At 40.5% G+C, this 72,089-nt stretch overlaps 2 protein-coding genes and 1 pseudogene across 3 annotated transcripts; 1 reads left to right on the forward strand and 2 right to left on the reverse strand.

Moving 5' to 3' along the window:
• Positions 1–4,188: 4,188 nt before the first annotated feature.
• LOC306851734 (endonuclease domain-containing 1 protein) lies at positions 4,189–5,721 on the forward strand (the record flags this gene model as incomplete). The annotated part of the gene is made up of 3 exons (XM_079388172.1): positions 4,189–4,485; positions 4,924–5,080; positions 5,330–5,721. The coding sequence occupies 3 exons, from the start codon at positions 4,189–4,191 to the stop codon at positions 5,719–5,721; spliced, it is 846 nt and encodes a 281-aa protein (XP_079244298.1).
• A 39-nt stretch (positions 5,722–5,760) lies between these two features.
• On the reverse strand, positions 5,761–27,250 carry LOC306851824 (TRPM8 channel-associated factor homolog). Its single transcript, XM_079388276.1, has 8 exons — positions 27,153–27,250; positions 13,441–14,190; positions 12,365–13,356; positions 12,180–12,274; positions 11,828–12,041; positions 11,491–11,730; positions 11,016–11,353; positions 5,761–6,482 (listed from the first exon to the last, which is right to left on the reverse strand). The coding sequence occupies exons 2-8, from the start codon at positions 14,055–14,057 to the stop codon at positions 6,240–6,242; spliced, it is 2,739 nt and encodes a 912-aa protein (XP_079244402.1). The 5' UTR covers positions 14,058–14,190; positions 27,153–27,250; the 3' UTR covers positions 5,761–6,239.
• Positions 27,251–53,937: 26,687 nt separating this feature from the next.
• On the reverse strand, positions 53,938–56,159 carry LOC306851735 (TRPM8 channel-associated factor homolog; annotated as a pseudogene). Its single transcript has 7 exons — positions 56,156–56,159; positions 55,866–56,046; positions 55,670–55,776; positions 55,351–55,545; positions 55,012–55,253; positions 54,273–54,608; positions 53,938–54,141 (listed from the first exon to the last, which is right to left on the reverse strand). The product of its transcript is annotated as a TRPM8 channel-associated factor homolog (transcript).
• Positions 56,160–72,089: the final 15,930 nt, after the last annotated feature.

A 72,089-nucleotide genomic window follows, 5' to 3' on the forward strand; every position in this document is an offset into this window, starting at 1 on the left:
AAATGAATGCTCACTTTCCTTTTCCAAACATAAATGGAATTCCAATATGCCTGTCCTCTCCATACTAGCTTGACTTTTACCAAACCACACAAATTTAAACCCGTTTGCACTAAAATCGGAATTCTGTCCACATTCGGTTCTAAATCAAAAATGTGTGTGTGTTCTGCTGCATTATTTGTGCATATGTGTTTGAGTTTGTGTGTGTATGTGCATGTGTGTGTGTTTTGGAATGTGGGGGGGAGTGATTGCAGACTCCATGCCAATTACCACATCCACCAGACAGCCTTAGACTGCCTGAGCTTTCCTTCCAATAAGAGCACGGCTGCAAAGAGCTGGGGCCTGAGGTGGTTGCCATGGCAACTCAGGGGCTGCTTGCATGGCGGATGATGCTAGGGTGATGGATTACCGTAATGGGATGGGGTGTGCAGGCAGGGAGGGGTGAGTGGAGAGAACTCATGCATAAATATATTGGAAATGTATGAATAAATCTGAAATGCATAGACTTAAAGGACACAGAGGAGGAGAGTGGATTGAGGATATTTGAATTTGGCCTGTTCCACACCTTTGAACTGCCGCAAGTCTGAAAAATCACAGATATGTAGCTTTTTAAAAGTGCATTGTTTCAAAGAGATTCTTTTGAAACCATTTCATAAAGGTATCTGTGATACTGGACTTAAACCAACTTGTGTGATGGTAATATGTAAGATTTAAGTGTTTAAAACATAATAATATACTTTATATGCAACTCACACATTTCTTCAGATGACTTTCCTGAATGTTGAACTGTTAATGTTTCAGCATGACTGTCAGATGTATGATCAATTTTATTTTATTTTTATCTCAGCCTAATTATTATTATTTACTTTAGTAGCTTTATATCACAAAATCAATAGGTTAAGAAAATGTAAGTACAAATATATATATATAGGATGAGGAAAATATAAATAAAAATCTTAATTAAAAAATATACAATTTTACAGCTGTTCTTATTTTTTAAGCTTGTTATATATTCTGTAGGAATCTGAGGCCCAGAGACCTGCTGAGTTCTAATGGCACATGAATTCTGTCACTATTGTGCCATCTAGTGTTAGTTAACTCTGGAAAGATGACTCAGACACAACGTGTATATCAAGAATGTGCAGATATGTTTTGGACAACAGTATGCTAGTATGGCAGCTGATCTTAACAGACTTCTTAATAAACCAACAATAACCTGCTGCTTTACTGAACAAAAAGCCAAAGAAAATCAACATTTTGACAAGCACTATGTTGCATTAGCCCAAAATGAATGCTGGATTTAGCTTAAGGGTGTCACGGTTCATGGATCCATGTGCTCATTTCTGTGTGTGTGTGTTTGTGTGTGTGTCCGCTCGTTGGCTTGTCAGTGTTGTCTAATTACTGCGCACCTGACGAGGTAATCAGAGCGGTCACAGGTGTAGCTCGTCTGCACTGCCTTTATCTGGCTAGCGTTCTGGGTGTTTGTTGTCAGATCGTTGTTGTTCATGTCCTGTTGTGCTCTCTGTCTGATCTTCCAGCTCCCCGAGTCAGTTTTGCCTGCTTGCTGTTTCTCGATTCCCTGGAGGGTGAGAACTGGTTCGAGTTTTACCCTGCCTGTGCTGGAGATTCTTCACTGCCGGTTTATTCTACACTTCCACTGTGGCTGTGTTTTGGAGTTGTCTAATAAAGACTATCTTTTCACTCACAATTGGATCTTGAGTTTCTGTACCGTGACAAAGCGTTTATATATGTATTTGTTTGTCACTTAACTGCAGTATATTCAGGTTCTGTCTTTATACTAGCATACTAATATATATATATACACAGTCGTGGTGAGAATTATTGGCACCCTTGGTAGATATGATCAATCCATATTAATCCTTTTGATTCTTTTATTTAAAAAAAAATCACAAAAATCTAACCTTTCATTGAACTAAAACAATTGAAAATGGGAGGGGGGGGGGATCTCATTACGAAATGTGTTTCTCAAATACAAGTTGGACACGATTATTGCTACCCCTAGAAATTATTATGAGTTAAATATCTCTGAAGTATATTCTTACTCATATGTACAATTTTGAGCACTCCAAGGGGATTATAAACATGAAATGATCCAGCCATGGCTTCCTGTTTCCCAGAAATATAAATAGATGCAAACAAAGTCCAAATTCCCTTAATCATCCATCACAATGAGAAAAAACAAAGAATATATTTTTGTAAATGTGCAGCAAAAGATAATTGAGCTTCACAAATTAGTGAAGTGGCTTTAAAAAAAGAGCTAGAGCAGTCAAAATTCCCATTTCCACCACCAGGGCAATAATTAAGAATTTCCAATCAACAGAAAATGTAATGAATCTACCTGGAAGAGGACATGTGTCTATATCGTCCTAATGCACGTTGAGGAGGAGAATTTGAGTGGCCAAAGACTCTTCAAGGACCACAGCTGGAGAATTGTAGAGAAAGGTTGAGTTTCGGGGTCAGGAAACCTTAAAAAAAAATTGTCAAACAGCCCCTACATCACCACATGTTGTTTGGGAGGGTTTCAAGAAAAATTCTCCTCCCTCATCCAAAAACAATCTCCAGCATATTCAGTTATCAGACACGACTGGAACTTCAAATGGGACTGGCTTCTATGGTCAGATGAAACTAAAAAATTTGCTTTTTTTGCAGCAAACACTCAAGATGGGTTTGGTGCACACAGGGATATAAAAGTACCCCATGTGTACAATGAAATATACTGCTTTATTAATGTTGTGGGCCTATATTTCTGCTGGAGGTCCTGGACATCTTGTTTAGACAAATGGTATCATGGATTCTATCAAATACCAACAGATAAAAAAATCAATAAGTGACTGACTCTGTTAGAAATCTTATAATGGTCAAAAACAATACAATAATACATCACTGGGCACAAAACCGAGCTTCTACTATGGCCGTTCCAGTCCTCTGACCTGAACCCTGTAGAAAATGAGTGAGGTGAACTGAAGAGAAGAAGCACTGTCATGGAGCTGGGAATCTGAAGGATCTGGAGAGATTCTGGATGAAGGAATGGTCTCTGATCTCTTGTCAGGTGTTCTCTAACCTCATCAGGCATTATAGGAGAAAATTTAGAGCTGTTAAACTGGCAAATGGAGGTTTCAAAAAGTATTGAATAAAAGGGTGCCTTAATTGTGACCAATGTGTATTAGAGAAAAACATTTATTTCATAATAATATTTCCCCCCATTTTAAAATCTTATTCTCCAATGAAAGGTTAGATTTTTGTGAATTATTTTAATAAAAGATCAAAAGGATTAACAATGCAGATTTATTTTCACAGCCTTTCTTGATCATATTTACCAAGGGTGCCAATAATTCTGACCACGACTGTATATGTATATATAATAAACTGAAATCAATATAAATGAAGGTAAATAGAGATAAAAACAACAAAAAGCTAACAAAAATGGCACAAAATCTTTACTTAAATGAAAAAATTAAATAAAAGCTAACTCAGAATATTAATGCACGCTATAATAGTATATAAATAATACTAAAGTCATACTGTTGTAATACAATGAATCATTAATGCTTCACTAGGTTGACAAATCATCTGGCGTCCCTCCACCTTTATTTCCTAACAGTTACATCATAGATTATTACTACATTATTACTTATTCTATTTAAACATTTTTCTTTAGTCCAGGGGGATATTAGTGTAGAGAGCTGGATCATGTGTTCAATAATGGACAATGTGCCAAATTTGTTTACCTTATCTATTCTGATATATTTAGCTAGAACATGTTCACTATTAAAAATAAAGCAGCTGTCCTTGATTTACCTTTGATGTGTGATCAGCAATGCAAACAGTAAGCACAAATTGGAGGGCATCAGTTTTTTTCTGTTAATCAGAGCCTTTCTCGAGTTACGTGAAGGTCAGACGCCAGTGCTGTTCCCATGGGGCCACTTTTGAGTCATGGGAAACAAACACCTTGACACACAGCGTTTGGAAAAAATGAAACATTACTCAACTACTTAGTTAACGTGCAACTTAAATTAATTTATGTTATCAACTACTCCAAATGCTGCTAAATTTGGATATAGCATGTGATCTCTATTGCTCTCAGTCATGAGGAGTGAAAACAGAGAGGAGTGATAAAGGAGAGCTGTGTTATAAGACATCTGTACTCAGCTGTATTTAGTCTGTTGTGTTATGGAGGCTTCTTTCATTGTATGTGTCCTCATTGGTGCGTTCCTGGGCCCTGCAGATGGACATGTGGTGGCTAATTTCTGGGATTCACCTGATTGCATCAAGTTCTTCTACAAGGAGAAAGTTCCAGATTTGGAAGCTTCCCTGCCAGATGTGGTCCGTTTATGTCAGCGCTTCCTAAACACGTATCACTTCGCCACACTGTACAACACATACTACCACACAGCTGTCTATTCTGCTTACATATTTCAGCCAATCAACGGTGGAGGCAGAGAGACACGCTGGTTTGTAGAGCCACAGGTGAGTTATATCTATTAACGTATAGTGCCTTCAAAATGTGTTGATTGTTGCTTTTGGTTACTGTTGACCATCCAGTTGGATTCTCACCTTAATAAAACAATAATTACATGCTTATGGAAAAATAATAATTAAAAAAATATATATATATATATATATACATATGTGTGTATATATATATATATGTGTGTGTGTATATGTTTTAGTTCTGTTTTACACTTACAAAACTGATGTTTAAAAAAGGGTGTTTAATGGCAGATTTCATTGTGACACTTTGTCATGAAAGTTGTTCAGTGAACTGTTTTGCAATAACTGTAAAATTTCATTTTTTTTTTTGGCCAAAACAATATACAGAAACTGATTTTAAAATATAATAAAACACAAGAATACTTCAAGAAATGAAGGGTTAACTTTTAGATTTGTATGTTGTTGTTTTGCTAGTTGGTGAATCCCTCATGGCCCAGTGAAATGGAAGACGGGTATAAGCTGTCGCAGCAGAACCCAGACATCTATTTGGGAGAAATACAGGCTCTGAATGAAGACTACACAAACTCAGGATTTGACCGTGGACACTTGAACCCCAATGGACATCATGTAGGTAAACAGCTAATGAAGTATTTCACTATGCCTTCACTCCTGCTGACATTTTTAGGGACTGAGGTCATAGTTTCAGATAGATCAGATAACATTCAGTATTATTATGTTTATCACCAAAGTTAGAAGTTAGTACTGTGGACACTTAGAGATAATATAGATTTAAAATGAGTTTTCCTGAAGGAAAATATCCTTAATCTCAGAAGTGAATGATTTTCTTCTAATGTTTTCCCCCCTTTTCACTCTCTTTTAGTTCTAAGTCGCAATTCCACCTTTACCCTGACCAATGTGGTGCCTCAAAACCCAACGCTGAATCAGAATGCTTGGAACAAACACAAGTCTAAACTGACCAGCTTGTTCAATGCCAACTGTCATCAGGCTTATGTGCTGGTTGGAGCCATTCCTTTCTCTAACAACTGGATCATTAAGAACAATGTCAAAAGGGTCAATATCCCAGAGTACATCTGGAATGCTTACTGCTGCGTCAATCAAAACGGCCGCCCCATCCTAAGCGGTGTTGCAACTGCCCTAAACACTGAGCTGAATGTTGTTGTAGAATGCAACTTAGATGAGATAGTCGACTTCCTTCAGCAATTCTCTGATGCACCGGTGAATGAGCTGTTCAGTGGCCAATGCAAATCTTAGGCTAACACATTCACATGAATTTATTAAATCTCGAGCATTACCAACAGGGCTTAATTCTTTATTTTCAAATCACATCAACATTATGCACCATTCAGTCTTTTAAAATAATATATATGATTTATTCTCTTGGATAAGAAAGGGAAATACACCAATAGAAAATACCATGCCATACTGTTAATTGCAGTACATCATTTATGCAGTTTTTAGTATTTATGAAAAGTATATTTCTTGCATGTAAAATGCATGCTTTTTACATGCATGCTCTTATTTTATTTAACCTTAGCCCACTAGGCTACAGCCACCTTAAGTTAATAGCAAGTGCTCTGAATATTTAAAATGAAAGCCACTTTCTATGTTTACACTGACATGAGTCAATTGCCCATGTACTTGTTAAATAAAATGAGAAACGTTAATTTCCATGACATTCCAGGTAAGCATATATAATTTTTATACTTAATCTTACCCATTAGCTACATGAAAACTGGCACTGTATATTTTAAAAGCAATCTGAGATGCACTTATGCATACTGGACCATAGGATGGTCATTCCATTCAGGGAGATGAGAGATTTTCTCTTGTGTGCTGGGCTGGATGGGCCAACCCCACGCTTTGAAGAAAGGGCAAAGATTCAGATTGACCACCTTGGAGAAGGTCTCAGCATATAGATTCATCTTGCCTGCGTTGTCATTTGGCACTTCATTCATATCATGGTAGGCAGTGAAAACTTTCTTGAAAGCGTCCCAGCCAAATTTTTCCTGAAGCTGGAAAAAAAATTAGATGTGATGATGGAAGATGAGAGTAAATAGGTGTAATAAATATATACTTTTATATTTACGTAATTATATTTGTTATAGTAATTATATAAACAAGCAGAGGTGGAAAGAGTACGAAAATATTTTACTCAAGTAAAAGTACCATTACATTAATGAAATTTACTTAAGTAAAAGTACCAGTCTAAAAATCTACTCAAGTAAAAGTAAAAAGTAGCTCATTTAAAATTTACTCAAAGTCGAAATTACTTAGTTACTTTTTAACAGTGGGAGGGACGCAAAAATGAGACAGGCCAAGGGTGTCAAACTTTTTTGACTCAAAACAGTGCTGTGGCTGTATTTGGGATTATTTTTGTTGTTGAAATAGAGCAAAAACAGGCAATTTGGTGTCTAAAACGCAAGTTTCTTAATTAACTTCTTGTTTATTGAACTGTTCTATAAAAAAACAAAAAAAACAATCTATATGTAATCATGCAGATTTTTTGAGAAAAAACGGCACTCTTCCTGTGATACTGATTTACTATATAGTGATCAAACTCCATCGCACACCTGCAAGTAATAGGTGCGTAGGACAAAGGACCAACCAGGTGGATCGCCTCAACAGACAAGCAATTCCCGCACACTATCGTAACTTGCAAAAAAGTAATATTTATTAACACAACGTTTCGGTCACACGACCTTCATGAAGGTCGTGTGACCGAAACGTTGTGTTAATAAATATTACGACTGATTTACTATATGAAATTATATAAATATAAATTTTCTGCCCCTATATTTTCAATTTTTTGATCATTCTAAATGTATTTTAACAGACTCAATCACACAAAGAATGCACTCTAAATTCGTGCGCGCACTAGTCTAATCTACTAGACTTCACAGCACTCTGTAGTGTTTTGTTTGGTTTTTGGAAAAATACTGATAATGTCAAATCACGCATCGTTAAAACAACAATTACGATATTATCACAGACGATATACACTCACCTAAAGGATTATTAGGAACACAATACTAATACTGTGTTTGACCCCCTTTCGCCTTCAGAACTGCCTTAATTCTACGTGGCATTGATTCAACAAGGTGCTGAAAGCATTCTTTAGAAATGTTGGCCCATATGGATAGGATAGCATCTTGCAGTTGATGGAGATTTGTAGGATGCACATCCAGGGCACGATGCTCTATTGGGTTGAGATCTGGTGACTGTGGGGGCCATTTTAGTACAGTGAACTCATTGTCATGTTCAAGAAACCAATTTGAAATGATACGAGCTTTGTGACATGGTGCATTATCCTGCTGGAAGTAGCCATCAGAGGATGGGTACATGGTGGTCATAAAGGGATGGACATGGTCAGAAACAATGCTCAGGTAGGCCGTGGCATTTAAACGATGCCCAATTGGCACTAAGGGGCCTAAAGTGTGCCAAGAAAACATCCCCCACACCATTACACCACTACCACCAGCCTGCACAGTGGTAACAAGGCATGATGGATCCATGTTCTCATTCTGTTTACGCCAAATTCTGACTCTACCATCTGAATGTCTCAACAGAAATCGAGACTCATCAGACCAGGCAACATTTTTCCAGTCTTCAACCGTCCAATTTTGGTGAGCTCGTGCAAATTGTAGCCTATTTTTCCTATTTGTAGTGTAGATGAGTGGTAACCGGTGGGGTCTTCTGCTGTTGTAGCCCATCCACCTCAAGGTTGTGCGTGTTGTGGCTTCACAAATGCTTTGCTGCATACCTCGGTTGTAACGAGTGGTTATTTCAGTCAAAGTTGCTCTTCTATCAGCTTGAATCAGTCGGCCCATTCTCCTCTGACCTCTAGCATCAACAAGGCATTTTCGCCCACAGGACTGCCGCATACTGGATGTTTTTCCCTTTTCACACCATTCTTTGTAAACCCTAGAAATGGTTGTGCGTGAAAATCCCAGTAACTGAGCAGATTGTGAAATACTCAGACCGGCCCGTCTGGCACCAACAACCATGCCACACTCACAATTGCTTAAATCACCTTTCTTTCCCATTCTGACATTCAGTTTGGAGTTCAGGAGATTGTCTTGACCAGGACCACACCCCTAAATGCATTGAAGCAACTGCCATGTGATTGGTTGATTAGATAATTGCATTAATGAGAAATTGAACAGGTGTTCCTAATAATCCTTTAGGTGAGTGTATATCGCACACCCTGTACTACTGTCTTTTTGTTTAATTTGTGCAAAACCTTTTGCTAAACTGCCAAAGCTTCATTTTAACCACCAATTCACCAGTATTTGGTGGAGCGGTCTGTGGCCATGCAACTATGTCCAACAGCCGCTACCACCCTGCGGGGTGACCCGTGTCTCCCCCTCACGGGCCTGTAAGTATTCATCAGGTCTAACTGGCAGTGCTTATAGAGCCTGTGGGGAGGCGGCTTCTGTCCTCCACGCCATGGCGTTATTGCAGGTCCACCAGGCCAAAGCCCTGAAAGACCTGCACGAGGGTGGTCACCACCTGGCGGTTCTACATGAGCTGCGTGCTGCGACGGACCTCGCGCTTCGAGCGACGAAGGTGACCGCACAGTCTCTGGGTCGTGCGATGTCCATGCTAGTGGTCCAGGAGCGCCATCTCTGGCTGTGTCTCGCTGACATGAAGGAGCAGGAGAAGGTACAGTTCAGACGTGACTCGGAGTGACCGACCGAAAGGGAACGTCTCGGTTACGTATGTAACCCTCGTTCCCTGAAGGAGGGAACGGAGACGTCACATCCCATCGCCACAGTCGCTGTACCACCGCTGAACTGCCGGGTCACCGGCTCGGCTCCTCAGCGAAAGCATGAATTAATGCGGTGCACCTGCTGCCTCTTATGCTCACGCTATGATCAGCGGCAGCTGGATGCAATGATCGCATGCCAATGTCCATTGGCTCGTTTAGTTACACTCGAAGTGGATTGGTCTCTCTGGCGAGATCCCAATTCGTCGGTCATCCGACGTGACTTGGAGTGACTGACCGAAAGGGAACAAGGGTTACATACGTAACCGAGACGTTATTCTATCCCTCTTTCTCCTACTAGTCAATAATCTGGCAGCAGCATTTTGAACAAGCTATAATTGATTTAACAATGACTGAGAAATTCCTAAATACACAGCATTACAATAATCCAATCTAGATTATATAAAAGCATGGATGATTGTCTCCAAATTTCTAAATGAGAGCATAGGTTTAATCTTAGATATTAACCTTAAGTAGTAGAAACTAATTTTCACCACAGTATTAACTTGTTTGACAAAATTCAGCTCTGAATAAAAAAAATACACCTAGATTTTTTGCGAATGGATAAACATTTCTAGAAAGAGTCCCCAAATAACTAGAAATAAGTGGTGAAGAGCTAAGAGGACCAAAAACAACCACATCTGTTTTGCTCTCATTTAAATGGAGAAAATTCTTAGTCATCCAGGATTTTACATCCTCAAGACACTTAACAATTGTAGCACAAGACTTATCAACTGGATGTAATGGGGCAAACAACTGAATATCGTCAGCATAACAGTGGTATGCAATCTCATGTTTCTTAAAAATACTCCCCAACGGTATCATATATAGAGAAAACGGAATTGGACTTAATATGGACCCTTGTGGGAGCCCACAAGATAGAGGAACTGCAGGAGAAGATTGAATACCCACTGTAACAGATACAGACCTATTAGACAGATAAGAAGAAAACCATTGTAAAACAATACCACTAATCCCAACCTTCTGCTGTAAACGATCTAACAAAATTCTATGGTGGATTGTATCAAAGGCAGCAGTTAAGTTGGGCAAAATTAAAATTACCAGAATCCAAAGTGAGCAAGAGGTTGCGAAGGGTTGATGTCGAGATTTTATAAGCTGCTAGTTTGGTCTCCATAAGCAAACACAGTTTACACTGCATAATAGAGCATAAACATGGCCAGGGGTTCGCTTCATTTCCTTCGAGTTCAACTTCAGCCGAATACGACGGGGTTTGGTTTTCAGATGGGTCTGCACCATAAAGCCTGTCTTGTCTGTCTGCATCTTTCTTGTCATTTTAGCGCCAGTTTGTTCTCCTGCCCATTTACTGCAATAGTTTCCAGGTTTTACTCAGTAATTAATGTGTTTTAAAATGTAGCAAAGTAAAATACTTCAAACTAAATATACTTATGTAAAAGTAAAATTACAGATTTTAAAAATTACTTTAAAAAGTAGAAGTACACAAAAAGCTACTCAATTAAAGTAATGCGAGTAAATGTAATTTGTTACTTTCCACCTCTGTAAACAAGTATAATGTTTTTATTTGTTCATACCACATAAGCTTTTTTTATTACAAATTTATATTTTTTATTTACTTTGGAAAACAAAAGGAAATTATTACTTCCAAGGTTTACGTATAATACATTATAGCCTCAAACAATCACAATACTATCAATAAGGATATAACCAAATATGTACATTATCAAACAATACTTTAAATACTTGAAAAACATGTTTTTAAATAATGAAATAATATATTAAATTATATGCAGTCTGTTCGCACCTGCATGTATGTCTCGAGTGCTGTCCACATACGCCAGCTGTTTAAATCCTTACCGCCACTGCAATACTTCTTGGTACGAGCCTGACGGTTTTGTAGAGTCATGTCTGGATGAGCATTTGACCTATTTATACCCAGCACTTCCTCATGTACGTACACTGACCACAGGTTGCAAGTGCACTCAGTGGTGTGTGGAGGAAACTCCCAAACGTCACGCTGCTGGTTATGACCCAGCTCGTGAATGCATCCCCAAATCCCACCTTTAAAGGCTTCCTCTACATTTACTAGATCTGGGGCAGAGGTGGAGTGCATCATGATGGGATATCCAGCATGCATGAAACCTGCAAGGTTAAAAGGGGGAACGGTGTTATCACCAGGACAGTATGAGTGTAATTAATTTAACAGCATGATTCTGTTGTAATACTGATGCTTCTTTATTCTAAGAAAGATACTGAGAGTATTTAATAGTACCACCAACCGTGAGAGATCTGAACATCTGCAACAAACCGCTCTTTGCGGGGGAACTTGGCAGGCCTTGCTGCCAAGTCAGCTATGCTTCTCATTATGGTGTCCCACAGTTTAGCCACCTCGTCAGGGTAGTCCAGATTCCTTATATATTCTGATTCTAGTGTCATGATGATGTTCTCAAACTCAAGCTCTGCCCAGGGGGCGGGTGCCTGACGGATCCTATTTACCCAGTCATCTACACTGGTCTCTCCTAAGGGACGAAACAAGTTAGTGTTGAAAAGTTTTATCATAAAACCTTAAATGTTCTGAATAGAAACCTCACTGTGATGCTCATTCAGAATTCTTACCAGACTTGAAGTATGGAGCCTGTACTGAGACCTGCACGACAATTTCCACTTCATCCACTTTGCTTTGAGGAGGTGCCCTAAAGTAGATGAGCCCTCCCCATAGATTGCAGACTTGGACCATCTCTGTGTCCAAAGGGAATCGCTCATAGACCACAGGAGCCCGTTTCAGAACATTTGCTTCCCTAATATCATCTGTTTGGCAACCAAGCTGCACCTGCATAAAGTGTTATTCCCTCATGTTAATAACATGCTCTCAAAGCCTATGAGCAAAACATTTGTACCTATCATGACAAGTATACTATATGCTGCAACAATTTCTTGATTGGATACATGTATAGACTTGATTCATCACCTGCCAATTTTTCCCAACGATCTCTGGAGGTACTGCTATGAACGTCTTCATACCAGGAGAAAGATATAACCCTGTGCTTATCCATTCTTCACAAGCTGAAACAAGTAATTGCATTCTTATTTTATAGTGTTCAAGTATTTTGAAACTTAAACAAGAAATAATATTTGGTGGGAAAACTTTCGTACCTCTAGTGTTGGCACTGATCTGAATTCTTGCATTAGACACAGTTGGCAAGATAGGTCTGTCCTTAATGATGTATGGAAGAAGGGCGTCAGGATCGGGTGACACCTTGTATACCTCAGACCCAACGTGGAGCATCAGGTGGTCTTTGGCACTTTGAACAGGGCAGTTACTACACACTTGTGGAACACCCACTTTCTTCACTATGTCACTAAGAAGTGCTACCATTGAGGTATAGGCGGCACTGTCATGGGATCGCATGCGAAGGTAACTGGTACAGTCGTTGCTCAGCCGTTTCAACCAACTCTGTTCTTGATTATTCAATTCTTGCCCCAGGTTTACATGTTCAGCAAACCGATACAGCATACTGCGAAAGTGGTACCCCTCTTTACAACAATGCTCAATGTCTAGGGCTTTGTATAACCCTCTATCCAAGGTGCTGCCCAAGAGACTCAATCCCATTTTATTAAGAATGCGATTTCCTGGATAATCAGTCATCACATTGCAGCCACAGTGGGTCTGGGCCCAATACCAGGCATGACCCCCAATCATAAGACCTCCGCCTTCAGCAACAAATTCTTGGATCTCTGCACACTGGGCATCACTGTATGAAGTGCAAATGTAGACGCTTAGATCTTCTCTGAAACCAGTCAACTGGCAATCTAAACCAGATTTGCTCAGTACTGTGTGGGCTGCCTTTAGGCTGGGTAGGATCCCAATAACACCCTTGTGGCCCTCGTCAAGCCACTTGATAGCATTGGTCAGGAAAGTGGACAGAGAGTCCCGGCCCATGAAGTCTTCATGTGATATCAGTATTACTCGACCTTGCCCATAATAGGCACCAGCAATGAATGCTTTTTCAGCTGGAGTGACTGCAATGGGAAATGCTAATGGTCCGTGCACCATCACCTCAGATGCTATTGCCCCACCTTGGATGTCAAACTCAGACACACCTTCTAGCAAGAACTGTAGGTCATCTTTAAAGTCCTTGCCTATACTGAAAAGTAAAAATTCAAAACAATTGGTGAAATGTATGTTTCTGAAAGAATGGGTAAAAAGTAAGAATGTCTGCTGAACTTACGATACAGCAAGCCAACTAGAAGGGATGTTTCTTGGAATAGGAAAGGTGCCAACTTCTCCTTGGTGTTCCGAAAAGTAAATTCCTGCAACACTGCACACCTTGTTTCCTGGGAAGTTCCTTATAGTGTTTTCTTGCGGGTGGGCTGCAGCCCAACTCCAGGCCTGGCCAGCAATGATTAAGCCACCCCCAGCTTTGATGAAAGCGATCATATCCTTTGCACAGTTCGCAACACTGTAAGCATCTGTGATATATATAGCTAATCCATTCCGAAAGTCTCCTAGCTCTGTCTTGATAGGGCAGTAGTTCAAGTTTTCAGCAACTGAACGTAAACTTTTCTGAATCCCTATAATGCCAGCATCACCAGTACATGGAATGAGCCACATAAGCGCATTCGCTATCAGGCCAGGGAAGCATGTTAGGTATTGCTCATGTCCCAACACCACCACACGTCCCTGACCATAATGAGATGCAGCCATCAGCACCTGGCCTCTTGGATTCATGGCAAGTGGAAAGGCATGTTCACCTATTAGTACAAGATCACTGGGCACTGCTTTCCCTTCAAAATGAAGCTCCTGCAGCCCATACATGATAGTGGAGTAGTCCTGTTCACGTGCCATTGTGGATTACCTCTGTTTAGCAAGTCAATTCAAAACAATCACTCTCAATGTACAGCCAGTTTTACAGGGTAAAAGCACTGGGTTTGTTCAACCAGAGCTTGTGAAGTAAATTGATACCGACTGGTTTTTAGTCCTACACAAAAACAGAAACAGAGAGAAAAAAATCAAGTTGCATAAATTTATAAACATAATTTTGCAACTGTAACTCTTTACAGTTACAAAATTGTTTATAAATGAACATTCAGTACAGTAGCCGAACATGAATTACATTCCATGAATTACATTTCTGAACATATGATACAAAAATCTGAAATGATTCACATCACAATTTCAACCTTATCTCCTTATCAACCTAGCCTTATCTCCAAATGACTACAGCCCCATTGACACCCTCTGCCAATGCATTGATGAAATTAACAGTTGGATGTGCCAGAACTTTCTTCAGTTAAACAAGGAGAAAACTAAAGTCATTGCATTTGGAAACAAAGATGAAGTTCTCAAGGTGAATGCATACCTTGACTCTAGGGGTCAAACAACTAAAAATCAAGTCAGAAATCTTGGGGTGATTCTGAGACAGACCTTAGTTTCAGTAGTCATGTCAAAGCAGTAACTAAATCAGCATACTATCATCTCAAAAACATTGCAAGAATGAGATGTTTTGTTTCCAGTCAAGACTTGGAGAAACTTGTTCATGCCTTTATCACCAGTAGGGTGGATTACTGTAATGGTCTCCTCACCGGCCTTCCCAAGAAGACCATTAGACAACTGCAGCTCATCCAGAATGCTGCTGCCAGGATTCTGACTAGAACCAGAAAATCTGAGCATATCACACCAGTCCTCAGGTCCCTACACTGGCTTCCAGTTACATTTAGGATTGATTTTAAAGTACTTTTACTTGTTTATAAGTCACTCAATGGCCCAGGACCTAAATATATTGCTGATATGCTCACTGAATATAAACCGAACAGACCACTCAGATCATTAGGATCGAGTCAGTTAGAAATACCAAGGGTTCACACAAAACAAGGGGAGTCTGCTTTTAGCTATTATGCGGCCCGCAGTTGGAACCAGCTTCCAGAAGAGATCAGATGTGCTAAAACATTAGCCACATTTAAATCAAGACTCAAAACTCATCTGTTTAACTATGCATTTGTTGAATGAGCACTGTGCTATATGTCCGAACTGACTGCAATGAATTTTATGTATAATAATTTTCTTTAAATTCATTTTAAATAAATTTCTATATCATCTTAAATTTCCTTGTTTTTATTATTTTTATTTCCATGTTTTTATTGATTTTTAATGTCTATTTCACTTTCTTTTATGTAAAGCACTTTGAATTACCACTGTGTATGAAATGTGCTATATAAATAAACTTGCCTTGTCTTGCCTTGCCTTATCCTTTCCCATTTATGACTACATTTGTAAAAATGGCAAATTCATATCTCACACTTGAAACTTGATGTCTCATAATTTCTACTTTATTCTAAATGGAACATTCATTTCATACGCACCTTCATCTGGAGATACAAAACCATTCAGATGACTTTCTTGCTTAGCTATGTGTAACTATTGTGAGAAGGTGTTTGTGGCTATAACTATAGCTTCCCTATTAGTAGCTCACCCAATGTGCACGCCCATAAATACACCTTTTTCATTTTGTTTGTTCATCCAGAAACCACCATCGACCACTCCCTCTACAGTATTTGACATTTTTTAAAGCTGTTTAGATCTCTTTTTAGTACAGATTATTTGAGGTAAACATGCTTGACTATGTGTGAATATCCAGTGATAGTTATCCATAAAAAAAGCAATTTGTGAGATGTAGCTTGGTAGGAAGCCTTGCACACATGATGTGTGGGGAAGAAAAATACTATGGTTGCAAATTAAGAATTTGTTGCAATAACTAATTGTGTTCTCATTTTATTTATATGGAATGCCAATCCTGCCATTATTAGAAATAAAGAAAAAAAGAAATGTACAAAGAAATGTAAAAAAGCAAAAATAAATAAATATACAAAGAGAAGTAAAAAAAAAGCTAAATTAAATAAATATTTATAATTTTATTTCCTTATTTATGTATTTATTAATGTTTTTTTTATATATTTTTTCTTTATACATTTCTTTCCACTTTTATTTATTTTCACTTTTATGTATTTATTTACATTTCTTTCTTTATTTCCACATTTATTTATTTATACATTTTGGTCATATTGCCCATCTAAGTCATTCATCCCACACTATCAACATGTGCATCATGTAGGCTACACTTCTTGTACTTCGTTTGGGCACCACAAGGTGTCACTGTGGCCTCGAAGCTTACCCCTCAAATACTCTGGCTCGATTGCTATTCCTGAGGTTAAACACGCCCTCCTCATTACCCTACAGGAATAGCAATCGAGCCAGAGTAGAAAGAAAGAAATGTAGAAATAAATAAATGTGAAAATAAATAAATAAATACATAAATGTGAAAATAAATAAAAGTGGAAATAAATGTATAAATATGGAAATAAAATTATAAGTAATTATTTATTTTTGTTTTTTTTAATTTTCTTTGTAGATTTCTTTATTTATTTCTAATACTGGCAGGCTTGGCATTCCATATAATTAAAGCCTGGAATACAATGCATAACTTTTGCCCTGATTTACAGTCTAGAGGAGTCAATGCCAGCTCTCAATAGTGGGAACCAGTCAGCAGTAGTAGTAGTAGTAGTAGCCCTTTATTGTCACTAGTCACAAGTACCAGCAAAATTAGCCATCAACCTGTCCATACATACACAACATACATACAATATGACAAGGGGGTAGACAGGACAGGAAGACAGGGAATTTAGGAAGAAATACAGCATAATAACATAAGGAAAGGGGGGAGAAAAAAATAACCCCCAAACTATGCTCCTTTGGGAGTACAGTGTGAGAACAGGAAAAACACCCCAGCAACAAAAGCACATAAGCAATCAATACAACATAGACACAAACATAGACTTTGCAACAGGGGAATTTATCCAGCTCCGGCAAGCAGCCATCTGGTCCGGCAGCCATTCTCAGCGCTGGTCACAGACCCGCTTGTCAGACTGGCGGTACAAAGCAGCGAAGGCGATGGATCAGGGCAATCAGGTTCGCCCGAACCCAAACTTCTCGTCGAGAAATGGTGTCAATTGCGTTGAGAGACCAGTTGATCAAATCCATGATTTTTCAGTTTGGAGAGCAGTGCAGAGAGAGTCTCTCAAGTATTAGACAATACACAAGACGAGAGAGCAAAGCAGGGAAGGTAAGGAGAGGAGAGGGAGGAAAAATGCGTCCGCATTCGTTGAGAGCCAAGCAGAGTAATCATTGTTTGTGTAGTTATACTGTAGTATTATTTCACAGATAACTGCATATTGTGTGATAGACAAAGACTCTTTTAGCTTTAAACTATGAATCTGTCCAATCAGAGGAATGAATTAGTAGAAAATGGCCATGATTTAACTAAAACAAAGGAATGAATGAATCGTGGCCATGAAGATGTGGGAATGTAATCTTGATTCATGGCCAAGATATGGGCCATTCCACCAAATGGGTGCCATTTCTGTCCTCAGGAAATTATAGGTACAAAATAAAAATTAACTATAAAATACATTCCAATAGTGACTAGTATTTATTTATACTCTTCTTGTTAAGACAAAATAGAACTAGTTCTTATTTTTTAGTTACTAGTAACTTTTAGACCAGAGATATCCTGAACTTAATAGATACTAGTACTTTTAAAATGAGCATTTCTGCCCAGTATGCTAATCGTATGTTGAATATTAATGAACCAGCAACGTATAGGAGAGAGATTAGACAAGAAACGGAAAGGAGATGAATGTACTTTTTTGTGGAAACCACATAGAAACGAAACAATCATTTGTACACAAGCACATAGAAAACCTATTTGGTCAGTTTAGTAAACACTGTAATTACGTAAACATAGTAGTCTAATGTGTTTGTTGGTCATCGAGTGACATCTAGTGGCAGGATGGAGATAATACACCAATTTTATTATCTGTTATTTTCCTCTTTTTCCTCCAATAAAAAGAATAAATATCATATCAGGGCTGTACATTAATGTTTTTGCATATAACACTGGTGCTACAGACACTGAATGTTTTTACATTAATGCTCTGTACAGGGCACACAAAATCCGAACCTTATGGTTTTCAGACAAACATTTTCTTTATTTGGAAAAAAAGGCCAAACATTATTAATAAAAAATAAAAAAACAGGTTTTCTGTACGTGTAGGGCTGCACGATTTAGTCAACAAATTTGTTTTTATATACCAATAAATAAAACATTAAACAAAATAAGGAATATTACTTTTGTAATAACACTATTTCACTATAATATACAAAACTGAGTATTTAAGAATGAATGTAATAATAAGTATAGCTGCAAGAAAAGGGAAAAACAATTACACTTCTCTACACTGAAGAAAAATGTAAGGATTTGCAAATGTTTACCTCAAAGTTCATAATTATTTTAGCTATTTTTACTCGTTATTTTGTGAGCAATAACGAATACTCAATTCATGTAATTTCTTTTCATTCATACTCTTCGCCGGAGAGCGCCCTCACGAAACTCCACTAGTGAGACTCACTTCCAGGAAATCCCCCATATGGACAAAGACATTCAGCTTTCGCTGTTTATGTAGCCTAGTTGCTATGCAGATAGACGTTTTAATGATGAAGCATAAAGAAAATAAACAATGATTGTGTAATGCCAAGCCAGCAGAGGGAGCCCTCACCCGAGTACTGACTGCACGCTCCCTCTGCTGCTTCTACAGTCACTTCCTGTTTGGGATTATTTAAACTGAAACCATGTGCTTCCTCTTCGCGAAGTATTGCCAGTTACCTGTCTTACTGAGCGTTATTCTGATTTTTCTGATTGTTTTCACGTGTATGATTCTGCCTCGTTTTCTGACCATCGATTTCACGGATTACCCTATTTGGATTGTTTGCTTGTGTGGACTGAATTCACGGTTTGACATTATTGCCTGGCTTCTCGCTTTCTATTTACGGATTATCCCCTGGACTGTTGAACGATTGGACTGCTCTTTTGGTTTTGACCCACTGCCTGATTACACGTGTATGTTTGTTGCTGTTTGTAATAAACTTCCGCACATGGATTCTAATGCCGCCTCAGCGTCTATGTTACAGAATACTTCGCCTACCATCGATCCAGCGGAGGTTTCCAACTTGCAAGCAGCATTCGCTTACCAAAGTGAACTATTGAAGAGTTATCAAGAGCAGCTCACTAAACTACAATCAGTCAACGAACACCTGACGCACTACGTACGATCCCTTCCACCTCCCATGCCATCAGTGGTAAGCTTCGCTCTTCCTAATAAGTTTGATGGAACTGCTGAGCAATGCAAGGGTTTTGTTCGTCAAGTGAGACTGTATTTTGATCATCAAAGGGATCGATTCGAGTCTGAGGAAAAGAGATGTGCTTTTCTAATGACTTTGCTCACGGGAAGAGCCCTCGACTGGGCTTCAGCTGTATGGGATACCGATCCTCTATTCAAGACATCTGTCGATTGGTTTTTACAACAAATTCATGAGGTCTTCGAATATCCCGCAGGGGGCAGGGACATTTCGACTCAAATTATTCATGCTAAGCAAGGTAACCGAACTGCAGCTGATTATGCTATTGAGTTTCGTACTCTGGCAGCCCAGAGCGGGTGGAATGATGTGGCGCTCAAAGCCATCTTTTACAACAGTCTCAATGTCGATCTGCAAACAGAGCTCGCCTGTCGTCGAGAGAACTCATCGTTTTCAGAACTCGTTAATCTCACCATTAAGATCTCAATCTCATGAGGCAGACACCAAGGCAACGTATTAAATCAAGTGGTCATCGCAATTCCCCGATCTGCATTCCAACAATGGAACAATCATCTGTTGAACCCATGCAACTTAATGCTTCACGACTGTCTGAGGAAGAACGAACAAGTCGTCGACAAAATCATCTGTGTTTTTACTGCGGTGAACCAGGCCATCGTAGTGTGGGATGTCCACTCAAGGTCAAACCTTCATCAGGGGTAAATATCCACAACTTCTCTGTTCTAAAAAATAAATCACTTACCTTACCTGTTACCATAAGAACTGATACTCTGTCTCTTGATCTGACAGCGATGATTGATTCTGGAGCCACATTGAATCTCATCAATAAGGACATCATCAAGAAATATAACATCCCAACCCAACCATGCATTCCACCCATCCAGATCAAAGCTATCAACGACTCTCTCATCGATCATGGTATCCACTGCCAGACAAAAACATTAAAACTTCAAGTTGGTCTGTTTCACCACGAAAATATCACCTTGTATGTGGTAGACTCACCCAAATATGAAGTCATCCTAGGATTTCCCTGGCTCTCCATCCACGATCCGTCCATTTCCTGGTTTCAAGGGGAACTAATTCACTGGTCACCATTCTGTGAGAAGAACTGTTTTTCCAGCCTGTTACAACCCTGTCTCACCACAAGCATTGAGAGCCCTGAGACACAGGTAAAAATAACCATCCCCAGTCATTATCAAGATTTATCTGAAGTTTTTAGCAAAACCAAAGCCACGCAACTCCCTCCACATCGTCCTTGGGACTGTGCGATTGATCTGCTTCCCAACGCCATGCCTCCTAAAAGTAGTTTATCCTTTGTCCAGAACGGAGGATCAGGCTATGGAGGAATACATTGATGAAGCTCTAGACTCTGGTTTCATCCGTTCGGCCACATCCCCTGCCGCAGCCGGATTCTTCTTCGTGAGCAAGAAGGATGGTGGTTTGAGACCCTGCATAGATTACCGTGGACTCAACAACGTCACAGTAAAGTTCCGATACCCCTTGCCGTTAGTACCCCCGGCTCTAGAGCAACTACGGGAAGCCAACATTTACACCAAGCTAGACCTGCGAAGTGCATACAACCTCATCAGGATCAAGGAGGGTGATGAGTGGAAGACTGCATTTCTCACCACCAGGGGGCACTATGAGTACCAGGTAATGCCGTATGGGTTAGCCAACGCTCCAGCTGTCTTCCAGTCCTTCATCAATGAAATTCTCAAAGACTTCATGAACAAATTTGTTATTGCCTACATCGACGATATTCTGATTTATTCCAAGACTGAAGCAGAACATATTACCCATATCCGTGCAGTACTGTCCCGCCTGTTGGAGAACCAACTTTATGTCAAGGCTGAAAAATGTGAGTTCCACGTTCAACAAACCTCATTTCTCGGCTATCAAGTTAGCCATCATGGAGTTAAAATGGACTCAACCAAGGTTCAAGCAGTCACGGAATGGCCTCAACCCACTACCATCAAGGAGCTTCAAAGATTCCTGGGGTTTGCCAACTTCTACCGCCGCTTCATCAGAAATTACAGTACCATAGCTTCTCCACTTACCTCACTCCTCAAAAATAAACCTAAGAAACTCTGTTGGACAGAAGAGGCAAGTCATGCTTTCGTCACTCTCAAGTCAAGCTTCACCTCAGCCCCCATCCTTAAACACCCTGACCCCGATTTACCATTTATTGTGGAAGTGGATGCCTCAGATTGCGGGATAGGAGCTATTCTCTCCCAACGACATGGTCAACCAGGCAAGCTTCATCCATGTGCCTTCTACTCCAGGAAACTCACTAGTGCAGAGAGGAATTACGACGTGGGAAATAAGGAATTGTTATCCATGAAAGCCACCATCGAGGAGTGGCGACACTGGCTGGAGGGTGCTCGCCATCCTTTCCAAGTTATCACTGATCACAAGCACCTTGAATACATCAAAGGAGCCAAAAGACTTAACCCTCGTCAAGCTCGATGGGCCCTCTTTTTCACTCGTTTCAATTTCACAGTCACTTATAGACCAGGAAGCAAAAACAGCAAGGCAGACGCTCTCTCCCGCAAGCATGATCCTCCTATGGACAATCTCAAACCTGAACCCATCCTACCACCCACTGTCATTCTGGCTCCAGTCTCATGGGACATCATGGACGAAATTCATCGCCGGCACGAACAAGATCCACCACCACCACAATGTCCCCCAAACAAACATTATGTACCCCAAGAGATGCGTCGCCAAGTATTACAATCATTCCTCCCTCAGTGCTGGTCATCCAGGTATATCACGCACCCTACACCTGTTAAAAAATTCATTCTGGTGGCCATCTATGACCAAGGACACGACCGATTTCGTTAAATCATGCCAGGTCTGCGCCCAATCCAAGACCCCCAAGGAATTACCCTCAGGCCTACTCCAACCATTACCTATTCCACAACGACCCTGGTCTCATCTTTCCATTGACTTTGTCACTGACCTGCCACCTTCCAATGAATTCACAACCATTCTAGTAATCATTGACCGTTTCTCCAAGTCATGTCGTTTAATCCCTTTAAAAGGATTACCCACAGCCATGGAAACGGCCTTAACTCTCTTTAATCACGTCTTCCGTATCTATGGTTTACCTGAAGACATTGTCAGTGACAGAGGAACTCAATTCACCTCTCAAGTCTGGAAAGCCTTCTGCAAACAGCTGGACATTAACGTCAGCCTCACCTCAGGATATCATCCTCAGAGCAATGGTCAGGTGGAGTGACTAAATCAGGAGATCGGCCGATACCTACGTACTTATTGTAGTCGCGAACAACATAGGTGGTCAGAGTTTCTCCCCTGGGCCGAATATGCCCAAAACTCACTCACTCATGCATCTACAGGCCTCACCCCCTTCCAGTGCGTCCTGGGGTTTCAGCCCCCCATGTTCCCGTGGTCAGGTAAACCTTCCTCGGTTCCGGCTGTCGACGACTGGATTAAGCGTAGTGAGAGGGTGTGGGACAGTGCTCATGTGCGTCTCCAGCGGGCTGTACGGGATCAGGAGATCCACACCCTCCCTACCAACCTGGACAGCGGGTCTGGCTCTCTACGAGGGACATCAAGCTGCGGCTGCCCAGCAGGAAGCTCAGCCCAAGGTATGTAGGTCCTTTCAAGATTCTTAAAATAATTAATGAAGTAACCTACCAGCTTGAGCTTCCTGCTAACTACCGTATCTCTCCCTCTTTCCATGTGTCCCTCCTCAAACCGGTCCACCCGGAGGCTGACCCCGGCCAGCTGGCCCCAGAACCACCGCCACCCCTGGATGTAGACGGCATGCCCGCCTATCAGGTAAAGGAGTTACTGGACTCTCGGCGTAGAGGGGGTCAGCTCCAATATTTGGTGGACTGGGAGGGCTATGGACCTGAGGAGAGGTCATGGGTGGCCGCCAACGACATTCTGGATCCATCTCTCACCGAGGAGTTCCATCGAGCCAGACCCGACCGTCCAGCACCACGACCACGGGGACGTCCTTGCCGAGCTCCAGGAGTCGCTCCTAGAGGGAGGGGTTCTGTAATGCCAAGCCAGCAGAGGGAGCCCTCACCCGAGTACTGACTGCACGCTCCCTCTGCTGCTTCTACAGTCACTTCCTGTTTGGGATTATTTAAGATGAAACCATGTGCTTCCTCTTCGCGAAGTATTGCCAGTTACCTGTCTTACTGAGCGTTGTTCTGATTTTTCTGATTGTTTTCACGTGTATGATTCTGCCTCGTTTTCTGACCATCGATTTCACGGATTACCCTATTTGGATTGTTTGCTTGTGTGGACTGAATTCACGGTTTGACATTATTGCCTGGCTTCTCACTTTCTATTTACGGATTACCCCCTGGACTGTTGAACGATTGGACTGCTCTTTTGGTTTTGACCCACTGCCTGATTACACGTGTATGTTTGTTGCTGTTTGTAATAAACTTCCGCACATGGATTCTAACGCCGCCTCAGCGTCTATGTTACAGATTGCAGCAATATATGGTTTTATCTATGTTCTTCAAGCCATCTCGGGTATTTTTATAAGAATAAAGTATGTTTAAAATGCAATGCTAATTGACATAGCCTTTATCACTGTAATAATATAAAGTGGCATGATTTCTGCCTCATTCTGTTTAATGAAACCATGTCAGATCACAAAAGGAACTTATTTCAAACGCTCAACTGATGTTATGATGTGAATTTGGAGTAAAAACATGTCAATATACTTTTGTTGGACAACAGGTTTGTAATCTTTTCTTTGTATTTTTTTATGGTAGCCAATTAGCAAGGTAGGCTCACATACAAAGCCAGTTAGCCCTACTTAACAATCAAATTAAATCAGTATATTAATGTATGTATTGCCATGTGGACTCTGATTGGACTCGAGGTACTCATGTTTATGTAATAATTTGTTTGAATTAAGATATCTCCAAATACATTCTTACTAGTTCTTTATGAGGTTGAAGATATCTCAAAATGAACAGGTAGTGGTAGTTATTCTGTTTGTGATATCATCTTTTAATTTCTGACAAGTAATTATTGCAATAGTGACTAGTATCTATTTAAATATTACTAGTAAGCATTCATTAGCTACTAGTACTTATGTTTTAGATACTGGTACTTATTCATTAGATACTAGTACCTATTTAATAGATACTAGTATTTATTCATTTGTTACTAGTACTTATTTATTAGACACTAGTATCTTTTGTGATTACTACTAGTAACAATTCTTATCTTACTAGTCAGATCTGCTTTTTTACTCATCTTATGTTATGACTAGTCCAAATGGCTACAGTAGAGTTAAATTAAAAAAATTACTAGTAAAATAAAAAATCTTACTTGTAACATTTCAAATAAGTACTAGTATCTAATAAATGTGTACTAGTATCTACTGAATAAGTACTAGTATCTATTTAATAGGTACTAGTATCTAATGAATGAGTACTAGTTTCTAATAAATAAGCACTAGTACCTAATGCATAAGTACTAGTATCTAATGAATGAGTACTAGTTTCTAATAAATAAGTACTAGTATCTAAAGAATAAGTACTAGTATTTAATGAATAAGTACTAGTATCTACTAAATAAGTACTAGTATCTAATGAATAAGTACTAGTACCTAATAAATAAGCACTAGTGTCTAATGAAAACGCACTAGTATCTACTGATTAAGTACTAGTATCTAATGAATAAGTACTAGTAACTTTACAAAAGACACTAGTACCTAAAGAATAAGCACTAGTACCTAAAGAATAATCACTAGTAGTTAATGACTAAGTACTAGTACTTAATGGAAAATATACTAGTATTTAAAAAATAAGTACCAGTAACTTTAAATTAGATACTGGTGCGGCTTATAGATTAAATGTTAAAATGGCTTGCCATACTAGTAAGCATTCATTCGCTACTAGTACTTATGTTTTAGATACTGGTACTTATTCATTAGATACTAGTACCTGTTTATTAGACAGTAGTATCTTTTGTGATTACTACTAGTAACAATTCTTATCTTACTAGTCAGATCTGCTTTTTACTCGTCTTATGTTATGACTAGTCCAAATGGCTACAGTAGAGTTCAATTAAAAAATTTACTAGTAAAATAAAAAATCTTACTAGTAACATTTCAAATAAGTACTAGTATCTAATAAATGTGTACTAGTATCTACTGAATAAGTACTAGTATCTATTTAATAGGTACTAGTATCTAATGAATGATTACTAGTTTCTAATAAATAAGTACTAGTACCTTATGAATAAGTACTAGTATCTAATAAATAAGTACTAGTATCTAAAAAATAAGTACTAGTATCTAATGGATAAGTGAAGTGACATTCAGCCAAGTATGGTGACCCATACTCGGAATTCGAGCTCTGCATTTAACCCATCACACACAGCAGTGAACACACACACAGTGAACATACACCCGGAGCAGTGGGCAGCCATTTTATGCTGCAGCGCCCGGGGAGCAGTTGGGGGTTCGGTGCCTTGCTCAAGGGCACCTCAGTCGTGGTATTGAGGGTGGAGAGAGCGCTGGACATTCACTGGCCCCACCTACAATTCCTGCCGGCCCGAGACTCGAACCCGCAACCTTTGGATTACAAGTCCGACTCTCTAACCATTAGGCCACGACTTCCCCCTAAGTACTAGTATCTAATGGATAAGTACTAGTATCTAATAATAAGTACTAGTATCTAATGAATAAGTATTAGTGTCTATTTAATAGGTACTAGTATCTAATGAATAAGTAAAAGTATCAAAAAAATATGTACTAGTACTTAGTCATTAATTACTAGTACATAAAAATTAAGTACTAGTCACTAGTGGAATACTTGCTATTCAAAACTGAATAGTTGATATCTCAATGACGGATCCTCATAGAAGTCAATGGCAAAAATTTTAAATTTGTTACTAGTAACTATAATAGTTACTAGTCACTATTGAAATAAGTACTAGTATCTAAAGAATAAGTACTAGTATCTAATAAATAAGTACTAGTATCTAAAGAATAAGTACTAGTATTTAATGAATAAGTACTAGTATCTAATGAATAAGTACTAGTATCTAATGAATAAGTACTAGTACCTAATAAATAAGCAGTAGTGTCTAATGAAAACATACTAGTATCTACTGATTAAGAACTAGTATCTAATGAATAAGTACTAGTAACTTTACAAAAGACACTAGTACCTACTGAATAAGCACTAGTACCTAAAAAATAAGCACTAGTAGTTAATGACTAAGTACTAGTACTTAATGGAAAAGATACTAGTATTTAAAAAATAAGTACCAGTAACATTAAATTAGATACTAGTGCGGCTTATAGATTAAATGTTAAAACGGCTTGCCATAGCCTATGGTGACATTTAACTAGTGAAAATACAATTATAGATATCAACAATTTAATTACTGATATGAAGAATTAGCATTTTAACAAGTGAAAATTGAATTGTTGATATCAAAAATAGCCATTGTTACTAGTAGAAATATAATTCCTGATATCAAGAATTAACAGTTTAACTAATAAAAATTGAATTGTTGATATCAAGAATTCATATCCTCAGAAGGAATAAAAGTCAAAACAGCTTGACATACAACGTCGATCTAAACATTCTAAATGCTGCACATGAAAAATAGAAACTGATTCATTGTTACAATAAATATTAGCCATTTCAATAACAACCATCATTCATTTTAATGCATAGTTAACATGCACACGCAAAGCGTTACTCAAGCGTAAAGCACATCACTTACCAGCGCACAAAGAATAAAAACTCCTGTCGTGATGGCAATCTCTGTAGAAACGGATTCTTGTAACCAGTTGTTGACGCCTCACAAACGCATAAGACACTAAACCGTCTGCTGCAGATTTTAAACTAACGCTTGGCAGGCGCGAAGGGGGGATTTCTTCCCGCAGACATGCCCACATGAGACTTGTGACCATTTCCCATTTCCCCATGCTATTCCAAGAAACTCTAAAGACGTATTAAGGCTATTGATAGGCTAATGCATGATAAAACTGGTAAAGTTATTACACTTATATTATTTTAAGAATTATTTCACGTTTTAGAGAGATTTTTTTGAAACATCTGGACAGTTGAGTAAAAGAATCATTAATATCATTTTAATTAATATAGCCTAATCTAATATATAAATCATAATTTTATTAATTTGAAAAAAGACCCAGATTATAACATGGAATTGGTTTCTCTGTCAGTCTAATTCCATGAGAACATCACTCAACCAGGCAGAACTTCCCAGCTTGACTTTCACTTCCTCCTGACCACAAACACTATTATTCAGTGACAAAACATTTATCTCTTACTTGCAAGTGACATTTATTTACTTACGTACGTACTTGCCCGATTTAATGTCACCTTAGCATCCTTAGCAAAACAGAAAATTATAGTTCATAGATTTACTGAATGGACTACACTGTGTGACTAAAACAGAAAAATTCTGCCATTGCATTTAGTACTTTTTACTTTTGCATTTCAAGGGAATGTAAACATTTAGTGTTGGTGCAGTGCAGTGACCTTTACGGTGCACAGTTAATTAAAATAAATAAACAAGTTGAGGTTTGTACTGAGTTAATTTTTGGGTGAATGTGTACTGCAGTATATAAATAATGTTAATAATATACAGTATTATATAGCACAGTGTCGCTATTATTAATTCAAATAAAAATATTAGAATTAATTTTCATTATTTGAAATGAAGCTGAAATAACAATAAAATAAAAAGTATATATATAAATAAATACTATACTAGTATAATAAATAATGCAAATTATGGACATATAAGATAAAACTAAAGCCTAAATGAAAGACAAAAAAGTGATAGCAAAACACAGCTCGTGAAACAATAATGTTGATACAATGGCAGCATGAATAGACTCAGTTCACACATTTTGCCACTGTGAGAAAAGAAGAGCAAAAAAGTATGTAGCTTGAGAGTTTTACAGCCACAGGTGAATCCCACCCCTGCTAAAGGGCTCTCCCCTATACAAAGAACAGCAGGAGGAAATCCCCATGTTACAAGGAAGTTGTTTGGAAAATACATGGGGGGTGGTCTCAGGAGGTTAAGACAATACTCGGATCTACCATGTAAACAGAGATTTCTGATGACCTTAATCTGGCTAAAGTCATACTTGAAGTAAACACAAATCGAATTAAGACATGTGGAGTATTCCTGTTTTAGTCACATTACTGAAGTGCAGTATAGACACCCAAAACTGTATATGGCATCATAATGAAGATGAACTACACTCTTAAAAATAAAGGTGCTTCACAATGCAGTAGAAGAACCTTTTTGTCTAAATGGTTCTATAAAGAACCTTTGACATCTGAAGAACCTTTCTGTTTCACAAAAGGTTCTTTGTGGTGAAAGAAGGTTCTTCAGATTATAAAAAGGTAAGAAAGAGATGGCTCTTTAAAGAACCTTTGACTGAATGGTTCTTTATGGAACCAAAAATGGTTCTTCTATGGCATCGTTGTGAAGAACTTTTTGAAGCACCTTTATTTTTAAGAGTGTATATGTTTAGACGTGAAATTCTGGAAAGGACGTCGGATGGCATCGCGTGGGGATGCAATGATGTGTGCCATTTATTGAGCTATGTAAAATGGGAACATGAAAGGAATATTCTAAAAGCATCTCATGTAAATACCTTAATCCAGGGGTGTCCAAACTACGGCCCGTGGGCCATCTGCGGCCCGCTATCACTCTTGTGGCGGCCCGCGAGGGATTTAAAAAAAAAATGATACGAATCTGCAGAGGTTGGCAAACTACGGGGTTTTCATCCAGTCCGTGAGGCAGTTGTTCCAATTTGCAATATCAGTAAAATCCAATAGATGGCGCTGTAGCCTGTAGTGCAGTATATAACCCCTGATTTACACCATCCCGCCTCCAGTCGATCCGCGGCACGTTTCAGAAGCGGCTCTCTGCGCGGCTTCACTAAAGATAGGCGCCGCATCTATTTTTGACGGACGCCGCGTTCAAGCCGCACAGAAAATACTAAATAAAAAGTCAAAATAGCTATATACACTACAAAACTGGCACCACTGTAAATAAGTTACATGTTTTAAAAATGTGAAAGTGTTCATTTGTTTTGAAAAATGCCTTGTATTGGAACTGTTTTAAAAATGATTAAAATACTTTCCAGTATCAGAACAAATGCCAGTGTTATCCTCCTGCTCACGGGTGCTGTCATTTTGTGGGGGAAACATGGAAATAATTTGTCGTTTTATCTTGCAAAGATATGCTTTCTTCTGTTTTCCACACACATTTTTATGAAAATGGATATAGTACTGTTTTTCTGGATTATAAATTGCGTGTTTTTCATCTGAAACGTGCTGCAATTTCCAAGGCGACTTATATAAAGCAATCAAGGTCAAGTGCAAAGCGCACACATCAGGATTGGTGATGAATGAGAAAAGGCAAGTGAGTTTGTTTTGAGTTTGTATTGTGCATTTTCCAGCAACTACGCCGCTAGTTTCAGTTTCACGTTAAATATTTAGGCTGGGCGTTTATAATATGTTTATGGTGAATGCCACTATAATTTGTGTTTGTTTTTTTACTTATGTTTTCGTTCTTTTTTCTATTCTGAACACTGCTAAATTTACAGGATTGTTTGTGGAGTGTAGGGAATATAAATACATGTTTCTAATGTTTGTAAACGTTTAGTTTATTTTACATTATTTCTGAATGAAATGATAAAATGTGTCTTATACATTAATTGACTTATACACCAATGCAACTTATCTGTGTGTCATAAAGTGCTCATAAGAGATGGTACAATAATAGAACTGCCATGTAGGTACAAGTATACATAGTACAGTAGTAAGTGAGTGTCAATTTAGAAAAAAAATTAAAATAACTCAAAGCTTCATATTATGCGGCCCCTCACTTAATGTGGAAAACTTGATGTGGCCCTCGAGTCAAAAAGTTTGCCCACCCCTGCCTTAATCATAACATTGCCTTATTTAGAATAAGATAAATAATTAGATTACTGATTTCCATGTAAACATAGTCAGACTTAGATTTTCATAACATAATACTGTAAGGCATTAGTCACTTCCACTACAGCCAGTAATGCTCCGTGACACTTTTGTTGGTCTCTATAATGCTGGTTGCAGTTCCTGTGCTAACTGTAATATGTTGTGCGGCAGTCTGAAATTACTTATAAGTGTTTTATCATCAAAATATAACACATCTTCAGGGTCCTCCAAGAGTCTTTCTACCATTAAACATCTTCGTTCTTCATTTTCAACTATTAATAAACTTAATACCATTGCCGGACAGCAAAGCTGTAAGTGTTTTTTTCCGTTAGCTTTCAAATAATTTTGAAGTTAGGACAGCTGTGGGGTTGTCCTAAAGTTAAGACAGCTTTTAGGGGTTTTTGTCAAGTTAGGAGTTTTCTGTAATAGCCCTTTCCTATCTGTAGTTAAGATAAGATAACGCACTTAGGAAATGCTTTTCTGTAATAGCTTTTGTCCTAAATGTGGTCCTAACTGAAATTACCATGGTTACCAAACAGATAAGTTTTTAAAGTTAGGATCTTTCATTAAGGAATATGCCTCCTGATTTCCATGTAAACGTAGTCAGACTTCCTCACAAGTTATACTATCTGAATAATTTGAGGCATGGCATATTGTAATTAAACCGGGGGTATAGTTCATAATTAAAAATCATAGTTAGATTTTTACATTTTAACAAATGTTTGCAATGTTAGGGTGGTTGTCTGGGGATTGCTACAGTGTTATGGACCGTTGCTTTCACTCGGAGGCCATCTTGGCATTGCTCCCTAGGAAGATATTTCCAAGTACAGTAAGTACAGATCCTATCTATTTAAACAGGGAAAGACATAAATCTCAGAAGCTACACAGATAGTGTTATCCTTAACTTATTACAAATAAAAATATTTACAACATTATAAATGGCATCACAAACTGTGCTTCTTTTTTAGTTAGATTTTAGTCCTGCTAATGCGCATGCACATTCCAGCGTCAACAAACAGGTGATCGAAAAAGGCCAGCTGCACTTTTAACTCTAATTTTAAAAATAAGTTACTAAAATAAGTCACCTATTATTATTATCATTATTATTATTATTATTGTTGTCTACTAAAAATTTAAAATAATTTAAAAATATATATTAAAAACTATCTAAAACACTGAAAATATAGCATTTGTAGGGTAAATGTACCTAATAAAAAAATAAAATAAGAAATTTTTAGTGCACAAGATATTGGATTCAGTACAAAAAGTTAAAATAAAATATTAATCTCTCACACAAAAATATTTCATTGTATTTTAAATGACAAAAGCATTTCAATTAAGATATACATCATTCAATACATCATTTTTGTACCCTTTAAGCACACCCCTGATCCCATTAAGCTCACATCCTGTTTTATTAAAAAATCATTATTATTATTTTAAGGAAAATTTTTAAAGAATAATTGTAAAAATATATATATTTTTTGAAGGTACAAAGTCAGTCACAAAAACAAACAAACAAACAAACAAAAAAAAAAACAGAACACTAAAATCAAGCAACAAGGCATTCAATTTCAAAATTCAAATTTCAATTTCAATTCAAAAAGTCACAGCCATATCACCCTGTAGCCCAAGACTGGTTGCCCACTGAAGCTAAGCAGGGTTGAGCCTGGTCAGTACCTGGATGGGAGACCTCCTGGGAAAACTAGGCTGCTGTTGGAAGAGGTGTTAGTGAGGCCAGCAGGGGGTGCTCACCCTGCGGTCTGTGTGGGTCCTAACGCCCCAGTATAGTGACAGGGACACTATACTGTCAAAAAAGCACTGGCCAAATTTTCCCATTGGTCTCTGACCATCGTGGCCTCCTAATCATCCCCTTACACTGATTGGCTTCATCACTCTGTCTCCTCTCCACCAGTAAGCTGGTGTGTGGTGGGCGTTCTGGCGCACTATGGCTGCCGTCGCATCATCCAGGTGGATGCTGCACACTGGTGGTGGACGAGGAGACACCACCCCTCACAATGTAGAGCGCTTTGAGTGCTTAGAAAAGCAGAAAAGCGCTATATAAATGTAATGAATTATTATTATTATTATTATTATAATTTGATCAGTTATATATTCATATTTCACGGTGAAGTGTCATTTAAGCACATTAGGCCCTTTCGCACCAAAGGAACCTTTTCATAGTACCCGAACTAATTGTGCAACTACCCACTTTTTGGCGTGTTCGCACCGCGGGAACTAGGAACGGTTTTAGTTCCAGGAACTCCGTTTGGAGGAACTAAATTAGCTCCTACTTCAGAGTAGGGTCTAAAACAGTTCCATAGGAATTATCACGTAAGTGTACGCTGATTGGCTAAATGCGTACAAAAACGCCCTCACCCGCCATGATTTAAAACATTGTGTAAACATTGTAGGACCTGTTCGAAACCAGAACACACACACACACACAATTTCGGACAACGCATTTTTTTGAGCGGAGATCAAAGCTTCCCTCCCAGCCATGAAAACCAGGATATATTGGGGAAGAACATCTGAATGTCTTTTAGAGAAGAGCAACTTTAAGTGCTTGGCGGGATTTATCATAAATAAAGACGAACGGGGCAAAAGACCTTGTCATTTGGAGAAACTCCACACAAAACCCCCCTAATCTCTTTCCATTAACGCAGTAATTCAAGGATGGTATCGTTGAAGATGATGTTTTTACGATCAACGTCTGAGCTAAGACAATTCCCAGATCTCCACGAAAGTGACCTTCCCACGACCTCGCGCTTCTCCCCAAGAGGGGAACACGCCTTTTTCTTGTTGCTCTCTAACAGACAAAGAGACGCCACGCTTTGCTCAAGTATCTAAAAAAGGACAACATTATACTAGTTTCTGCTATTGAAGCAATATACTCGGGAAAACACTATATACAATATATTTACAACATATATTAAGGTTGTTTTCGTGTCATTTAAAAGGCTTGTGGAACGTATGATATTGTTGTAATTTTTTGATGCATAACTTTACCTGATGACTAGTGTTCAGTTCACATGCTCGATGTGTTTATTTAGAATTTAGGATCGTTTAATCGATGCATTAACCGCGTAATGAATACAAAGTATATATGTATTTTTGTGCATGTCAAATACGTGGTGTTTGGTTTCAGATGAAAGCTGATTTGAATAATAGTAAGCTGGTGTGGATGAAATTTGTTTGTTCTCATCAATGCATGATTACAATACGAATAGAAATATGCTGTCCATAATTTCTTCATGTGATAAGTAACTGAACGGATAATGTATGCACGGAAAAGGGGCTGTGCAGGGCGGGGCTCCGCCCCACAGGAAGAATCCGACTGGGTCAAGCACCCATGGGCGGATCCCAAATCGGCCCGTTAAAAACAGATACCCAACTGTGTCTCAGTTGGTTGTTGTTGGAAATTGAAAAGAAAAGCTTAAGCTCAGCTCGCTCCTTGCTGGACGCTCTCAGTCATTTAACATTATGATTGAGCAGTAAACTGAGATCAAGACTCAAGCTTCCAAAGAACTTTAACATCTAAAAGCCTCAGAAACTGAAACCAACTTCCTGGGAGCGTCATCAAGTCAGAACGAGGCCAACCAACCACTGAAGAGTATTCTCGTGACAACAACCTACCAAGCCGCCAATCAGCGCACAATCTTTCCGGAGCCGGGAACAACTGAACTCAACTGAAAGCGAGAAAGTTGAAGTAGAGAATTCTTGAACTGGAAAGAACTGAACTCAACCGAAAGCAAAGAAAGTAAGACAAAATCTCCTAAATTTGCTGGAAACTGGTTGTATTCATCGCTAAGAGTAAAGACAGAAAACTTCCATGTGTGTGTGATTTCCCTCAGGTTGAAAACGAGCATTAAAACCTAAAACTCTCTTCAGATCAAAACAATTCATTGCAACGAATGTGTGTGTTTGTTTATGTCTTTTGTTTCGTGTTTTTTAGCTTAGTATTGTGTTAGAGTAGTGAAATAAACTTTGACTCCATTAAGAAATCTCATGTCTGTTGCTATGTGATTTTCCAAGTCTGAAATTACTTGCCAAAAGATCGCATTTACCTGTGCTCATGAGCTTGATAACTAACTATTTGGTTTGTTTTATCGTTGGCCGCAAATAAGATAAATAAAATTGTTAAGAGATAACGTGCTGATTTTAATGCTTGCTGGACAAGTCGTTAATAAGGTATCGTTAACAAGGTATAAATTGGACATTCTGATTAATCTCAATTAATCATATAAATATCGAATCTTAAGAGTGATTCCCTAGAAGCTAAAGTTAGAACAATGATTCTAAAGATTACTTACATTTATGGTGGAGGATTTTAAGCTGGCATTAGTTTGATTTGAAAATTCATAGCACATTCATAAATAATAAATTGGTGTGTTTTTCTATTTTTAACCGGAAAGAAATAGTTGATACACAGAAAGTCAAAGTTGTTTTCACTACTGTACACGTACTTGTGGCAATGTGTTTTGAATGAAAGTGCAATGTGTGTTGTTGTTGTTTAAGAAAAAGCAAACTGCAGTAAAATTAAAAGGTGTCCGTGAGACATAATAAGTCGCTCCTAGCGCAGAGAAAAAAAAAAGAAAAGGAGAGAATTAAGCGTGTTCCTGTTCTCTTCTATAAGGCCTTCATAGTGTGATATAGTTTGTGCGAGTTCCACTTCTATTCACCTATGGTTAATAAATCTCCCTGGCGAGAACATTAATTTAGCTACTTAATGATTGTCTGCCACTTGTGATTCACTTGTTCAGAAGGAGCGGTCGAAACGCGTCTGAAAGGGAGTATTGCATCTTGTTCAATAGTGTGATAGAAAATCCACTGTGTTTTGTCTGTGAAGTTACACAGAGAACTACGGCCCGCCGCGGCCAAAGTGTCAGATTGAAAATTAATCTGTGGGTTAATTTAATTTGGTCTAAATGAGTTGAGATTATTAGTGCTATAAAATAAAATAATCTAAATAGTGCTTTTGTGGCTGTTTAAACCTGAGACACTCTGAGACTGGGGGTGTCACCATGGTAAAGTCCTGACCGGAAGTCGTCAGAGACTCTCTCGGAAATTTTCTAGTGCGCACGCGCAGCCTGCGAGTGCCATTTTGAAGCTGTTTGTAAACAAATAGCATAGCACAGAACTAACTGAAGCTAGTAGGTAGCATTGAAGCTTAGCCAAAGCTGGTAGCATTGAAGGCTAGCGATTAGCACCTAGCATTTTGTAGCCTGTGGGTTGAATGCAGTGTGCGCTGTGCAGTGTGTGTGTTAAGCGGTTAACTCTTTTACTGCTGACCTTTAACTCACACTAAGAGTGTTCACATAATTTCTCTCTCTCTCCTTTGCATTTATTAATGCTATACCTCTCCTCCCATTTGAAAGGACTTTAACAAATGCAGACTTAGATAAACCATTGCTAAGCAAGGCTGCTAATTTTTATAGGAATAACGGCATTTAGTCAGGATTGGTCTCCTCCCCTTGAAGTTACACAGTTAATGTTGGGCCTAGCCTCATCGCTTTGATAGGAAGATAATTAATTTAATTATAATTGTGCTCATGATTTTTAAGGATTTCAGCGGGTGAATCGCTACGAAATATTTGAAACTGATAATTTAATTTCATAACTAATCCCAGATGTGAAGTTAAACTCATTTCATTAAAATAATTTCAGCTCCAGATTCCATATAGATTGATTGAGATAATTATGCGTGCTTTGATAATTTAACAATAACATTAAGATCTTAATTATTAACTATCAATGTGTTTGATTGTAGGTCCGGGAAAATTTTAGAATTTCCTTTACAAATTGAGATAGTAAAGATTAATTTGTTCTGAAGGTTCTAATGACACAATGAATTAGCAACCTGTGAGATTTAGGGATGTGGAATTTGTAATTTAATTTCATAATTAATTACGAATTTGAAAATTCTAATTCAATTTAATAATTAATTACAGTTCCTGTTTCATACTGGTTCCAGTTGTAATTGCACTTGTAATTTTAATGACAAACATCATTAAGATCTTAATACTTAACTGCCAATAATACTCTGCAACTAGGAAGACCATTATAATATTATAATATTATAATAAAATTATATCCCTCTGAAAAGTTAATCTGAATCAATCCTATCAATTTTAATGATGACATCATGAAAAATTTAATTAGGATCACAATCTATAACTTGAAATTCTAAATTCCATTGGCAATTAAGTTGGTTCCATCTGCCTTATTTTAAAGCTTTTAGTTACTTAATTAACACAAAGTTAATTTAAGTTTACTTCTCCTTAGGTCTAATAGTCAATAGGGCTCCCCCTAGTGCTTGGTTGGTGAAGTGACATTATTCACAGTGCGGGTTACAGCAAGTGAAGCCACCTGTTCTGACGTAAACCTGGTGCAGGCTGGGGGGGGAAACCGAATATCTCTGTCCTAGTGTTGCACAGGTGAAGGTCCGCAGCAGGCCTAGCAATCGGGTATCGGAGGAGGAGTCAAAGGCTGACTGGGCGAAGGTGCGGATATACCACCTCGGCTAGCGATTGACTGAGGTACGTCGGACTCCGGGTCCACGCCGACAGGATAGCTCCCGAGATTTAGCCCCACCCCTCTTCAGGCCAGCAGTCGATGATGTGCCTCACCCGTGTCTCAGCCCGGTTGTGCCAAAAGCCACAGCTGTTTGAGAGACTCACTGCAATTACGTGGGGACTGGGTGTTCGGCAGGACCCTTACAGCTCACCTGGTGCGCTCTGGGGTGGAGGGCCTTGCTGCTGTACTCCACTGGACCGATTTAATTTCTCACCCTGCCTAGGGCATAAGAACTTAAACTTCTAATTAGCCAAACTCCAAAAGAAAATTAGGTTTTTCTCAAAACTTAGACCAGTGCATTTTACACCACTAAAATTAGCAAAGCCAAACCCCTAGGGGTATCGACTCAACAGCGCCACCGCGCTGCCATACTTAATACTAATCCTGACATTGGGAGGAAATCCTCACTCTTCTTGTCTTTTCTCCCTGCCACTATCTGCTAATTTGACTACTGCTACTGGTTGCTGGGATTTTGCCTGAGGGAACGCATAAGCAGAGAACTTTAGCTATTGAACAGGTATTTGTGAAACTTGAGAACGGTGTTTCAAAATTGTTTTCCCATGTACCTTCCTCTTTGTGAAATCCTACCCCACCAGGCTGAAGCAGGTCAACAAAAAGGTAGGTGTCGGCGAGATTTCCAACACGCACGAGGAACACGCTAACAGGCGTTGCGGTTTCAATCTTGCTATTACGGGACCTGTACTGTCATTGTTATTATTTTCCTTCACCCCGGAGAAAAATATTAGCAATCACAGACTTACATAAAAAAAACATTTCCTTTTACAATCCTCTGACTAAGAAGCAACCTTCTGATATCAGACAAAAAAAAAGGAAATCTACTATCAGAAAGAGATATTTTGTTTGTGTCCCTCTCCCTCACGTTGGCTGAGTCTAACCTTCGCCCTTGAAAAAAATAAAAAATAAAAAAAATTAAAAAGAGAGAAGGGCTTTCCTTTACAGGAAAAGGTGAAGCGTCCAATTATTACCCTGTTCCTTGCTCTTTTGGTGTTTTCCTTTCTTTATCTGTTCTCTAGCTGTGCTACCTGTGTGTGTGCTCAATTTCTCCCCACAGAGGCAACGAATTAGAAGCACACCCCCCCAGAGGATCACAGTCACAGAGAACCACACTCACCTGTTCTAATACACACTCAACACTAGTACACACTCTACAGTGCATATCTACAGACCTTGTTTGTTTGATTTGTTTTGTTTGGTTTGTTTTGTTTTGTTTTTCTCTTCAAGGTCTGTGTCAGTTGCGGTTTGAGACCTCCCTCACCCGTCAGAACATGTCTCGCACGATAGAACATGTCGGTCACTGGGAGGATCTGGAAACATGGCTAAGTGTTGCAACAGACAGCCTCCTCCCTAAAGCCACCGAAGCACTGAAACACCAGACACAGGACCAGCTGGATGAAAACATAACAAGTCTCATGGCACAAGACCCAAGTCAAAGCTACAATTACAAAGAATTAGCCAAGATCACCGGCTCCTTAAGCCACACACTCATCGCGACCCTCAAGTTGAGCGACAAGCACGCTGCACAGCTCCAGCAGGAGTTGACACGCGCACAACAGCGCATCGAGCAGCTGGAACTGGAAGCTTAGGAACGACGGGAAAGACCCGATGAGGTGAGCCAAGGCGCTGAGGAGGAGATCAAAAGGCTTCAAGAAACCCTAGTAGCTACTAACCAAGAAATGCGATAAGTGGGGGTGGTGATGGCGCAGTGGATAAGACACATGCCTTTGGTGTGAGAGACCCGGGTTCGAATCCACTGTGAGACACCAATGTGTCCCTGAGCAAGACACTTAACCCCCTAGTTGCTCCAGAGGCGTGCGACCTCTGACATATATAGCAATTGTAAGTCGCTTTGGATAAAAGCCCAACACTCAAAGTCAAGGGCTGGCTCTAGAGGGCGCCCAACGCCAAGATAGTGCCAAGCCGCCACAGAGGGAATGCACCCTCTTCCAACAAAGAACGAGACTCCCACGCTGGTACCAGATCTAAACAGAGGTATGAACGCTGGGATGGACCTTGTGGATGTCAATGCTCACCTGGATGGCATTGGGAAAAGACATGGGACCAGCTAAGGCCTCATGGGAGTCAATGCGAAAGATCGTGGAACCAGCCAAGCTCATTTGGAAGCTCAAGAGGAAAAAACTCATGCGAATCCAACGGAAACGCCCAGGGAAAATGACAATCTCACCCTGGAGCGACTAGCCCAAGGAATCAACGAAAGAATTCACAAAGATTCCAAGCTGACCGAGCTCAAACTGAATCCACACAAGAACAAAAGACACCACCGTGTTTCGACTCACAAGAACTGATGATGATGAAAGAATTCTTCCAACGGAAAGAGGAAGATCGGAAATGGGAAAAGAAAGAGAAACCAGATTCAGCCTGACTAGTGGCCGGACGAGAAGGCAGCGACCAGCTGATCCAACCAGCCACGGAGAACAGCACTCCCTCACCTCACTCTCAGTGAACCGCAATAACTTCAGATGGACATGAAACCCCACCTGAAAACCCGGCAACAGATTTAGACACTAACTCAACAGTCAATGCTCTAGATCACAGCAGCGTCCATCAAACACCTGCTGATGAAACCACTCAAGTTCCTGAAAGTGCTGTCTTGGTCGTCTGCCACTCCTCCGAAGAACACCACACCAGCCCTGATATCCTAACCGTTTCCTCCCAAAATCCAGTCCCTCAACTCCTAGGCGATCTCATTGAGAAAGGTATAGCAAAAAAGTTTTACCTCTCCATCATCATTGAACGACACATCAGAGTCAAAGCCCTTCTTGACACGGGAGCCGACATCACTCTAATGTCCACCGAGCTCCTCGAAAAGGTCCAAGAAGGAACAAAGAGGACTAACAGAACCCTCAGACTCCAGAGGTGTGAGCTGAACCTCCAAGCATATTCCCACACGGGCTTCCAACTGAAACAATCCACCTAACGGTGGGATCAATGGATCTCGTCCACCCAGTATACGTCTCACCACTTAAGACGTATCCACTTCTCATTGGGAAAGATCTGCTTAATCGCTTCGAACCGCTGATAGACTTCAAGTACCTAAAGATGTGGACACAAGTCCGCAAGCCTCTGCCCTGCCAGTCATTAGACTCCAACGAGTCGCAGTGTCAAGTCACAGACATAGACCCTAATGCACTGACTGATGATGCAGTAGCAAAGCCTGTACCTGGATCAAGCACAAGCAGCAAATCGAATCACGACTGCAATAGATGTCCAAGGCACATCAGTGTCCGACGCGGCACTAGCCCTGTGGGCAGATAACTCAGCCACCAGCCTGAATCTATTCAGAACACTGAAGCAAAGACATCGGAGTCTACCACATGTCGCTAAGCACAGCCGCTTCCCTCTCAGTCACTGGTTGACAACCATGGCCACCTCCAAGATCATCTGCGCTCTGTACATGCGATGGAACAACAGACATCTGAGTCACTACTTCCTCGTCATGCCAGACCTGCCTCATGACATCTACATTGGAGCGGATATCATGGTCCGGCTCAATGCTTGCATTGATACCGTGAACGACATCATATGGGCTCCTCTGTCACACCAACTGACTACTTCAGTCAACCTCAAGAACCTCCAATCTGGTCAAACCATGCCTGACGCATGCGCCATGTAGGGATGGGCGATATCTTATCGTTTGCGATATACCGTTGAAAATTCTCCTCACGATAAAAATTTGTCTCCTCACGATAATAACGATAAGTCTAGTTGATGACGTAGTTTTGTGCGCGCCCGATTCACTGTTGACTTGCGGAGTGAACAGTGCGCTCAAGCGCTCAAGGCACAAGCACTCCTAAAAAGAAAATTAAGCGTAGAACCCTGAGATATATTTCTCATGTATGTGAGGAGCCCCAATTTTAAGTTTTCTTTTTATATTATTATTATTTTAAGTGGTTTCATTATCAGGAAAAAATGCAAGTGATCCGCGCGAGCACCTCACTGTCATGCATGCGCATTCTTTTCCGCACAAACACTTGAATATGAATAATAGTCTAGACTCTAGAGCATAGCCTCATAAACTTGTTTTAATAAATCGCTTATGAATTAAATAAACATACAAAACAGGTTGTTAAATATGCTGAATATATTGTTCAAATATTTATAAAATGTGAAACTGTAGCTAATCGTATTAGCAGTCTAGCATTTTGCATCTGCATAACATAGTGAATTATTTTTTAACATGCAATGATACAAAATAAAACCAAAACAATGTAGACAAATAAGAATGATCTAGCCCACATCTCTTGAGGGTGCGTCGCACTCAGCATGCGCGAGCCGAACACGCAAAATCTTGCTCTCTGCATGAATGCAACGCAGATAGCGACACAAGTTTGTTTGAAACACACAAAAAGTTTAAATAAGATAATAATATTAACAATGAACATTATATGACATTTAAAATAGTTTTGGCGATTTTTCCTTCAGTCCGCCTGTGCATTTCTGACCCAAACAGCAAAGCAGTTAAATCTCCGTGATGTTCTCGTTAAATATGCAATTTCTGAGATAGTACAATGAATTAATTTCTAAAATGTTATGATATGGAAAGCCTGAAACAGATCACAGCAGTATAGCCATACACAGGCTTTCAGTCATCAGCAACGTGGTAAACATGCATGCCAGTATGCATATGATTTAATATGAAGCGTCACACATTATTATGGTTGATAAGAGCAATTAATGGAGATGAGCTGTTGATCATAATTAGCATGGCCATAAGTTGGCTTTGTACAGAAAGTTTCAAGTTAATTGCATTAATAATTACTATATGAAATGCACTTAATCTTACGTTACGGACGTGACACAGCGCTGAAGCGTCCTGACGTCATAAATCTAGACCTTATAAATCCAAAAATCATCGCTGTTTAGACGAAGTGAGTGTATTGACTTTTCAGACAGGCCTCCATCTTTCTACAAAATACTTACTGTTGACATAAATTTAAAAATGGGCAGTCTTTGATATCTCATTTCAAAATATGAAATACAGTTGAATGAAAATGTATTTTTACTATAGGTCCACCCCTCATATGTGGTGGATAAACATAGAGATTTCCTTCAGATTTCTATTGAAGCACGTTAATGCAGTAAAATACAGACCTAAACGCACAACTCAAACAGGGTTTTGTTTTTTTGGTAAAAACTTCATTTTTTTCATGGTAAGGTTGACATTTGCATGGAATTATTCATACGTATTATATTTACATTCTAATTATATATATATCGTCATTTGTATCGTTATCGCAATAAATACCTGAAATTATCGTGATACATTTTTTAGGCCATATCGCCCATCCCTAGCGCCATGATCACGGAGCAAGAAGCCACAATACCTGCCTACAGCAAGAGTGTCAGCGTCCGCCTCAACATGCGACCTGGCCAAACTCTCAACAGTAAGCTAGGCTTCTTCCAACCTTCCAGGACCTGCCTAAAACTAAGACTGACCCTGGAAGCCACACCTCTCATCAAAGTGTCATCTCGTTCTGTGTATGTGTTGTTCAACAACTGTACGGCCCAAGACATCCACGTTCCCAAAGCCAATCACCTGGGATGGCTCATCAGCCAGGCATTCCACGACTTTGAACTGATGGTACCTGTCATAGGCCCTATACCAGCACAGCTAATGCCAGACGAATATGACGACACCGTAGCGTTCACAAAACCTCATGAACTCATCGCCATCACTTCCATCCTGCCGGTGTTCAGAGAAAGTGTCTGCCGTTCAGAACTGACAGATGACACTCATCTCGCTGTCCACGCTGTATCAACACAGCCTGCGACAGAAGCACCTACACAGGTGAACACCGGGGACCAAAGCCCCTCAAATGACTTAACTGCAGAAGATCAACACACAAATTCAGCAGATCCTGAGTGAGGCGGATGCCCTCCACGACGAAGTGGATCGCCAAGGACTCAAAGAGGTCCTGCACAAGTACAAGGACTCCTTCGCAAAGGATTCCCTGGATTGTGGACTGACCAACATCCACGCGGTGCGCATCCCGACAAATCCAGATGCGCCACCCACATTTGTGCGACAGTACAAGATTCCAATAGCGTCATATGAACCAGTGCAAGAAATTGTTGACTCCATGCTGGAAAAGGGGGTCATCCGGCCCTGTAACAGCACAGTCCTAAAACCCAACGGCAAATGGCGGCCCACCATTGACTATCGCAAGTTGAATCAGCAAGTACCATTGTCACGATGGCCTATGACCCAATTGGACCAAGAAATTCCAAAAATCAAAGGCTCGACGATCCTGTCAACACTGGACGTCGCCTCCGGGTTCTGGACGATCCCTGTCCACCCCGATGACCAACACAAGCTAGCATTCACCTTTGGCAATCGACAATACACCTTCACACGGTGTCCCTTCGGCTATGGCAACTCACCAGCTGAATTCAACATCTTCCTAAACAAAGCATGCCCTGACGCCAGAGCCAGAGGCAACCTTGTCTACGTAGATGATGTTTTGATGAAAAGCTCAAGTGTGGAAGACCACCTCAAGGAAATTGATCACGTCTTAAACCAGCTGACAACAGCAGGAGCCAAAATCGCCCTTCACAAAGGAAAGTGGTGCAAACCAAGGTGAACTATGTCGGACTGCTCGTCGGAAGAAACGGCATCGAGCCACAGTCTAACCGCACCCAAGCAATCCAAAGCATAAAAGTGCCGATTAACATCTCTGAGCTGCGAAGCTTTCTGGGAGTGTGCAATTACTCGCGACAGTTCATCGAAAACTACGCTGACATCGCCGACCACTAACCTCCCTCCTGAAAAAGGATGAACCCTTTGTTTGGATGGAAGCCCAGGACACCGCGATGAGCCAGCTCAAACAGCGCCTGTGCTCTGCCCCGTACCTGGCCTACCCAGACCCAGGAAAATAATTCTATCTGGACGCTGGATTCTCCAATCATTGGCTCAGCGCAGGCCTATACCAGCTCCATGATAAAGACAAGCAAGTGGTCTCTTATGCCAGCAAAACGCTGCTTCCCCCAGAATGAAAGTACTCAGACTGCAAAAAAGCTTTACTTTGCACTGTGTGGGCTATCCAGCGTTTCTTTAACTACATCGGTGCACAGAAAGTCATCATCGAGACTTGTCACCAGCCTGTCACCTTCCTAAACAGTTACGGATCAGAGATGGCGTGGTGACCAACGCACGCATAGCTACCTGGCTAATGACTCTCCAAGGATGGGACATTGAGGCAAGATACGCCCAAAACTACAAATCATCATTGGGCAACGGGCTAGCAGCCTGCCAATACTGTTCAACGGACATGCTGCACACACCAGCGATACCTAAAGAACCACCACAACCTCAACTGATGAATCCCAGATACTTTGAGGAGAATGTGTGTGAAGGAATGCCCACAGCATATGTCGATGGCTGCTCCTACAACCACAAGGGCAATTTACAAGCTGGAGCGGGAGTGGTCTGGCTCAACAACGACCCTTGCCCACCGCAACAATTCAACTTAGGCCCTCGCTCATCACAATATGCTGAAATAGCAGCCGTCCTCATTACACTGCAAATGGCCGCATCCCACAACATCAAAGAACTCCTCATCTGTACCGATTCGAACTACGCCCGTCTCAGCTTCACCTGCCATTTAGCTGGATGGAAACAGAATGGATTCAAGACAGCTAACAACAAGCCTGTCAAGCACCAGGAACTCTTCCAAGCAGGCGATGCCATTGTCACTGAACATGACATTATCGTGTATTGGAAAAAGGTTCGAGGTCATTCACGTCAACCAGGACAAGACAAAAGACTTCAATGACCAAACCGATGCCCTCGCCAAAGCAGGTGCATTACACGGAGAGTCCTGGACATTTCAATCCCTCCCACCCAACCCTTTGGTGGCAGCCATAACCCGCCGCCAGCACGCCACTGGCGCTCCTACCCCCACCTCCTCCCACGGTACCCCATCACCTCAGTTTGCTGCTGATGATCTCCTCACCCTCCAAACTGCGGATCATACACTGCGAACTATGGCAGCTCACCTTGCCGATCCATTATCTCATCCTCTTTCCACCTCCGACCTAACTGCTTCCTCCGAGCTCTGCACGCTCCACTCAATCAAGCACATGCTGCATCTAAGAGACGGTGTTCTCACATATGTCCCTGAGCCTCTAACTGCACCAAAGCTCGTAGTGCCTCATGGCCAAAGGGGGATTATGCTGACACACGCACACGATGCACCATGCGCGGGACACCACGGTGCCAAGGCCACCTATGAAACACTCAAGCAAGTAGCATACTGGCCTGGCATGCAGCAGGACGTAGTGGAATATGAAAAAGGATGCCTGGTGTGTTGCCAGTTCCAACCTGCAAACCCAAACCACCGAGCCCCACTGCAAAGAAAGGGAATGACTTTTCCATGGTCGGACCTCCAAATAGACTGGGTAGGACCCCTGCCACGGTCAACACGGGGTAACAAATACTTCCTCACCGTGGTCTGCGAATTCACAAAGTGGATAGAATGTCTCCCAGCGCCCAACGATACAGCAGAAACAACAGCCTGCCTGTTAATGAACCACATCTTCGCAAGATTTGGACTGCCTTTAAGGGTCAACTCTGACCGCGGAACCCACTTCACCGCTGCAATCATGCAGGAAGTGTGGAAACTCCTGCGCATACAGGCCAAGCTCAACATAAGCTTCCAACCAATTTCCTCGTGTCAAGCTGAACGTGGCAACCGGACAGCATGTTAAAGAAGTATGTGTCTGCTAATCAGAAGGATTGGGATGTCAAACTTCCACTGGTATTGATGGTCGCTCGAGCCACCCCTCACCGGTCCACCGGAGTACTCCCGTTCACATTGATGAGAGGGAGAAGCATGACGCTACCGCTACATCTGCTGTACCAACCTGGTGACTTGAACCTCGTCACCGCCTATAACACTCACCAGTAACTGGAAGAGTTTCATCAGCACCTGAGAGCGACTTTCGCCTTCACGCAACAGCAACTGCAACAAAGCGTGGAAGGTCATGAAGCCTACTACGACCAAAAGGCCTCTCATCATGAGCTCAGTGTCGGAAACAAAGTGTGGTATTACAGCTTTGCCCAACCAAAGCAGAACACTCCCCATCGCCTGTCAAAGAAGTTCTTACCTCACTGGATGGAACGCCACGAGATAGTAGACAAGCTCTCACCTGTCGCATACCGAATCAAAATCAGACAAGGGCGCAGCAAGCCAGTCCTTCGATGGTTCCATCGAAACCAGATAAAGAGGCACCAGAGGTCCAGCTGACTGGGAAAGGGGGCGGATCAAACCCACTGACACAGACCGACACCCATACGCTCTACACCACACTAACATAACCTCTGTTGTTTAGGAAACATATAGCGACCTCGCTTAAACACAACACATACACTCTCTCCTCAGCTGCACTACTAGGACCAACCTCTAGTAGAGAGGAGTTACTCCACACGTGACACTCGTTTGCGGCCTCACCTCATTTGGTGTCCATGTGTCTCTTTGTGTATCTCTTTGTTTTCGTGTGTCTCTTTGTTTTTTTCCTTTTCCTCTCTCACTATAATTTCTTTTTCCCTCTAGTCCCCTCATCAGAGAACTCCCTTTACCAATTTCTTAAATCCAGGTCCCGAAATTGAGATTGACTCCCTTCAATAAAGTCGTTGTAACTCGTTGTGAGAACTGTGGTCAAACGATCCAGGCGACCGGGCCTTTCTCCTTAGTTTGCCCATTATCGACGCTAATAACATTTACCAGCTCAAAGATGTTGTGAATGTGGGATTTTGCCAGGGAAACACCTGTATCAAAATCCACACTCCTGAAGTCGTTGCGTATCACGATAACAATGAACAGTTGTATCTGGCCCCAAACCTAAAGATATGTATGCTCATGAAAGACATTAATTTCCTTTGCCCGAGTAAAACCGTTTGTCCGCGATAATACTGAGGGCATCTGCGGCCTAGAATCCATGAGGCCCATGAGGCCCGACATTAGCTGCCCCGCCGAAGCGACACCACGTTCTCAAGTTGAGGTAAAGCAAGCCGAATTTTCCGACGTGATAAAACTGACCAAGAACCCGAACCGGAGAACTCAACCAACCTGATTGAGATCACGCCTATACCGCCTCGTCGAACCCCTGACAACTAAACCAATCAAAATGACCCTACTACCAATAACCCAGTTGTCTTCTCAAGTTTCTAACCTGTTCATTCTCAAATTACCCTGCACCAAGATTCAATCAGTGATGGAGATGTTGTTTGTGCCTTGTGTGTGCCTGTTCTCCCTGCTGCTTCTTCCAGTGCCCGCCGACGTTCACAATGGGAACCGAGCAAAGGGGGAATGTGTAGGACCTGGTCGAAACCAGAACACACACACACACACACAATTTTGGACAACACATTTTTTTGAGCGGAGATCAAAGCTTCCCTCCCAGCCATCACTTGCCCTTATCTCCTGGGACCATAAAAACCAGGATATATTGGGGAAGAACATCTGGATGTCTTTAGAGAAGAGCAACTTTAAGTGCTTGGCGGGATTTATCATAAATAAAGACGAACGGGGCAAAAGACCTTGTCATTTGGAGAAACTCCACACAAAACCCCCCTAATCTCTTTCCATTAACGCAATAATTCAAGGATGGTATCGTTGAAGATGATGTTTTTACGATCAACGTCTGAACTAAGACAATTCCCAGATCTCCATGAAAGTGACCTTCCCACGACCTCGCACTTCTCCCCAAGAGGGGAACACGCCTTTTTCTTGTTGCTCTCTAACAGACAAAGAGACGCCACGCTTTGCTCAAGTATCTAAAAAAGGACAACATTATACTAGTTTCTGCTATTGAAGCAATATACTCGGGAAAACACTATATACAATATATTTACAACATATATTAAGGTTGTTTTCGTGTCATTTAAAAGGCTTGTGGAACGTATGATATTGTTGTAATTTTTTGATGCATAACTTTACCTGATGACTAGTGTTCAGTTCACATGCTCGATGTGTTTATTTAGAATTTAGGATCGTTTAATCGATGCATTAACCGCGTAATGAATACAAAGTATATATGTATTTTTGTGCATGTCAAATACGTGGTGTTTGGTTTCAGATGAAAGCTGATTTGAATAATAGTAAGCTGGTGTGGATGAAATTTGTTTGTTCTCATCAATGCATGATTACAATACGAATAGAAATATGCTGTCCATAATTTCTTCATGTGATAAGTAACTGAACGGATAATGTATGCACGGAAAAGGGGCTGTGCAGGGCGGGGCTCCGCCCCACAGGAAGAATCCGACTGGGTCAAGCACCCATGGGCGGATCCCAAATCGGCCCGTTAAAAACAGATACCCAACTGTGTCTCAGTTGGTTGTTGTTGGAAATTGAAAAGAAAAGCTTAAGCTCAGCTCGCTCCTTGCTGGACGATCTCAGTCATTTAACATTATGATTGAGCAGTAAACTGAGATCAAGACTCAAGCTTCCAAAGAACTTTAACATCTAAAAGCCTCAGAAACTGAAACCAACTTCCTGGGAGCGTCATCAAGTCAGAACGAGGCCAACCAACCACTGAAGAGTATTTTCGTGACAACAACCTACCAAGCCGCCAATCAGCGCACAATCTTTCCGGAGCCGGGAACAACTGAACTCAACTGAAAGCGAGAAAGTTGAAGTAGAGAATTCTTGAACCGGAAAGAACTGAACTGAACCGAAAGCAAAGAAAGTAAGACAAAATCTCCTAAATTTGCTGGAAACTGGTTGTATTCATCGCTAAGAGTAAAGACAGAAAACTTCCATGTGTGTGTGATTTCCCTCAGGTTGAAAACGAGCATTAGAACCTAAAACGCTCTTCAGATCAAAACAATTCATTGCAACGAATGTGTGTGTTTGTTTACGTCTTTTGTTTCGTGTTGTTTAGCTTAGTATTGTGTTAGAGTAGTGAAATAAACTTTGACTCATTAAGAAATCTCATGTCTGTTGCTATGTGATTTTCCAAGTCTGAAATTACTTACCAAAAGATTGCGTTTATCTGTGCTCATTGATAACTAACTATTTGGTTTGTTTTATCGTTGGCCGCGAATAAGATAAACAAAATTGTTAAGAGATAACGTGCTGATTTTAATGCTTGCTGGACAAGTCGTTAATAAGGTATCGTTAACAAGGTATAAGTTGGACATTCTGATTAATCTCAATTAATCTTATAAATATCGAATCTTAAGAGTGATTCCCTAAAAGCTAAAGTTAGAACAATGATTCTAAAGATTACTTACAACATATACTGTGTAAACATTCCATGTCCATTATCAGAATCAGAATGAGCTTTATTGGCCAAGTATGTTTACACATACAAGGAATTTGTTGTAGTGACAGAAGCTCCACAGTGCAACAGAAAGACAGTAACAGGACACGACACAGGTAATAAAAACAAAATAACAAGAAATAGCCAATAACCAATGTACAAAGCAGCAAAAAAAACCCCCAAAAAACAATATATAATATATAATATAGACAACTATGTATGTACAGGTCAAGTATGTGCAAATTAGAAATGATAAAAATAAAATAAGTGAGTGTGGTGAATGGATAATGTATTAGTTGTGTGTTCCACGTTTATTATTGAGTGTTCATGAGATGTATTGACTGAGGGAAGAAACTGTTCTTGTGTCTGGTCGTTCTGGTGCACAGAGCTCTGTAACGTCAACCTCGGTAACAGTTCAAAGAGGTTGTGTGCTGGATGTGAGGGGTCCAGAGTGATTTTGCCAGCCCTTTTGCTCACTCTGGATGAGTACAGTTCTTGGAGAGTGGGGAGGGTTGTACCAATGATTCGCTCAGCAGTCCGGACTACCCTCCGTAGTCTTCTGAGGTCAGATTTGGTAGCTGAGCTGAACCAGACAGTTATTGAGGTGCAGAGGATGGATTCGATGATGGCGGAGTAGAACTGTTTCAGTAAGTCCTGTGGCAGGTTGAACTTCCTCAGCTGGCGAAGAAAGTACAACCTCTGCTGGGCCTTCCTGACAATGGAGTCAATGTGAATGTCCCACTTCAGGTCCTGAGAGATGGTGGTGCCCAGGAATCTGAATGACTCCACTGCAGTCACAGTGCTGTTCATGATGGTGAGTGGGGGGAGTGCAGGGGGGTTTCTCCTGAAGTCCACAATCATCTCCACAGTTTTGAGCGTGTTAAGCTCCAGGTTGTTGAGACTGCACCAGATAGCCAGCTCCTTAACCTCCCGTATGTAAGCAGACTCGTCACCACCCTGGATGAGGCCGATCAGTGTGGTGTCGTCTGCAAACTTCAGGAGCTTGACAGAGGGGTCTTTAGATGTGCAGTCGTTGGTGTAGAGGGAGAAGAGCAGTGGGGAGAGAACGCAGCCCTGATGATGGTTCGAGTGCTGGATGTGAATTTACCAAGCTTTACTAACTGCTGTCTGTCTGTCAGGAAGCTGTTGATCCACTGGCAGACGGAGGTGGGGACGGAGAGCTGAGTTAGTTTATTTTGAAGGGTTTCCGTGATAATGGTGTTAAAAGCGGAGCTGAAGTCCACAAACAGGATCCTCACATAAGTCCCTGGTCTGTCCAGATGCTGCAGGATGAAGTGCAGTCCCATGTTGACTGCATCATCCACAGACCTGTTTGCTATGTAGGCAAACTGCAGGGGGTCCAGTAAGGGTTCAGTGATGTCCTTCAGATAAGCCAAAACCAGTCTTTCAAATGATTTCATGGCTACAGACGTTAGGGCCACAGGTCTGTAGTCATTAAGTCCAGTAATTTTGGGTTTCTTTGGGACGGGATGATGGTGGAGCATTTGTAGGACTTCACACAGCTCCAGTGATCTATTGAAGATCTGTGTGAAGATGGGGGCCAGCTGATCAGCACAGATTTTTAGGCAGGCTGGTGACACACCATCTGGACCAGGTGCTTTCCTTCTTTTGTTCTTCCTGAAGACCTTGCACACATCATCTTCACTGATTTGAATTGTAGGTGTGGGGGAGAGAGTGGTTGCTGGTGTGAATGGTTGTGTGAAGAGGTGTTCTGGGCGGGTGTTGGGTGATCGTTCAAAACGACAAAAGAACTCGTTTAAGTAGTCTACCAGGTGTTGATTCTCCAGAGTGCTGGGGGATGGTGTCTTATAGCTGGTGATGTCCTTCATTCCTATCCACACTGAAGCAGGATCACTGGAAGATAATTTTTTCCTGAGCTTGTCAGAATAATTCCTCTTTGCCACTCTGATCTCCTTTTCCAGTGTGTATTTGGCCTATTTGTACAAGACTTTATCCCCCTTTCTGTGAGCATCTTCTTTAGCCTGACGGAGCTGTCTGAGTTTGGCAGTGAACCATGGTTTGTCATTGTTGTAGGATAGATGAGTCCTGGTAGGAATGCACATGTCCTCACAGAAACTGATATAAGATGTTACAGTCTCTGTGAGCTCATCCAGATCATTTGCAGCAGCTTCAAAAACAGTCCAATCAGTCAGGTCGAAACAGGCTTGTAGATCCCGCTCTGTTTCGTTAGTCCATCTTTTAACAGATCTTAATACAGGCTTTGCAGACTTAAGATGAACCAAACAGTGATCAGAGAGTCCTAAAGCTGCTCTTGGAACAGAGTGATATGCGTCCTTTATTGTTGTGTAACAGTGAATATATTACTGTCTCTGGTGGGACATGTGATGTGCTGTCTGTATTTTGGCAGTTCACGGGAGAGATTTGCTTTATTAAAGTCCCCGAGAATGATTAAAACAGAGTCCGGGTGTTGTTGCTCACTCTCTGTGATCAGATCAGCGAGTTTCTGTAGAGCTGTGTTCACGTGCGCTTGCGGTGGAATGTAGACACTCACGAGAATGAACGAGCAGAACTCCCACGGCGAATAGAACGGCTTGCAGTTAATGAAGAGCGTTTCTAGATCTGAACAACACATCTTCTTTAACACAGTTACATCTGTACACCACCTCTCATTGATGTAAAAGCACGTCCCGCCGCCGCGCGATTTCCCGTTGATTCCGTGTCCCCATCTGCTCTGATCAGCTGGTAATTAGGCAGTTGAATCGCGCTGTTCGGTATGTCGCCATTCAGCCAGGCTTCCGTGAAACACAGAGCAGCAGAGTTAGAAAAATCCTTGTTTGTCTGGGAGAGCAGAAGGAGTTTGTCCGTGTTGTTGGGTAGAGAGCGGAGATTTGCCAGATGAATGCTAGGCAACGGCGTTCGAAATCCGCGCTGACGAAGTTTCACGAGCGCTCCGGCTCTCTTCCCCCGTCTGCGCCTCCTCCTGAAGCGTTTGACCAGAGCTACGGCTCCGCCAACTACAATGTCCAGCAAAACGTCCGAAAAATCAAAAACTGGTAGAAGATTTTGTGGTGTGTTCTGCCGAATGTTCAGCAGATCATCCCTGGTATAACTGATTTTATTTGAAAAACAAAAAACAGGAAAAACAAACAAAAACAATATAAACACTGAAGAGCAATGCACAATAGCTGCCATCATCGGCGCCATCTTGGATACATCCCCGTTGTGAAACCCGCGAGACACAACAAAAACACAGCTCCGATCACAACGTCCTCCATCCTCCTGTTGTTAAGGTTGTTGTTGTTTGTGACATCGCTGTAATGCCTGCAGTAATGATTGCAGTAATGCCTGTGAAGTAATATGTTAGCGTGAGCACACAATTTTACACAGCTAGTCAACTAACTGTGTTCTGTAGCATCTGCGCTATGTTGCTAAAATTAACTTTTGGATCTAATTAAATTATTTCCCATATCCAAGTTTCAGGTTATAATATGCAAAAGTCTGAACATTAATCTCGTAATTTTACAGTAAGTAGTGAAATTTACCCCAAATAAAGGCTTAAACATCTAAAAAATGCACATTTAAAGTGCTCCTCTTTTGGTGAAAGTTTTTAGACATCTTTCAAAATGGCCACCAGACAGCATGACCACATGTGTTCGAAATGCCATACTATCATACTACTCTTACTATTTCTGCAGCATGCAGTATGTATGTTGCGCATAGTATGCAAATTTTCTGTATGCATGAAATACCCGGTTGACCTACTATATTTGCCAGAATCTGCTAAATATAACTCAAGTACACTGAACTGGAGGCGGGGAATAGTATTTATAAATGTTACACTTGTATATGTATGTATATACATATACATGTAAACTACAAACTATCACTGTGCACTTAAAAACAATATCATTAGTAGGACATAAATTGTACTTTAACCTCTACGGCACTTTTCCGATCAAGTCAAATGACGTGATGCACCTTTATCTCAATAGGGCTTTATACAATGTTTCAAAGATATTACATAATAATATTAATAATGCAGTAATATAATATAAAAATAAAATGTATAAATAAACTTAATATTTCAATTAAGCAACCAGAATTAAATTCCGCTGTCAAGCAGCTCTAAAAAGAAATGGAGTGTATTTACTCTAAAGACAAACCAATTTGTTGTCAGAGGCTTTGTACATAAACTCCGCACACCAATGCCTGGCTGCGATAAACAGCACTGCAAAAGACCCGTGAATACCTATAGAATCAGTGGGGCGCAGTAAGCAAGTGACACGAGATGTGTGCTGTTGATGCGAGCGATCCTACCTTTTGACAAACTCGTGCAACTCCTTTTCCCAGCACATACCAGATCAGAAATGCTTTTATTTTCAATAAAAAATTAAGGAAACATTTGAAAAGTGGAGATTAAACGCCTCATTAAAAATACAGTGTGCTTAGCTGTAGGTAGGTTTTTGCCCAATAAAGTGGCGTTCATCAAATAAAATGTATGATAATTTACACTCAATGTGTTACTGCATACTGTTTTATAATGTACTACAGTATTGAAGTATAAATATCTGCCACCTAACTACTATTTACATGCCTGTTGCTAAAGAAAATGCTGCTATTTTAGTGTAAACAGAATTTATCATTATTTGCACTTAGTGTAATTAGTGTAACTGCCAAAAATATCATTGTTCATTTAAAGACAGCTCATTCAGTTCTGTCCAATAACCCCACGCTTTGAAGAAAGGGCAAAGATTCACGTTGACCACCTTGGAGAAGGTCTCAGCATATAGATTCATCTTGCCTGCTTTGTCATTTGGTACTCCGTTCATATCATGGTAGGCAGTAAAAACTTTCCTGAAAGCGTCCCAGCCAAATTTTTCCTGAAGCTGGAAAAAAAAGATGTGTTGATGGAAGATGAGAAAAAATAGGTATAAATATATTATTTTATATTTACATAATTATATTTTTCATAACAATTATATAAACAAATATTAAATTTTATGCAGTCTGTTCACACCTACATGTATGTCTCGAGCGCTGTCCACATACTCCAGCTTTTTAAATCCTTACCGCCACTGCAATACATATTGGTACGAGTCTGACGGTTTTCTAGAGTCATGGCTGGATGAGCATTTGACCTATTTATACCCAGCACTTCCTCATGTACGTACACTGACCACAGGTTGCAAGTGCACTCAGTGGTGTGTGGAGGAAACTCCCAAACTCCACGCTGCTGGTTATGACCCAGCTCGTGAATGGATCCCCAAATACCACTTTTATAGGCTTCCTTTACATTTACTAGAGCTGGGGCAGAGTTGGAGTGCATCATGATGGGATATCCAGCATGCACGAAACCGAGTTTAATTCATTTTAATAGCATGATTCTGTTGTAATAGTGATGCTTCTTTATTCTAACAACGATACTGAGAGTATTTAATAGTACCACCAACCGTGTGTCACGGTGCACACAGCAGGGAGGAACAAGGAACACGCATACGAGGATGTAACTCAAAAACATACTTTACTAGGACATCAGGGCAGGACAAGGCAAGGCAGACGCTGACAGGAACACCGGGGAGTAACGAGTAGACCAGACAAAATGGCACAACACAGACAGGACTATAAATACACAGGTAAATTAACAGACACGGCTGGATTCGAATAAACTACTAATGACATGAGACAAGGACAGGAAACAAACCAAATATGGGCACAAGAGGCAGGAACACATGACACACACACAACAGTTCCCTTACACCGTGAGAGTTCTGAACATCTGCAACAAACCGCTCTTTGCGGAGGAACTTGGCAGGCCTTGCTGCCAGGTCAGCTATGCTTCTCATTATGGTGTCCCACAGTTTAGCCACCTCGTCAGGGTGGTCCAGATTCCTTATATATTCTGATTCTAGTGTCATGATGATGTTCTCAAACTCAAGCTCTGCCCAGGGGGCGGGTGCCTGACGAATCCTGTTTACCCAGTCATCTACACTGGTCTCTCCTAAGGGACGAAACAAGTTAGTGTAGAAAAGTTTTACCATAAAACTGTACATTTTCTGAATAGAAACCTCACTGTGATGCTCATTCAAAATTCTTACCAGACTTGAAGTATGGAGCCTGAACTCAGACCTGCCCGACAATTTCCAACCCATCCACTTTGCTTTGAGGAGGTGCTATTAAGTAGACTAGCCCTCCCCATAGATTGCAGACTTGCAATCGCCCATGGACACAGGACACAGGAGCCCATTTCAGTTTGCTCCACCAATATTTTCTGTTTGGCAACCAAGCTGCACCTGCATAAAGTGTTATTCCCTCATGTTAATAACATGCTCTCGAAGCCTATGAGCAAAATATTTGTACCTATCATGACAAGTATACTATATGCTGCAACTATTCCTTGATTGGGGCTTTGGATACATGTATAGACATGATTGATCGCCCGCCAATTTTCTCTGGAGGTACTGCTATGAACCTCTTCATACCAGGAGAAAGATATAACCCTGTGCTTATCCATTCTTCACAAGCTGAAACAAGTAATTGCATTCTTATTTTATAGTGTTCAAGTATTTTGAATCTTAAACAGAAATAATATTTGGTGGGAAATCTTTCGTACCTCCAGTGTTGGCACTGATCCAAACTCTTGCATTAGACACAGTTGGCAAGCTAGGCCTGTCCTTAATGATGTATGGAAGAAGGGCGTCAGGATCAGGTGACACCTTGTATACTTCAGAGCCAATGTACAATTGTATACATCAGGTGGTCTTTGGCACTTTGAACAGGGCAGTTACTACACACTTGTAGAACCAGAGCCGGACAGTAACGGAGTACATTTACTTGAGTACAGTACTTTAGTACAATTTTGAGGGATCTGTACTTTACTCGAGTATCATTTTTGGGGAGTACTCATGACTTTACTCAAGTACATTTGAGAGGCAAATATTGTACTCTTTACTCCGCTACATTTCTATCCATAACAGTGACTACCCGTTACTTCTTCTAAAAAACAAAAAAAGGAAAAAAGAAAAATCTCGGAAACCCTCAATTTGTTGTTTCCCTCTCAAACGTGATTGGATTGTGCAGGCGCCACTGATTGGGACAGCCTATCAGCAATCACTTTCAGTTTTCCGCCAAAGTCAACTCCATGGTCAGATAATGATTTAGACAAGAGACGAAACCATGGATGAAACAATGGATGAAGAAGCAGCAGGTCCATACCGGGAATGTGCCAACCCGTGGCCCCACCTCGCCAGACTATTTCAATTTTCTGAACAAGTTAATGATAGTTTTCGCTTCAAGTGTTTGCTGTGTTTACCAAAACAGAACTTCATCACCGCCTACAAAAATTCATCCTCCAACTTGCGGAAGCATGTCAAGGTATGTACATTGAAATAAACTTCCTTACATTTCTAAGCGAGATTCTAGCTACAGAAAAGTGCACTAAATGATTGGCTAGCTGCGATAATGCGGCTTTTTGCATTCTCGGTTACGTTTGAGTAGTATAAAGCCACATGCACCCGGCAATTTGCCAGCTGTAGCTAGCCATTTAGATGGCTAACTTTGGCCTGACAATAGTTAGCATAAGCAGAGGCAAGCTAATCGTGTAACAGATAATCAACTGAAGCCCTTTCAGATTCATGTTTTGACATGCCTGCCCCTGACAAATAGAGAGAGCATACAATGTATCTTTTCTAGTCTGAGCTCAAGTACGAAACGTCTTTTTTACCATACAAAAAATGTAAAAGCCTAATTAGTTCAGTCGTAGGCTATGCTAGTTGCAAGCAGGGCATTTCAGCTCACTTATTTCACCAGAGCGAATAACTAGAGCTAGCCTACAGGGGCTATTTGGCTTTTTTTTAAATAACAGTTCAGCTGGCCTAGACAGGATTACAATAGTGTTTGTTGAACTGTAAGGCTTAAATGCCTATTCAAGTGGGGGAACGCTCTTGAGTGTACTTATACCTGTCTTGTTATACCATAAAAAATTGCTGTAGCCTACAATTGTATTTAAATACATGAGAGATATGCTACCCAAAGTCTTGTATTTGCCTGACCTAATATTGCAGCACTTGTTAGAATGTCAGAAGCACCTAAATACTTTGCTGTTCCACGTAAATTAAAGTTACTTGCACCAGTAAAACCAATTTAAAAAGTTAGTCTGGAGCCATTGGAAAATTATGAACAACCAGCACTTTATAATTAATAATACTGCTATGTAGACTACATGATGGGTATCTTTTCTAATATTTATTAGTTTATTATAGTGTAAACTGAAATATTATACTGTGTCAGCAGGACGAAAATAACAATGAAGAGTTAGCTGCAGAAGGCACAATCGAAGAAGAAGAAGTAGGAGAAGATTGTGATGCATCTGATGGTGAAGAGGAGGTGGAATTCATGGATGTGGAAGCCATTCTGGAGGAAGATGATGGGCTTCAGTATCAGCTGCCGAAACATCATCGGTGTGCATGCCACTTACTAAATTTAGTTTCCACAGTCGATGTTGATCGGGCTAATAAGACAGAAGCTTACAAGAAATTGTCCAGATCAGCCTTTTCTAAGTGTCAGGCACTCTGGAATAAAGCATCAAGGTCTCCTCAAAATGCAGAGCTTATAGAGGAACACTGTAAGCTTCACTTGGTACAGCCTAATTGAACTCGATGGAACTCCTCTTTCATGGCCGTGGAACGTGTGGTCAGAATCATTAGAGACCAAGGAGAGGGGTCTGTGAGAACGGTCTGTGCTGCACTCAATGTTCCAATGTAAGTAGCTTATGTTAATGTATAATTGTGTTCTTATTTTGTTAGAGTAATGCTTACCACATTATCTGCTATAGGTACATACACAAATAAATAAATGTCCAGCATTTCACAGTGGTTCTGTATACATTTTGTTGAAATATGTGTTTGTTTATTTTCTTCTGTTTCTATTAGGTACAGTCCGGCTGACCTTTTTAGGGGAATATGTCACCACCATGAGTCCAGTTGCGAAGTCCTTGAACATACTACAAGGAGAAGTCAACATTCAGATGGGCTGGCTGCTCCCGACAATCACCACCCTCACAAGCTTGAAAAGTCCAGACCGTCACTCAGATTTTGCAAGCCACTTGTTGATGCTCTTCTTGAAGGTTTGAGGAAGCGGTTTGAGAGCATGATGTCAGAGCCAGAGCTAATTGCAGCAGCCATTCTCGTTCCAAGGTTCAAAACCTCCTGGACCAGCAATGACACAGTCCTACAGCTTGGTAAGGAAAATGTTTTTTTTTTGTTTGTTTGTTTGCTTGTTTTTCAAAAACCTTTACATCCAACAATGATTCTATGCAGTTGTTTACTTACAGAGTAATAATAACAAATATATGTGTTTGTTGGTGTGATTCTGTGTTTCTAATCAAGGCCTTAGTTACATCAAGGAACATCTGCCAGAACACGATGAAGGTCTTCGGTCTCCTGATACCACATCAACCTCTTCTGATGAAGATGACTTCTTCTCCAATGTCAAGCAGACGCATTCCCATGAGATAAGTAAGCAACTTGATGGATACCTAGCCGCTACAGCTGAAGGAGTGAATACACTGGCCCCCTATCCAGCTGTGCGTAACCTCTCACTAAAGCTCAACACAGCCCTGCCAGCTTCAGCAGCGTGTGAAAGGCTTTTTAGCATAGCAGGTTTGCTTTTCACCCCAAGAAGGGGATCAATTCATTCACAGAATTTTGAGAACCAACTTCTCCTCAAGTTGAACAAGGACTTCATGACATTTGATTGAATTGAAGTACAGTACACACACACACACACACACACAGAGTTGTCACACATAGATTGTGTGTGTGTGAGAATGGTGTTATATTCAGCTGAAAGTATTTTTTCCTGCCTTTGCCTGTATGTCAATGTGAGAGGAAGGGGCTTAATACTGTCACTCAAATGAGCTGAATTTTATTTTTCCTTCTTTGTACGCTGACCTAAACACAGCTGATAAGCTGATTTTCTTTAATCATTATTATTTTCTCTTCTTTGCTCTATGCTGCGTGTATAACACGGTCAGGTTCAGAGGTGTGTCAGAACATTGCTATATTGCCTTCTTTGCTGGTTTAGGTTTATTGATTTGATTGATGAAAAAACAGAGAAACTCACATGTACACACAATTGTTAGCTGCATTTTCTTTTCTGATATTACACATTAATGTAAACTGAGCATTTGCTTTGATGTTCTTGAGTATGCGGTGTGTTTAACACAGTCAGGTTCAAATGTGGGTGCAAAAAAATCCATTAAAACTCTAGCAGAGGTTTGTCAGAGCGTTGTCATTGTGCTATTGCCTTGTGGGCAAGTGAGAAATGTTAAATAAAGCAACATGGTAAAAAGATGAAAATGACTTGATTTTACTTTCAATTCCTTTTACATTCTCCAAGGTATTAACATTAACATTTTTCATAACTCCATGTAGGACGTTTCTGTACATAAATGTAAGCACTGTGGCAGTAGTAATGCAATATTTAGAAAATGTACTCTTGTACTCTTGATACTCAAGTACTTTTAAAAACAAGAACTTCAGTACTTTTACTTAAGTAGACATCTGACTGCAGTACTTTTACTTGTACTTGAGTAAAATTTTGCAAGGGGTATCTGTAGTTTTACTCAAGTAATGAAGCTGCGTACTCTGTCCAGCTCTGTGTGGAACACCCACTTTCTTCACTATGTCACTAAGAAGCGCTACCATTGATGTATACCATTGATGACTGTCATGGGATCGCATGCAAAGGTAACTGGCACAGTCGTTGCCCAGCTGTTTTAAGCAGCTCTGTTCTAAGCAGCTCTGTTCTTGATTATTTAATTCTTGCCCCAGGCTTACATGTTCAGCAAACCGATGCAGCATACTACGAAAGTGGTACCCCTCTTTACAACAATGCTCAGCATCTGGGGCTTTGTATAACCCTCCACCCAAGGTGCTGCCCAAAAGACACAATCCCATCTTATTAAGAATGCGATTTCCTGGATAATCAGTCATCACATTGCAGCCACAGTGGGTCTGGGCCCAATACCAGGCATGACCCCCAATCATAAGACCTCCGCCTGCATTTCGAGGGAATGTAAACATTTAGTGTTGGTGGCAGTGCAGTGACCTTTACGGTGCACAGTTAATTAAAATAAATAAACAAGTTGAGGTTTGTACTGAGTGACAGTTAATTTTTGGGTGAATGTGTACTGCAGTATATAAATAATGTTAATAATATACAGTATTATATAGCACAGTGTCGCTATTATTAATTCAAAATAAAAAATATTAGAATTAATTTTCATTATTTGAAATGAAGCTGAAATAACAATAAAATAAAAAGTATATATATAAATAAATACTATACTAGTATAATAAATAATGCAAATTATGGACATATAAGATAAAACTAAAGCCTAAATGAAAGACATAAAAGTGATAGCAAAACACAGCTCGTGAAACAATAATGTTGATACAATGGCAGCATGAATAGACTCAGTTCACACATTTTGCCACTGTGAGAAAAGAAGAGCAAAACAGTACGTAGCTTGAGAGTTTTACAGCCACAGGTGAATCCCACCCCTGCTAAAGGGCTCTCCCCTATAAAAAGAAAAAAAAACAGGTCTGGATTCAACAGACAGCAGGAGGAAATCCCAATGTTACAAGGAAGTTGTTTGGAAAATACATGCATGAGTAGTTCATACCATGGAAGAGAAGAAATACTCTGAGATCAATGATGTAATCAGCCAGATCCCAGCAAAATGAGTATGTTTATATGGAAACAATATTCTGAATTTAACATGATTAACCTCCTGAGACCCAGCTATGGCGTTTTTGCCTCTGTAGTGGACATTCTATTTCAGTGAATTTCTCTGAGACCTCACATGTCACAGTTGTAAGTCTGGATGTCCTGTACAGGGCACATTCAGGGCTTTATAGAGATACTAAATTATTGGAAGTTTCATCATGACCACACCCTCTCCTAGGTCTTTAAAGATGGCTAAATTTAATTTAGTGAAAAAATTTACATCCTTATGGAAATATGATTATATTTTGTAATTGTAATTTAAATCTGAATAATTTTCAAATTGTTTGTCATAAAGCAACACCTCAGGAAAATGTTATAGGTTTTCAAATTCAAATATGACTTCCTGTTATGAAACAGGACATCATTTCATACATGTCCACTGTAGAGGACACCAGGACTAAAAGCATGTTTATTGTGCATTTTGGGAGACATAACAATTGAATAGGAAAATTAATTATTTATCAATTGTCTTATGAAATATTAGATATTATTATGAAAATCTGGCCATTTATTACTCCCATTATAACAATAATTTTTTCAACAAGCTGTCCCAACAGCAACACATTTATATGCAAATTAGATACAGTGTATAGATACACTGTGTTTAATGGGAAAACCTGTTTATGAAATTTTTTACACACATATAGCATAAAACAAAATGGTAAATCAAATCATTTTGTTATATATTTTATAGAGAATCATTCGTTAACAAAGTTTAGTATAAAAAATCCTGAAACCTAAAAATTGATTGGTGATTTAAACAAAAATCCCATTGTTTTTGCCTTTTTGATGTCTATTCATGCCATTTTATTTTTAGAAAAACTGAGTCCTAGTGTTCCATAGGAAAAAAATATGAATAAAATATAATTTGTCAAAAATTTTCTTTTTCTTTTTTTTTTTCTCATGGGCTAAACCAGGGATGTCCAAACTCGGTCCTGGAGGGCCGGCGTCCTGCAGAGTTTAGCTCCAGCTTCCCTCAACACACCTGCATGGAAGTTTCTAGTATGCCTAGTAAGAGCTTGATTAGCTGCTTCAGGTGTGTTTAATTAGGGTTGGAGCTAAACTCTGCAGGACACCGGCCCTCCAGGACCGAGTTTGGACAGCCCTGGTCTAAACAATGTAATGACATGAAAAAATACAAAATTCACAACATTTTTTTTGGGTGGGGGTGGGGGGTGGTCTCAGGAGGTTAAGACAATACTCTGATCTACCATGTACCATGTAAACAGAGATTTCTGATGACCAAAATCTGGCTAAAGTCATACTTGAAGTAAACACAAATCGAATTAAGATGTGGAGTATTCCTGTTTTAGTCACATTACTGTATAGACACCCAAAACTGTATATGGCATCATAATGAAGATGAACTGTTTAGACGTGGAATTCTGGAAAGGACGTCGGATGGCATCGCGTGGGGATGTAATGATGTGTGCCAGCTATGTAAAACGGGAACATGAAAGGAATATTCTAAAAGCATCTCATGTAAATACCGTAATCATAACATTGCCTTATTTAGAATAAGATAAATAATTAGATTACTGATTTCCATGTAAACATAGTCAGACTTAGATTTTCATAACATAATACTGTAAGGCATTAGTCACTTCCACTACAGCCAGTAATGCTCCGTGACACTTTTGTTGGTCTCTATAATGCTGGTTGCAGTTCCTGTGCTAACTGTAATATGTTGTGCGGCAGTCTGAAATTACTTATAAGTGTTTTATCATCAAAATATAACACATCTTCAGGGTCCTCCAAGAGTCTTTCTACCATTAAACATCTTCGTTCTTCATTTTCAACTATTAATAAACGTAATACCATTGCCGGACAGCAAAGCTGTAAGTGTTTTTTTCCGTTAGCTTTCAAATAATTTTGAAGTTAGGACAGCTGTGGGGTTGTCCTAAAGTTAAGACAGCTTTTAGGGGTTTTTGTCAAGTTAGGAGTTTTCTGTAATAGCCCTTTCCTATCTGTAGTTAAGATAAGATAACGCACTTAGGAAATGCTTTTCTGTAATAGCTTTTGTCCTAAATGTGGTCCTAACTGAAATTACCATGGTTACCAAACAGATAAGATAAGTTTTTAAAGTTAGGATCTTTCATTAAGGAATACGTCCCCTGATTTCCATGTAAACGTAGTCAGACTTCCTCACAAGTTATATTATCTGAATAATTTGAGTCATGGCATACTGTAATTAAAGGTTCTAGTGAAAAACCCTTCAGTCCCCAGAGGAACAGTTCAGAGAATATGGACGTCACATTTTCCACGTCAGTTTAAAAAAAAAGGCTTTTCTGTTTCAAGACACTGCACAGTCTAGGGGGCTTGTATAAAGGTCCGTAGGCCTGTGTGTTCAAAGTGCAATAATTGACAAGTATGCAAAAGTTATATAACAAATTGAGCAAAAACACCAGCATAAAAAAATACATCTGCTTTACTTGTGTGTGAGATAACTTCAATAGTTTACACTACACTAATCACTAGACAACTGGTAAATGAAATAGGATGTAAACACTTCCTTTTCTCAGTCTGTCAATTTTTTTACGTATATAGGCTATTTTAAGTAGGTGTTAATTGACACCTACATATGAATATGTTTGGGAGTTTTTAGATGTTGGGGGACAGCTAGAACGCTTTGTTTATTTTAAGAAACTTTGTTTATTCTCTGAACTTTGTTTTGTTTAATCTTAATGTGGTTGTTAAATGCTTCAAAGTGTATTGAAAAAGTTCAAAGGAAATTAATTTGTGAAATTAAAATACTAATTTGTCCCCCAAATTATGTGTCAGGTTCATAGCTTTCCAAAATATAAAAGTCAATGGCCCGGTTTCGTAGAGAGTGCTTAGCCTAAACCAGGATTAGGCCATAGTTCAATCAGGACATTTAAGTATTTTTTTATAAACATGCCTTATAAAAAAAACATTACTAGTGTGCATCTTAAGACAAAACAAAGGGACTGACATGTTTTAAGATCAGTCAGTGCAAGTTTCTTTCAGTTGAAACAGCTCAGATTTACATTTTAGTCTAGAACTAGGCTTAAGCCTTGTCTGTGAAACCGGGGGTATAGTTCATAATTAAAAATCATAGTTAGATTTTTACATTTTAACAAATGTTTGCAATGTTAGGGTGGTTGTCTGGGGATTGCTACAGTGTTATGGACCGTTGCTTTCACTCGGAGGCCATCTTGGCATTGCTCCCTAGGAAGATATTTCCAAGTACAGTAAGCACAGATCCTATCTATTTAAACAGGGAAAGACATAAATCTCAGAAGCTAGATAGATAGTGTTATCCTTAACGTATTACAAATAAAAATATTTACAACATTATAAATGGCATCACAAACTGTGCTTCTTTTTTAGTTAGATTTTAGTCCTGCTAATGCGCATGCACATTCCAGCGTCAACAAACAGGTGATCGAAAAAGGCCAGCTGCACTTTTAACTCTAATTTTAAAAATAAGTTACTAAAATAAGTCACCTATTATTATTATCATTATTATTATTATTATTGATGTCTACTGCAAATTTAAAATAATTTAAAAATATATATTAAAAACTACCTAAAACACTGAAAATATAGCATTTGTAGGGTAAATGTACCTAATAAACTCACCAAAATCTACAGCGAGACATTTTTTGTGCACAAGATATTGGTTTCAGTACAAAAAGTTAAAATAAAATATTAATCTCTCACACAAAAATATTTCATTGTATTTTAAATGACAAAAGCATTTCAATTAAGATATACATCATTAAATACATAATTTTTGTACCCTTTAAGCACAGCCCTGATCCCATTAGGCTCACATCATTATTATTATTTTAAGGAAAATTTTTAAAGAATAATTGTAAAAATATATATATTTTTTGAAGGTACAAAGTCAATCACAAAAACAAACAAACAAAAAAACAAAACAAAAAACAGAACACTAAAATCAAGCAACAAGGCATTCAGTTTGACCAGTTATATATTCATATTTCATGGTGACGTGTCATTTAAGCACATTAGGCCCTTTCGCACCACAAGAACCTTTTCATAGTACCCAAACTAATTGTGGAACTACCCACTTTTTGGCGTGTTCGCACCGCGGGAACTAGGAACGGTTTTAGTTCCAGGAACTCCGTTTGGAGGAACTAAATTAGCTCCTACTTCAGAGTAGGGTCTAAAACAGTTCCATAGGAACTATCGTGACGTAAGTGTACGCTGATTGGCTAAATGCGTACAAAAATGCCCTCACCTGCCATGATTTAAAACACTGTGTAAACATATACTGTGTAAACATTCCATGTCCATTATTGTGAAACCCGCGAGACACAACAAAAACACAGCTCCGATCACAGCGTCCTCCATCCTCCTGTTGTTAAGGTTGTTGTTGTTTGTTTTCGTTGTTGAATGCCGCGCACAAATGACGTCGCTGTAATGCCTGCAGTAATGATTGCAGTAATGCCTGTGAAGTAATATGTTAGTGTGAGCACACAATTTTACACAGCTAGTCAACTAACTGTGTTCTGTAGCATCTGCGCTATGCTGCTAAAATTAACTTTTGGATCTAATGTAATTATTTCCCACATCCAAGTTCCAGGTTATAACATGCAAAAGTCTGAACATTAATCTCGTAATTTTACAATAAGTAGTGAAATTTACCCAATATAAAGGCTTAAGCGTCTAAAAAAATGCACATTTATAGTGCTCCTCTTTTGGTGAATGTTTTTAGACATCTTTCAAAACGGCCACCAGACAGCATGACCACATGGGCCGTGTTTGAAATGCCATACTATCATACTACTCTTACTATTTCTGCAGCATGCAGTATGTATGCTGCGCATAGTATGCAAATTTTCTGTATGCATGAAATACCCGGATGACCGGGTATTTGCCAGAATCTGCTAAATATAACTCAAGTACACTGAAATCAGTAAAGCAGCAGTGTTCCGAATGGCATACAATCATAAAACACCTACTATACTGCAGTATGCTATGTGAATATTGTGAATAGTATGTGAATTTTCTGTATGCATGGAATGGAATGACGTCATGCACCTTTATCTCTATAGGGCTTTATACAATGTTTCAAAGATATTACATAGTAATATTAATATTGCAGTAATATAATATAAAAATAAAATGTATAAATAAACTTAATATTTCAATTAAGCAAACAGAATTAAATTCCACTGTCAAGCAGCTCTAAAAAGAAATGGAGTGTATTTACTCTAAAGACAAATAGACCAATTTGTTGTCAGAGGCTATGCACATAAACTCCGCCCACCAATGCCTGGCTGCAATAAACAGCACTGCAAAAGACCCGTGAATACTTATAGAATCAGTGGGGCGCAGTAAGGCAAGGCAAGGCAAGTTTATTTGTATAGCACATTTCATACACAGTGGTAATTCAAAGTGCTTTACATAAAAGAAAGTGAAATAGACATTAAAAATCAATAAAACATGGAAATAAAAATAATAAAAACAAGGAATTTTAAAATTATATAGAAATTAATTTAAAATAAATTTAAAGAAAATGATTATACATAAAATTCATTGCAGTCAGTTCGGACATATAGCACAGTGCTCATTCAACAAATGCACAGTTAAACAGATGAGTTTTGAGTCTTGATTTAAATGTGGCTAATGTTTTAGCACATCTGATCTCTTCTGGAAGCTGGTTCCAACTGCGGGCCGCATAATAGCTAAAAGCAGACTCCCCTTGTTTTGTGTGAACCCTTGGTATTTCTAACTGACTCGATCCTAATGATCTGAGTGGTCTGTTCGGTTTATATTCAGTGAGCATATCAGAAATATATTTAGGTCCTGGGCCATTGAGTGACTTATAAACAAGTAAAAGTACTTTAAAATCAATCCTAAATGTAACTTTAAGCCAGTGTGAGGACCTGAGGACTGGTGTGGTATGCTCAGATTTTCTGGTTCTAGTCAGAATCCTGGCAGCAGCATTCTGGATGAGCTGCAGTTGTCTAATGGTCATCTTGGGAAGGCCGGTGAGGAGACCATTACAGTAATCCACCCTGCTGGTGATAAAGGCATGAACAAGTTTCTCCAAGTCTTGACTGGAAACAAAACATCTAATTCTTGCAATGTTTTTGAGATGATAGTATGCTGATTTAATTACTGCTTTGACATGACTACTGAAACTAAGGTCTGTCTCTAGAATCACCCCAAGATTTCTGACTTGATTTTTAGTTGTTTGACCCCTAGAGTCAAGGTATGCATTCACCTTGAGAACTTCATCTTTGTTTCCAAATGCAATGACTTCAGTTTTCTCCTTGTTTAACTGAAGAAAGTTCTGGCACATCCAACTGTTAATTTCATCAATGCATTGGCAGAGGGAGTCAATGGGGCTGTAGTCATTTGGAGATAAGGCTAGGTAAATCTGGGTATCATCAGCATAGCTGTGATAGGCAATTTGGTTCTTCCTCATTATCTGACTTTGTGGGAGCATATACAGGCTAAACAAGAGCGGTGCAAGAATTGAGCCTTGTGGGACTCCACATGTCATGGCCGTCCACTTAGACTTATGCTCTCCTATACTCACATAATAACCTCTCCCTTCTAAGTATGACCTGAACCATTTGAGTGCCATCCCAGAAAGCCCGACCCAGTTTTCCAGTCTCTCTAGAAGTATGTTATGATCGACAGTGTCAAACGCAGCACTAAGATCTAGTAGTACCAGCACTGATATTTTGCCAGAATCAGAATTGAAGCGAATATCATTTATTATCTTAATGAGTGCTGTCTCTGTGCTGTGATGTGCTCGGAAACCAGATTGAAAATTGTCCAGGTATCCATTTGAGTTTAAGTAGTTGTTCAGCTGAACCTGTTAACGTTCACCAGAGCGACGTCGCACTGAACGCTCTTTATTTGCATGTGTCATTGTTTTCTAATAGAATAAATGAAACGGAACAAAGTTAATCTTGACAAACTATATCATTCTGAGGGTCTAAGCCTCAAGCATCGACGACAGATCGCTGTTTTTCGATGGAAAGCTTATAAGGAATGTATTTGCTACATTTGTGTAAGCAGTACACATCCAAACACGCAGAGTAAAAAAGCAGTACGTACCTTTATCATTGTAATAACGAGCCACAAACGCGTCCACTGCTGAAATCCCAGTTTAGTTAGAGAGGTAAGGGTCCACAGAACAACATCCCAGCGAGCACTTTTAGTCCAGCGAAACAATAACGTTGTAATAAGGATGAATATTCCTTTGTTTACGTTTAATTTCTTCAGAGAGTTATTGTTCGCGTCCGTTATGGAATAAATTACGCTCAAAAACAGCGTCTTGGTGGTAAAAAAACAACACGGTGCAGTAGCATACGGTTTTACAAACATAATGAGACCGTCCACGGAAAAAAGTCTCAGAAAAGCGGAATATAGATTATTTGAATTTGGCGCTCCCTCCAGTCAGCTCTGACGCATGCTGTGACACGCACGCTGTCATCTGAGCGGGGCGTAACTTAGCGATCTGCTTTATCCATAAAAAACTGTTTTTTTTTTCTTCTACATTTTTTATATGTGTGTGTGTGTATTGTGTGGGGAATGTGGCCGTATCTGCATGATTATAATATGTATGGACGGACATCAGCGTGTTTATTACCGACTCTATGACGGCTATCATTGTGATTCATTGATCAGCTATTATTGATTATATGGCCCATCTGTTTGATTATCATTTGAATGGAAGCACATCAGCGTGTGATTACTGACTCTATGACCATGTCTGGCAATATCACTTCATGTCTGGCAATCAGAATACTTCAGTATACATACTATATACAAAGCATTTTTTTCTATTTTTTTTTTCCTTTTTTATTACTCAAATAATTATTTTTGTATTTTTTTGTGCTCAAATAAATCGGTTTATTATTTTATAATTGAAAAACTATGCAGGAACATGTATAATGACTAAAATAGCTTGTATAATTCTGCAATCCATTTGGTGGTTATTTTTCCTCAAACAGGGGGGTGGGGGGACTATAAATAGTTTCAGAAAAAATATTGCAGGAATCTAATTTTTCATGGTATCTTCTTCAAATTTGAAATATAAACTCATGAGACACATGGCCTTCAAACCATTACTTTTCTGGATTGCTCCAGGACTTATTTCATGTATTTGTATATGAAATAAAAAAACATTCAGTGTGGAAAAACATTTTTCAAGGCACGTCAGTGTCTATAACTTTTTATCTTTTGGAGCATTATCAACTCTGGATGATAGATAGTAAAGCCCAGAGTGTCTTCTTTCCAAAGATACCTAATTTGTTTGTGTAAGCACACTTTGTCACAAACTGTTACCATTTTAATTTAGGCAGGTTATTTTCACCTGCGAGGCCCCAAATGGGGGTGAAGGTTAACAGGTTAAACACTACTCGGCAGTGAGCAATAGCAAGTCCCAGACTTAAGTAGTGAGTGAGTGAGTGATTGTGAAATGATAATCAGGTGTGGGCGAGATAATGGTGAACAGCTGTGCGTGTCGTCAGTGCAATGAATTGTGGGAAATGGAGTCCAGTGTGTTGTGAGTGAAAAAGTCAATGTGGTGAACGGGTGACCTCTAGTGGTGGTTGACCGGGAGAGCATGGACCAGATTTCGTGACATAGCCCCCCCCCCAAAGAGCGGCTTCCAGATGCTCCCAAACAATCCAGGAGGGCGGTGGAGCAGAGGCGGAACAGGGGGAGGGACGGAGGGCCAGGCCCGCGAGGAAGTGGGAAGACCGGGGATTGAGGCAGAACCGGCAGAGCAGGAAACCGGGACCGGAGCCCACCAGGGCGGAGCAGGCGGGACCGGAGCCCACCAGGGCGGAGCAGTGGACCACCATGGCGGTGCAGATGACCACCAGACCCGAGCAGAGGACCACCACAGGGAGGCAGACAGGGCAGGAAACCATGACAGAGACTGGGATGAACAAGGACAGAAAACACAGAGAGAGCAGCGACAGACAACACCGAGAGAGCCTTCATGGTCTCAGGAGCCGTGGCAGGGCAGGACGGGACCAGAGCGCACCTGGGTGGAGCAGGAGACCCCCAGAGCCAGACAGCTGACCACCACCGCGGAGCAGACAGAGCCAGAGCCCACCAGTGTGGAGTAGACAGGGCAGAGGATCTCCACGGTAGAGCAGACTGCTCAGGAAGCCATGGCAGGATCAGGGATCTGGGGGAAACAGAGACAGACACCACAGGGAGAGTCCCCATGGTCCCAGGGGCCGTGACAGGGCAGGTCGTGTGCTCAGAGACGGCCTCCTTGGCCGTGACAGGGCGTGAGTTCACAGACGGCCTCCTTGGCCGTGACAGGACAGGGCGTGAGTTCACAGACGGCCTCTTTAGCCGTGACAGGACAGGGCGTGAGCTCACAGACGGCCTCTTTAGCCGTGACAGGACAGGGCGAGAGCTCACAGACGGCCTCTTTAGCCGTGACAGGACAGGGCGTGAGCTCACAGACGGCCTCTTTAGCCGTGACAGGACAGGGCGAGAGTTCAGGAACGGTCTCCGTGGCCGTGACGGGGTAGACAGTGAGTTCAGGAACGGTCTCCGTGGCCGTGACAGGGCAGACAGTGAGTTCAGGAACGGCCTCCGTGGCCGTGACAGGGTAGACCGTGAGATCAGGAACGGCCTCCGTGGCCGTGACATGAGAACTGGATTCTCGGGATTCGGGAGTAGGTGCCACCACTTCGGGAGGTTCTGCAGCGGAAGCCGCCACCTCTGGAGGCACAGGAGCAGACTCGTGAACAGGTGAGACCTCAGGAACAGACTCGTGCACAGGAGAGGCCTCAGGAGCACAGTGTGCAGCCCACACACTCAAAATGGCGACCGCCATAACGGGAAGCACTGAGGTCAGGGGAACAGTCTCTGTAACAGCCAGGGTTGAGGCCCTGGGAATGCCAGCTACTCGCACCGACGTCAGTGGTGGGTCAATCACACTGGATATCAGAACTCGAAGGACTGACCTTGAATCTGTGGTAACAGCCTCTGGCAGTTCGGTGGAGGCGTGAGCAGACTCTGGCTTGACAGCGACGACGTGAGCAGACTCTGGCTTGACAGCGACGACGTGAGCAGACTCTGGCTTGACAGCGACGACGTGAGCAGACTCTGGCTTGACAGCGACGACGTGAGCAGACTCTGGCTTGACAGCGACGACGTGAGCAGACTCTGGCTTGGCAGGCATGACGTAGGCTGGGGCTTGACTTGGCTCTTTGACGCAAGCTGGGGCTCTGATCAAACAATTGGGTGCGGTGTCTCGTTCCTCCGCGACCCCCACAGTGAACATTGAGCCAGCCATCAATAGAGCAAAGTCCAGAAACTGAACGAAAGACGAACGGGGACCCTCTCGGATTAACTGTGATTTAATCGGCTGGTTAATGCCTTCACAAAAAAAAGTCTATCAGCAGACAGTCCGGCAGGTCAGAGCCATTTGCCAAAATTAGATAGTCCTCAATATAATCTTCAAGGGGTCGCGTTCCCTGCTTGAGGGTTAGCAACATACCTGCCAGGTCCATACTTGGCCAGCATCTACCCGAAAAGCTGCTGGATCCTTTTGCGGCCGAGTATTCTGTTACAGGGCTGACGAGACGTGAGACGTACGGATCCATTTGCAAAGCTTTATTGTAAAACGTGGTCACACAGGCAGGGTCGGGAGACAGCAAACAGGTATGGCAGAGGCAAGACAGAGCAATCCGTGGAACAAGCGAGGGTCGACGATCGGCATACAAAATCCAGACAGGGCAAGGCAGAGAGAATAATCCAAGAACTCGGGCAGGGTCAGACACGGAAAGGAAAACAAGGCAAGGCAAGGCAAGACTATGAAAACTAAGAACGCTTTGTAAGGTAGCAGGCTAACAATACTCGGCAGCGAGCAATAGCAAGTCCCAGACTTAAGTAGTGAGTGAGTGATTGTGAAATGATAATCAGGTGTGGGCGAGATAATGGTGAACAGCTGTGCGTGTCGTCAGTGCAATGAATTGTGGGAAAGGGAGTCCAGTGTGTTGTGAGTGAAAAAGTCAATGTGGTGAACGGGTGACCTCTAGTGGTGGTTGACCGGGAGAGCATGGAC

Source organism: Barbus barbus (genome assembly GCF_936440315.1).
Source record: "Barbus barbus genome assembly, chromosome: 31".
Taxonomy (NCBI): Eukaryota; Metazoa; Chordata; class Actinopteri; order Cypriniformes; family Cyprinidae; genus Barbus; species Barbus barbus.

Coding starts and splice junctions, on each gene's coding strand:
- LOC306851824 (XM_079388276.1), bottom strand. CDS start 14,057: ATGGCACGTGAACAGGACTACTCCACTATCATGTATGGGCTGCAGGAG. Junction 12,042..12,179: donor TCGTTGGGAAAAATTGGCAG/GTGATGAATCAA, acceptor CACTTTATGCAG/GTGCAGCTTGGTTGCCAAAC. Junction 11,731..11,827: donor GGCTCCATACTTCAAGTCTG/GTAAGAATTCTG, acceptor TTCGTCCCTTAG/GAGAGACCAGTGTAGATGAC.